The sequence below is a fragment of the Hypomesus transpacificus genome, chromosome 2 (assembly GCF_021917145.1).
Source record: "Hypomesus transpacificus isolate Combined female chromosome 2, fHypTra1, whole genome shotgun sequence".
In the NCBI taxonomy this organism is placed as follows: Eukaryota; Metazoa; Chordata; class Actinopteri; order Osmeriformes; family Osmeridae; genus Hypomesus; species Hypomesus transpacificus.
The window spans coordinates 5,221,736-5,293,824 of NC_061061.1; the positions used below are offsets into that span (position 1 = coordinate 5,221,736).

The 72,089-nt window shown below is 39.6% G+C and overlaps 2 protein-coding genes across 4 annotated transcripts; one reads left to right on the forward strand and one right to left on the reverse strand.

The window, feature by feature from the left end:
* Positions 1-1,503: 1,503 nt before the first annotated feature.
* kiaa1143 (KIAA1143 ortholog) lies at positions 1,504-5,815 on the reverse strand. 3 transcript variants are annotated; one of them, XM_047027528.1, is made up of 5 exons: positions 5,795-5,815; positions 3,954-4,025; positions 3,483-3,506; positions 2,640-2,781; positions 1,504-2,471 (listed from the first exon to the last, which is right to left on the reverse strand). In XM_047027528.1, the coding sequence occupies exons 1-5, from the start codon at positions 5,798-5,800 to the stop codon at positions 2,278-2,280; spliced, it is 438 nt and encodes a 145-aa protein (XP_046883484.1). In that variant the 5' UTR covers positions 5,801-5,815; the 3' UTR covers positions 1,504-2,277. The 3 variants fall into 3 exon arrangements, with proteins under 3 accessions (XP_046883484.1, XP_046883492.1, XP_046883501.1); XM_047027536.1 differs by lacking the exon at positions 3,483-3,506 and having other exon boundaries at positions 1,505-2,471; XM_047027545.1 differs by lacking the exons at positions 3,954-4,025; positions 5,795-5,815 and having other exon boundaries at positions 1,510-2,471; positions 3,483-3,926.
* Positions 5,816-6,243: 428 nt separating this feature from the next.
* tmem42a (transmembrane protein 42a) lies at positions 6,244-32,204 on the forward strand. Its single transcript, XM_047027557.1, has 3 exons — positions 6,244-6,652; positions 31,144-31,290; positions 31,368-32,204. Exons 1-3 carry the CDS (start codon positions 6,476-6,478, stop codon positions 31,503-31,505), a joined length of 462 nt encoding a protein of 153 aa, XP_046883513.1. The 5' UTR covers positions 6,244-6,475; the 3' UTR covers positions 31,506-32,204.
* Positions 32,205-72,089: the final 39,885 nt, after the last annotated feature.

Sequence of the window (72,089 nt, forward strand, 5' to 3'; positions counted from 1 at the left end):
AAAGGACAGCATTTTAAATGGCAAAAGGACCACACGGATAATACAAATAGTTAGATTTAAAAAGACCAAAAAACTCGAGGAGGACAGCCTTTAAGAGAGAAAGCGATTACCCATTGATCTGGCGCATCAGAATTTTGATTTGGGTCACGAAAGTCTTGACATTTGAGTGAGAATGTCGCCCGGTAGACCGCATAGTCGGGCGGCAGCCATGTCTTCACATCATGTCACAAAGTTAATAATTTTGCAGTTTTACAGTCAATTCTACATCTAAGAAATCAAGCAAGGCAGCTTTCAAGAGTATGGGAATTCTGCTTAAGCCAGCTGGTCTGATTATTTTTGTGATTTGTTTAAAACTGGCAATCTGAGTGAGACTGCATCCCCGTTACACTGTTTTGACGTTAGCCTCAGTCAGACTCGCTCACTGGCAGTGTGCACAATGTTGTATTTCATTCCATTCTACACCAGAAACGTCAGGGAGGACTGCCTAATGTAGATACGAGCCTGATGAAGATAGCCAGCATCTCGGATTTCTTTAACCGAGCCTGTTTCATTCGTCAATTTCCTGAGAAAGCGACCTCAGCCAGGCTAGTTTTGCCCGATCACTGTCAGGCAATGTAAGGGTATCGGGGTCAAGTGACTTTTGTGCATAGACAAGTGAAACGTAAATCTATTTGTCCAAAGGCCAAGAGCCTCAAAAAGTTAATATCAAGCCCTGCAATCCAGTGGCCAGAGATTTATGATGACCTGATCTACACTCCAAGTGTAATAGACCGGGAAGAAGTTCGTCTTTTGCAACCGACATGCGCAGTTGAGCCTGCTTGACAGTTGTATGACGTAGGGTGATAATTGGTCTATAGTTTTGAACAAAGTGTTTCATTTAGCAAAAGATTGGAGGTGTTATGCTATTTGTGTGTCTAGTTGTGTGAATCGTGTGTTGTGTTTTGACAAAGTGAGCCCTGTTTTCAAAATTGTGCTTAAGCAATTGGAAAAAACTGTTAACGGCATACAGTTCCTGGTTTGTGATATAATTGAGCCACAGACGCAGACACATACAGCAATTAACTGGGGAGTCAGATGGCTAAGCGGTTAGAGACTGGGGCTATTAATCAGAAGGTTGTCAGTTCGTTTCCCAGCTGTCCAAAATTACGTTGTGTTCTTGGGCAATTGGCACTTCACCCTACTTGCCTCAGAGGAAATGTCCCTGTATTTACTGCAAGTTGCTCTGGATAAGACCGTCTGCTAAATGACTACATGTAAATGTAGATAACTGACATTATAGTTTGATCGCACATTATTATTACTGATTATTAGTTGTTAAGGTGATGGTGTCATATTTCTATTGTTTGTTCAATGACTCTACCAGTATGGGCCAGCAACCTTTTCAAGACCTGTGAAGAGCTTTTTCCTTTTGGTTTAGAAAATTTCGTTTTTTACCTTTCATGAAAGTTATTAATATTTCAGAATTATTATTACAGTAGTATTACATTGCATGTCAGATGAGATTGCCTAATAACTTCTGATTAATAAATCTGTCCATATTTTAAGAACCTTTCCTTGAAAATAGTCTGTAGTCTTGGTGTAATAATATTATGTGTAGTCTGTAGGCAACAACCCTGGGCCTCATCTTTTACATTGTTTGTTTTCATTGTAATACAATCATGTTGTGAAACAGAGCCAGAAAACGTATTCATGAACAGTCATTAGTCTATCATCGGTGTTGAAATGGCTAACATTGCAATTTGATGTCTGTATGACCCAGTGACATTCTTTTCCTCAAATTGTTTGTAACACACCGAACCATTTTAATATTAAAAGTACAACACAAAGGCTGGTAAGTGATTTGATGATTGATATAACACACCGGTATAACAAATGTCTGTCACATTATTGATCTTATGAAAGTCACAAAATCTATTAAACAAAAATGCATTAAATAATTGAACGTGGCAATTCAATAATGCCTTTTTTAATTCAAAATGCTGCTGTCACAGCTCAAACCTATACATCTAATGCCTTACTGAATGCAACTTAAAAAATGATTGTTTACATATCCTATAATGTTTTCCTGTATTTCTTCGATATAGAACTCAACTATCTGGCTTATCTTCATAACATTTGTAGTTCTAGAGTTATATTTCAGTTATTACAAACCAGACTCTAAATGCCTAGCAAAGAGGACTGGCTAGTGATGTGTACATTGACGCCAACAAAAAGGACTATCAGTTCTATTCCCAATGAGAAGTCACTCGTCTGAAATCTTCCATTGATCAATACCATCTAGTCCTCTTCCTCATCGTCTCCCCCAAAAGACAAAAGACTGTTGTTCTTTACTTTCTTTCCTGACTTCTCCTTCTTATCCTGTCCACTCTTTCTCTTCTTGTTAGAGCTTGCTGTGATGCCCTGGAACTTTTCAGAGAAGTTGTTTGTTGGCTTCTTGAACACTATCTTCCCCTCTGCTGCAGGCTCCTCCTCTGTGGAAAGGTGGACCAATCAAATGTTACTGTTAAACTCATACTGGTTCATCAATACTGGTTCATCAATACTCAAAACTACAATATATTTTAAGGATTATATTAAAATAGCTTTGACATGACGGCCCTGTACAGATGATACTGTGATTCCTGATCCATTTATCTTACGTTTTTTGACACTTGCAGTGCCATTCTTTATCTTTTTTACTTCGTCAGCACTGAGATCTCCCGTTTTTAAGACAACGACTTGTGGCAATTCATCCTCATGATCACTCCCACTGTCATCATCCAGTACTGGCATCTCTTGGCGCTGATGAGAATGAGTATATTATTAACAATATAATATTTTGACTATATGGCAACATATAGATTACAATGGCTCAACATGAACTAATATTTAATAATCACTGCAAGAGTCACGAATGTGTCACAATAAATAGCATGTCAATACAATACTATATGCAAAAAAATCCAGGATGACCTAGCTACTATGCAGTAGCTTGATTGCTTCACGATCTGTTTGCACCAAGACACTCGTGTGCATTTCATAGAAACGCACTTCTGTCATTTCAAATACGCAAATGTAAGCACATCGTTTCCTTACATTTATACAAACCAACGCAGAACAAGCCAACACACTTATCTTGGAGGGTACTGCGATGCAGCTAATTGCTAGCTAGTTAGTTATATCGATTATGCAATGGTAAATACCAGTATGCAGCTCTTATATTTATTAACATACTCTTACTCTTTAAGTTTTGTTGGGCTATTTAACAGCATACAACACAAAACCCTGCGTCGGTAGATAGTCTAGAGTTGTGATCATTTGAATTTGAAACCAAAATGTATGGTTTTAAATACCATGATTTTTTTCTTTCATATCGCAGCCATTCCCAAATGCTTTGGATTAATGTCGCATATGTTTTCCAACAGTCAGTCTAAAGCCGATAATCTGAGCAAATTAATACCTGCAATTTCGAGGAACAATGTGGTTTGCTCGGGTGCCACTACCTTGGCATCAATTGTGGGTCCTTCCTGGAAACCAACATCATCCTTGAACTTCTTCAAAAAGGTTGGCTCAGCTGGCTTAACCCATGTAACGTTGCTTTTCTTGTTCATCGTTAGCTTTATAAAATATACGGACCACACCTATACAATATACTTTATTGTCTTGACTGTTTACGTCACCTCGATGAGAGAATAAAACATCGTCAATTAGGAAACCCATTTCCGGTAGATTGAAAAAGAAAATTTCTAAATAAAGGTCACTAGACAAAATCTTCTTTATCTGATTGGAAAGTGAAAAGTAAACTTTCGTTCCAAATCTTTTACTAAATACACAATATATATTTACAATACTCAACTAAATAAAACACTGTTAAAGATAATATTTTGCAGATCAGTAACTCTTAAAATATAGTGTTAAAAACTAGCTTGTGTGCCCCATTAATAGACCTTTTTCACAACTTCCGTATTTATTACCGGAAATACGCAATCGTAGTGTAAATCTTCTTCCTCTGTCCACGGCACATCCTTAAACTGGCTCTGGCACAGCTGTAAACAAATGGCGCAAGCAACGAGCAAGAGTTATTGTAGCGTACCGGGCTGTTCTTGTTATTCCCAAAAACAACCATATCTGTCGTTTCATTCCTTCCCTGTTGATGGTGAAGTTCGACGAAAATGTATTCAGGCTATCCGGCGGATGAAGGACCAAACTTTACGTTCAAAAAGGGGAGCACTTAGCGTAAGGGGTCCACCTAGCTCTCGACGCTCGTTAGAAATGTTTCCAAGATGTTGTTTTAATACAAATTAAAAACGTTATGTCACAGCATTGTACTTTAATATGTAGATACGTATATTATAACATTCCAGTTTTAAAATCCAATAAAGATATGCCTAGAAATGTTACTTTTCTGATTTTAGGAGTTAGCCAGGGGTCCCATTATCGTCCACCCAATCACTTTCAATGGAGAAATGTCAGTTTTACGCTGCGGAAGGCAGCTGCTACACATACGGTTTGAGAGCGTATTTACATACTCAAATCTCAAAGTAAGAAGCTGTAATTTGGTGTGCAGCAATAAAAGATGTGTACATATCGATGAGTTAGGCTACTTTCTTTCGCTGCTGCTGCATATCTTATTTTAGAAATTAACGGAAGAAACGGTTGTGGACGATATGGGGCCCCTTACAACTATGTCTGCAGACACTTTACCTAGACGACTACGTTTTAGGGATCACTGTTCGCCTCTTGAAACCAGAGGAGCTGCAACTGCAGCTAGTGAACGATACGGTAAGAAGCTCAGGTTGCCAATATAAGAACAGGGAACATGTGCACTCAATGGTCAAACCTCTAGTTTGTGAGGATCCTAATTTTTCCTATGAGATGGGTAGCATCTTACAAAAACCTCACAAAAACCTGCACGTCACTACATTTGATACTGACACGCAAACACACGCACATCAACAGACATTGCCAGAGAAAAATGTTTACTGGTGATGTTAGCATTCGGCTAACATTATTGTTGCTACACACAAGACGTTCACTTGGACAACCATACAGATCTAATTAATACCATAATGCTTCATTAAAAGCAGACTATAATGCTTTTAGTATGGTAGTTTATATCTCAGGGGTGGCCAACCCTGGTCCTTGAGAGCCTCGAGTCCTGCATGTTTTAGATGTTTCCCTGCTCCAGCACACCTGATTCAAATTAATGGTCGTTATCCAAGCCTGAGAATGACCGTTCATTTGAATCAGGTGTGCTGGAGAAGGGAAACATCTAAAACATGTAGGACTGAGGCTCTCGAGGACCAGGGTTGGCCACCCCTGCTAGTCTATACTCACATATACATCACCAAATTCAGTCAAGTAAATCGCCGAGGCCAGGAGTGCTTTCAGCTTCTGATGGTGGTCTGCACTGGTGATGCAAGGACCTTTGCGTTAATATTTCCATGCACTCGCGCTCCCTTCTGACACGCGCACCTGTTCGCAGTTCACTGAATATGAATACCAACCCCCCCCCAAAAAAAAAAAAACAATTTCTCATCGAATCTACACGATTCACGTAGGTCACCTATTTTGCTTTCAAAACGGCGATTTTCGCCGAAAGGTGAGGGATTTTCATGTCTGATACATGCATTATGTCAGAGTGGACACGCTAATGATATCATTCTAGTTAACGGCTGCGTTTCCCGAAAGCGTCGTAGAATATATTGTAGGACGAATCTGTTAGTTTTACGGGCCGTTCCCAAAGACATCGTAGCTTAAGTGTCTCTTGAAAATTGGAAGCTCTTGAAAGCGCATAGATTAGCCTACTCCGTACCAGCATGTTTGGGAAACGCACATAAGAAATGTCGATGGTTTCGTTTTTTGCTCGATCGTTGCGCAGCAACATTTAGTCTCTGACTGAATGTCATCAGTTTTCGTCTACCAAAACTACACTAAATTTGATCCGTTTTCGTTGACTAAAATAGTCATGGATAAGTCTGACTAAAATAAGACTAAGATGCTCAGACTTATAGTCGACTGAAACTTGACTAGACTAAAAAAAGTATGAACGTGACTAAAAACTAACAAAAACTGAAATGATAGACTACACTAAAACAAAAATTCAAACAGGCCACTACTTTTTTTTTTTATTATAACATTCTACAGATAACTTATAATAACTTGTTTCATCAAAAGTTTGATGTGGCTTGCCATCCAAATTCATATTCTGGCACATTTTAGGCTACGCTCTTATTTTGAAGGCAACTTTGCTAAACCGGAAAAGACTGTCGCCATTGCCTACGAGCACTGAGTTCGTCATCATTAACTGCCCGCTGTAGTGTACCTTCGTCATGTAACGAATCCATACTTGCATGGGACGTAGAACGACTGGAATAATTGATGTGATTCATGTGGACAATTCATGCTGTAATCGGGCTGTAGGCTTTGGGTTATGAGAAAGCAGAGGTCAGACACAAGCACTGATTAGAATATTACTTACTCTACATCTCTAAACATGACCTCAGGAACATTCTACGCATTACTGGCTGGCTTCCTTGGTGCCTTTGCCTCCTCATCAGCAAAGCTATCCCTTGGGGCAGACTACCTCAGAGAGCTATGTGAAACAGGAGTGAACAATTGGGCTGGTGGTAAACATTGGCCTAATCAGAGTGACACAACTCTCTGTGAAAGGGTGAGATCATTTACTACTTTGTCCAACTGAGTGAGAAGAATATTGGGGTGAGTTTTTCAGAACTCGTGTTAGAACTCTGAAACTTTGAAAGACACGATTTGAAACTCCATAATGGGGAAAGAACAGATTTGCAAACTGGCAATACAAATTTGCAAGCTAGTAATACACATGTGAAAGCTTTCGACATGTGACTTGACATGTCAACATGTTTTAACATTAGTAAGCATAATAATTCAGTTACGAGTGTTCAAAACGTGTTTCTGCTGAGTTTCTGAGAGTTCTGATCAGGGTCGACAGTGTGGCATGTTGCCACGCCGTGAAAGATGTGAAACTCTGAAAACGGGGACAGATTAACCATGCTGGGTAAGGCAAATTTTATTAAACTAGCTATTTTAGTTTGTTTGACACGATTCAAACTAAATATCCCACCCCCTCCCCCTTCAAAGCCTCTCCCACAAACCCACTGTTACGCGCATTGATACACCTTTTGGTCCGTGTAGGCTACTTTGCGGCCAATGGATTTTCGTTTTGAAATTAGAAAATCTAAATCGTTTCCCGACTACCATTTAACAGTAGGAAAACAAAAAAACAGAAAACTATGTTTTGTTTTGATAATGGAAAACGAAAAAACGATCCGTTATCTGATTTTCTTTGATGTGCTTAAATATGGAAATCGGGATTAAAAATAGTGTGTGGAAATCTTTCTCAATTTAGCGTAGATTTTTGTGTTGTCACCCGGAAGTTGCTCCCACAGGCTTGACAGTCACATATTCAGGATTAGGCCATAAAGTGAACTAGGAAAAAGTGGCTAGAAAGTGATTTTCGTTCCCACACCTGGGCACTACTTTTTAAATGCATTTTTGCATAGACAACACTCTTATGGACTTTATGTTAAAAGTTCTCCGCAAAATATCTTGCAGTTTTTTGTCACGATCCATAAATGTATATGATTGTCATTGTACATTAAAAAAAACCTAAATTCTTATGCTGCTGGTTTTGCTTGTAACTTTATTTTGATTCATTTTAGCAACACAAAATAGTTCTCAAACTGTCATTTATACATGTACCTAAACATTTGAGACAGGTATTGGTGCATTACTATACTCAAGTGTGAATGTAGACCATGAAATATGGTACATTTGTAGAAAATATGCTTATACTTTATGAATTGGCACCAAGCAAAATTAAACATACACATTGTAAATTTAGCTAAACTGTGATGTTTTATACATCAAAATGTTCAGTAGGCACAGTGTAATCACAGAAAGATAAAAATAAAGAAGCACACTGGCCCAAGTTGTCTGAAATGACTCAAAATACTACCCCGTCACTTAATTCTGAATAATGCCAAACATTTGACAATTCTACAATAGATTAATTACAGCTCAAAAACAACCTAAAATACAACACAGCGCATCTTTACTCATCAGTATTATCCCTACTCGTCAGTATCATACTCATCAGAATCATCTTTACCCATCAGAATCATCCTTACTCATCAGAATCATCCCTTCTCATCAGTATCATCCCTACCCGTCAGTATCATCCCTACACATCAGAATCATCTTTACCCATCAGTATTATCCATACCCATCAGTATCATCCCTACACATCAGAATCATCTTTACCCATCAGTATTATCCCTACTCATCAGTATCATCCCTACACATCAGAATCATATTTACCCATCAGTATTATCCCTACTCATCGGTATCATCCCTAATCATCAGTATCATCCCTACTCATCAGTATCATCTTTCCTCATCAGAATCATCCCTAATCATCAGTATCATCCTTAAGCATCAGTATCATCCCTATTGCTATAGTCAGAGCTTTCATCCCATGTAGCCCTTTCCTGGGTAACATTTGTTTCCAAGGTAACATTTGCATTGTTTTGGCACCGACAAATCAATACCAGAAAGCCTTGCAGACATACAGGAACATCTTCCACACTCACATTTGCCTTGCTTGCAACTGCCGTGGACTACCTGCAACACACTTTCAGGGGCAGGATTTCTAGTCAAGTATTTTATTGTCAAATGCACAGAACAACACAAGGTCAGACTGGTCAATGAAAAATCCTTAGGACAAGACAACGCATAGCAACCTGGCATAACATAACATATAAGTACACAGAACATAGATTACATCTATGATAAGCAAAAATATAATAAACCTAATATATAATATTAAACCATGGTCTGGGTGAATACTCGATTCTGATTGGCTGCAGGGGTGTACATTTTAGGGTGAAAACAGACACCTACTGCGCCATTGCAGAAAAACTGTCTTTTCACCGTTCTAAATTATTCCGCTGGCTACACAGGAGCCTGTACAAAATATCTGAAATAAGTAACCATAACAACAGTGACGGAGTCAAAGCCTCCATTTACAATTTTGAAAGACTTTAACAAGCCAACTTGTATTTACAACAATGAGTGACTTCAATATTTATTTTAACCTATTTGAAAAATGTTTCTTTTCTGAATGTAGTGTGTCAGTGTCACGTAACCGCTCATCTCACATCCCATTCGCTATTCACCTCTCTAATCAATCTACTTCACTCTGCGGCCAACACAACAGTAGCAGCAACTCTACACATGGCCGATTATTTTCTTCTTAAAAATCTTGATTTTATTTGGGGACAATGACATGGCTTGATAGCTGGCTAGTCTTGTTGTTAAACATACTGTCAAATTATAATCACTGTTTGGAGAAAATGTCAACTTTGATGCGATCATCTCACATCCATTTGCTATTCAACTCGCTCCACAGGCTGCGGCCATACTGTAGCCTAGTACTAGTATATGGCCGATATTGTTCGTGAAAATCTTGATATTGATTTTGGGACAGTGACATGGCTGGTTAGCTAGCAAATCTTATTGTCAAACATACTGTAAAATTATATTTACTGTTTGTCAACCGTACACAATGTTATTGCCTTTGAAGCCTGCTAGCATAACGTTAGCTTTTGGGCTAATAGCTCAGCCAAAGGAAAGCCGGTGTTGGTTCTATGAGCTGAGTGGACTATAAATATCAGAGTTGGCTAACGTTGAAAAATGTTAGATTTCTATAGCAAAACGCCTTAAAACATAAATTAATGTTTGTAAAAAAAAATTGTACCAAGTGACCATGGTATAATGGGATAATGCCCTTCGAGGTGTCCAATATCATCTGATAATGGACTCCACGGAAGCAACCGTCCTCCGCTGCATGTCGGACGGTTCACGCCTCCACATCGTCCATTATCAGATGATATTGGACAACTCATCAGGCATTATCTATAGTATAGTAAACCTCTAAGTACACAATACACATAGTAACCTATACTAACCGTATACACCTAAGCTAACCTAAGACAAGTGAAGTACAATAGTGTAATATAGATGATAGTGCAACCAGTAGCTGAAAGTGGCAGTGTGTAAAATGACTAGTGAGAAGTGTATCAGTGTCCATATCAATGTTCATTCAGAAGCCTGATGGCCCTTGGAAAGAAACTGTTGTCCAGTCTGCATGTGTGAGACCAAATGCTATGGTATAGCCTGCCAGAAGGCAACAGGGTAAAATGACTGAATGATGGGTGGTAACAGTCTCTTAGCGTCACTTGTCGGGGGCATGGATAGTTCTGGCAAAACTGACGATGCCATGCAGAATGCTTTGTATCTTGCATCGTTCACGGTTTTGGCATATGAGTGGCCATACAGGTGGCACACATATTTGCAAAGTAGTTCATCATGATGTCAGGACAATAACCTCTCTCTCAACGTCAGAGGACATGATTGTGGACTATAGGAGGCAGCAAGACGAGGAGCATGTACCCCTACACATCAACGGATCCGAAGTGGAGAAGGTCAGCTGCTTCAAGTTCCTCGGGGATGAACATCAGCAATGATCTCACCTGGTCTGTTCACAAGGTGGTCAAAGCGGCCCGTAAATGCCTCTTTTTCCTGAAGAAGAGACTGAAGAAGTTCGGCATGGTCTCAGTCATCCTCACTAACTTTTACAGATACACCATAGAGAGCATTCTGACCGGTTGCATCACAGTGTGGTATGGAAGCTGCACAGACAGGGACCGCAAGGCCCTATGTAATGTGGTTCATTCTGCTGAGTTCATCATCGGCAGGAAACTCTTAGCCCTACAGGACACCTACCACACACGTTGCCTCAGGAAAGCTGGCAGGATTCTAAGAGACTGTTACCACCCATACTTCAGTCGCTTTACCCCGTTGCCTTCTGGCAGGCGTTACCGCAGCATTCGGTCGCGTATACGCAAACTGGACAACAGTTTCTATCCAAGGGCCATCCGGCTTTTGATTGGACATTGATGTGGTCATTGATTCATTTCTTACTAGCTACTTACACACTGTCAGTTTAAGCTACTGGTTGCACTATCAGTAATATTGCACTATTGTACTTCACTGTACTTCACTTAGTTTAGAATAGGTTTATTGGGTTAGCAATAGGTTATGAAATGTATTTAGGATTTAGTATATTGTATTTTTATATTTATTTTTATATTTAGGAGGTTTACTTATTTACGCTTAGCATAGATGTAATTTATGTTCTGTGTACTTATATGTTATGTCATGCCAGGTGCTTACGTTGTCTTGTCTTAAGAATTTCAGTGCCCAGTCTGACCTTGTGTTGTTCTGTGCATCTGACAGTAAAATACATGAACAAAGTTAGACTGGTCCAGGTTAAAACTGCTACCCATATTTGTAAATACAGTCAGGTATTTGTCTTTCTCACAAGCAACAGAAAATGCCTTTCTTTTGCCTTTGCCATAAATGTCAATGAAAAGCCTGTAGCAAGTGGAGTGAAACCCAGTGTCTTCGGGAACATTGTCAACTTCTAGACAATGTTTGTAAGTTTCCGCTATTATCTGATTCTCACCCTGCAAGCCAAGCCACCGTTTGGCCCGGTTTCTGAATGTATCCCACCGTGTGCAGGTAAAATACTTAGTTTTTTCTTTCTTTATGGACGTGAGATGCATATAGCATTGTTTAAAATCCTTACCACGTAGTTTTGAAGGTCTGGCCTTAATTTCCTTGTTTTCGCTACTTGATATTTACGAGATTGATGGAGAAAACCTCAGACTCTTTAAATGTTGTTACAAAAAGCGGCCACTTTATTGGTCTAGCGGCAAGCACGTGATGATTTCCTCATCACTCATGATCAAAATATAATTACGCGATGAAAGAACTAGTGCTGACTTTAAACACTAATAAAAAAATAACTGCAGGATTCCCCATGGAGAACTTTTTTTCTCTTGCTCAAAACCAATAGGTGTTTTTATCAGAATCAAATGAATGTATTGCCCCTTATATGGCAACGGGATGAAACGAAAAACGGCTTCACCTTACGGCAGGGGTGTCCAATCCTGGTCCTCGAGGGCCACTGTCCTGCATGTTTTAGATGTTTCCCTGCTCCAGCACACCTGTTTCAAATGAATGGATCGTTATCAAGCTCTGTGGAAGCCGGGTAATGAATGAAAATATATCAATGTGGACAGATGTGTGATGTCTGGAGTGGCCTTAAAAGTTTTCTGGGACTGCAGAGAACCAATGTACACCCTGCAACATTAGCCTTAAGGAGTGTGGCACCTTTGCAGATACTCTGAACTCGTTCTAGAGGGCTTAACTTAACCAAATAGCCAAAGGCAACAAAGCATTATGTCCGATAACATCAGTAATGACAAGGTCCTGGAATGTAACCACATCTGTTGGAAATACAACTACTAAACATGAGTAAATCCTTGATTCATACTGCAGATAATTAAATTCCACACACACAGGGTTCTGTCAAAATACTTGCGATGTACGTATTCTGTGATCCGTTTTATTATTTAGGATTCCTCCGTCAGGAGGAAACCTATTGTTATTGGTGGTTTTATTATTTGTAATTCTTGTACCATGGGAGTCTATGGCAGCCCCTAGACCCCATCGACAACTTTTTGTGAAATTTGGCACACTCATTAAGGACAGTCCTTTTTATACTTACACCAAGTTTCATGTCTCCCATTAGACCACTCTAGCACCACCAATGGGTCAAAGTTGGACTTGTGTTTACACACGCAACTTTTGAACCGTATGATCGATTTTCAAAAATGAGGTACCATTGGATTCCCTGTATCAAGACGAGTTTAACACACCCTATGGCGTCAATTTCCAGTTATATAGATTTTCCGCCATTTCCGGTTTTATCAAAAACCTTTGAAAGCCTACTCCTCCTACAAATTTTGTCAAATCTTCTTCAAAATGACCAGAGATGATCTTCAGACTAAGCCTAACAAAAGTTATCGAAAATAATTTTGATCGTCACAACCGTTTGTCCGGTACACCCAATCAAAATTGGCAAAAAAGCAACCAAACAGGAAATTGGATCAAATCTTATCAAATTTTTGAGATATCAACACCAAAGTTGGTATATCGGTGAAAGACATTACATCATGTTACAATGTGCAAAGGCAACTTCATATCTCCAATAATGATTGATATACAGCAAATCAAATGTATCGCTAATGCTAAAATTATGCTGTACACATCCGCCGGTCAAAAAGTAATACATTGATTCAATCACAAGTTCATATGAAGACTCTTGAGAATGTTTAGTACTCAATCTGAAAAAAAGTTGAATGTAAGATGAAAAGTAGATTTTAATGAATATTTTAAATATACATGCTTGGCTAATTTCAGAGTTATTTGGCTAAATCCTCTCTCCCCTCCTCCTGCCCGCGCGTGCTCCAAATCCTCGCACACTCAGCCTTCCCTTACACACGCTTGGCAAGATGCACACGCAACATTTCAGGAGAGTGTGGGCTGACCAAGCCCCCACTAATTCCTTGGTCTTTAGCAAAGGCCCATGTGGATCTTGATGGTATTACATTTCCGATTTTGTATGCAATGGTAAAAAGTTCTCCAAATCCTGAAACATTGATAGTAAAGGCCAAGAGTAACAACCACACTTAAACAAAAGGCCATGTGGATCTTGTTGGTATTGCATTTCCGATTTTGTATGCAATGGTAGAAAGTTCTAAAAATCCTGAAACATTGATAGTATATTACCACACCACAACTGGCCAACCATTACCCATAGGTGGCGCTACAGGCCACGCCCTAAAGCACAAAGATACAAGGCTTTCGGGAATGGATAGGCCCACCAAGCTTGCTCCCTTCACTTCTTGGCTTGAAATAAAGAGCCTTGTGGATCTTGATGGTATTGCATTTCAGATTTGGTATCCTATTGGTAATTCTGCAGCATTGATTTTTCTAAACAGTTACAATTTGTCAAGAATATACATTTTTCAATGGTTCGCAATGCTTTACACATCAGCCAGTCAAACAAGTTCATATGAAGACTCTTGAGAATGTTTAGTACACAAATCTGAGAAAAAGTTGACAGTAAGACGAAAGGTCGATTTTTGGTGAATATTTGAAACATGCATGCTTAGCTAATTTTCTAGGCAAATTTCCAATGAAGTGTGTCCCCTGCTCCTCCCCGTGCGTGCTCCAAATTCTCACACACTCATTCTTCCCTTGACACACGCGCGGATTTGGCAAGACGCACACTCAACATTTCAGGAGAGTGTGGGCTGACCAAGCCCCCACTCATTCCTTGAATGTCTGCATAGGCCCTTGAGGACCTTGGTGTCATTGCAGTTCCGATTTGGTATGCAATGGTAAAAAGGTCTCAAAATCCTGAAACATTGATAGTAAAGGCCAAGAGTAACAACCACACTTTAACCAAAGCCCATGTGGATCTTGTTGGTATTGCATTTCCGATTTTGTATTCAATGGTAAAAAGTTTTAACAATTCTGAAACATTGATTACCCATAGGTGGCGCTACAGGCCACGCCCTAAAGCACAAAGATACAAGGCTTTCTGGAATGGATAGGCTAAACAAGCCCGCTCCCTTCACTTCTTGGCTTGAAATAAAGGCCCTTGTGGATCTTGATGGTATTGCTTTTCCGATTTTGTATGCAATAGTAAAAAATTCTCAAAATCCTGAAACATTGATTGTATAGGCCAAGAGTAATTACCGCACCACAAATGGTCCACCATTACCCATAGGTGGCGCTACAGGCCACAACCTAAAGCACAAAGATACAAGGCTTTCTGGAATGGATAGGCTCACCAAGCCCCCTCCTTTCACGTCTTGGCTTGAAATAAAGGCCCTTGTGGATCTTGATGGTATTGCATTTCAGATTTGGTATCCCATTGGTAATTCTGCAGCATTGATTTTTCTATACAGTTACAATTTGTCAAGAATATACATTTTTCAATGGTTCGCAGTGTTTGGAGGAATCCGCCATTACTGCTTGCAGTTATATTTTATTTTAAACTCTATTATACATAAATATCAAAGTTATCTGAGGAATTCTTTCCTCAAAAATTCTTTGAGTAATGTGCGATGGTGGTGCTGTGGAGGATCCACCAATTCCTTCTCTGCTGCTGGTGGTGAACCTCTATGGTGGATGGGCTGCATGAGGATGCTTCCTTTGGTGTGGATGGGCATGCTAGATGATGTTTTGTATTGGACATGACTCAAAACATTGATCACATTAGTGGATCAGATTATCTTTCATATTCCTGTAAATACTGCACATGCCTGTGTGCATTCTACATTTTGGATGTGTCTGACACCACAAAGTTCTGGAAAAGTGAAGTTCTATTCTATTTGCTATCGCTTTTGCAGTCTCTCAATCTCAACCACAAATGTGTAATGTCAGAGAGGCAAGACACAAGGTTGACTCTCAGGGCAGATTCAAGATATACATTGTTTATTTTGAATAATTGTCAAACAATGACAATCACCCCTCCATATCACTCCATCCCCTCCATGTCACTCCATCTAGACCTCCATCTAGACCTCCATACAACTTCATCCTTCAATGAGAGATAGAAGCAAGAAAAACATTATGGATATTTTGACTTTTCCTGACCTTTCAATATTCAAACCCCATATTGTGAAGTCGGTAACAGCACTACTGACTAGTTGAATGGTCTCCCTTCAGTGCGCAATTGTTTAGATATCCCCCTATCAAACTCCTCCACTTCACTGAAATAGTACAGACAATATTAATTCTAGGTAAGCATAAATATCAGTTACCCTAACAAAGTAGTGTACATTAATTAGCATTCCTTAAGTGGTTGATAATAAAGGTATTAATAGTAGATTATAAAGTTGTATGGCATTGTGCAGAAAATGTACATTCTCTACTTACCTCCGACGATAAACTGGTCCAGAGATGAAGACCTTTTCTGCATCCTGCAGGGCCAGATTCCTCAGCATACTCAGGCCGTAACCTAATGATGGCCTACAAAAATTATTTGGTACATTTTTAAAACATTAGTCCGCAGATTTCGTTTAGCTGACAGATCAAATCCACTTGCTTTTAACCTATAATTTTTTTGAAGTTTTATTAATGTGCTGGCTTTATCATAAGACACTTACAGTAGTTGGGATTGCCAAAATCGCACTATGGTTTCAATAAAACAAAACAAATAGTCTAAAAGTTCGCATTTCATAAAATTATCATAAGCGAACAGATAATTGTACCAGAATTGTTTTGAACGTTTAGCTAACTTAAATATGTTGAAGAATACTTGATTTACATAAGCTACGTCGCGCTACTGTTTCATAAAACAAATAAACAGAGTAACAATTTACAGTTAGTTTTTAAAAGCTATGTGTGTAGAGCCAGCTAGCTAGTGCTATAACTACTGAATGTTAGCTCTAGCTAATCAAGTAGTTTGTTTGACGTTGAAAACCACTCCACTTGAAATGATTTCGACAGCAAAGTTGAAGTTAGCTAGCTAACATTGTCCAATTGTCCAAGACACCAGAATTGTTTTATACATAACCATACGTGATTCACATTAGCTACTTACACTCTGATTCTAGTCCATCTTGTTCTGAGCCGTCATCCTACAATATTCACTACTGCAGGAAAATATTATCTTGTTCCGGTCCATGTTTATCCCATTCGCTACGTGGCGTTGTCAGATAAAACGAGGGTCCTAGAACTGCGGTCCTGAAACTGCAGTCCTGAAACTGCAGCTCTCCGGGGTCTCTGGCTCTGCAGGTACCCCCTACTCAAGCCCTTGCCTCTCGGCTTGAGGTCAACTTATCTAAAACTATCTCCCCCAATAATTTTTGTTCGATTCTCGAACCTGGCTCATACTACTTAGCCTGGTCCTAACCAGGCTAAGTAGTGTGTACATTTCATTTGTACAGAGGGTCTGGGATCTCTCCATTGACAAACGTTAACTTCCTTGAAGGCGGGTCCTCTGTTGAAGTTTAAAACTATTGGATCCGCCCAGAGCCACTCTGATTTGTCATAACCAATCGCAAGCGTTCGCCTTAGCCAACTCCTTCACCACTACAGTAACGGAGCTAGCTGCTGTAGCTGGAAAATCTAACTTTTCCCGAACCCCGTGGGGAGGAGGGCCACAACATCATGGCCACCAACAAAAGTCAGCAAGGAATGTTCTTGCTCCGGCTTTAACCTATATTCGGCAGCGTTGCCGCAACCGCAGAATAGTTTCGCTCGCATCTTTCTCCGCCGCCATTACTGAACTACTCAAACAAGTGCACGACATTAACGTCATCGTTCTCAGCCACTCCCTCTGTTCGCTGATTGGACCTACAAAAAATGTGTTTCTGGAAACCGACTTCAGAACCGAGCTCCCAGACCTAGTACAGAAGCAAAATCTAAATAGAGCGGAAGTACGTAGGAGGGCAGAGCCAGGCTACATACTACTAGCTTTTTCATAGAATAATTTTGCTGAGTTTGAAACCTATCCGAAATGGGTAAACTAGCACCCCATTTATTTGCTTACGTCAAGAAAAGTTACCTGGAAACGTGTACGCGGATACGAACAGGGGATGAGCACAAAAGGGAACATCAGCAAATCGCTGATTTACCTGAGCTTAAAGCTAAACAAAACTTCTCATCATCCCGGCTAAACCCTCCATCTCCCACGATCTGTCAATCACCCTAGGATCTGCGACGGTGACCCCTTCATCCTGTTCCAGGAACCTTGGGGTTACCATGGATGACGAGCTCTCCCTTACGGCCCACATTGCCGCAGTCTCCCGGTCTTGTAAATTCACCCTCTACAACATCCGGAAGATCAGGAGATACCTGTCTGAGCACTCCACCCAGCTGCTAGTCCAAGCACTGGTCCTCTCCAAGTTGGACTACTGCAACTCGCTGCTCGCTGGTCTCCCAGCATGGTGCAACCCTCTCTTCAGAGGATTCAGAACGCAGCGGCCCACCTGGTATACAATCTACCCAGACGCTCCCATGTTACCCCGCTCCTCATCTCTCTCCACTGGCTACCCATCAACGCCCGTATCAGATTCAAGACCCTGGTACTGACCTTCCGAGCAGTGAACGGGACTGCACCCGACTACATCAAGTCTCTCCTGCAACCTTACACCCCCAGCCGTCACCTACGGTCTTCTTCAGACAACCGCCTGGTGGTCCCACTGCTCAAGACCGCCTGGTCCCAACACAAGCTCTTCTCCTGCCTGGCCCCGCAATGGTGGAACCAGCTCCCCACCTCCATCAGGGACACTGACTGTATCCCCACCTTCAAGAAAAGGCTCAAGACGTACTTGTTCCGGGAGTACAACGGCACTTAGGAATGCTTGGCTGCACCTGATGTTAGTTTCCTCCAGGATCACAATGACTCTTATTGAGTGACTTGTTGCTCTTGTAGGTTAGTTATAACGAAGTTAAGTCTTGTACTTGCCGTGAAATATTTTACTGTTGATTGTTCTTCAACAGGTACAGTCCTGCACTCTTTGTGGTTCATTTTGTTTTAATTTGTAACTTGTATAACTGCATGCTCTTATGGGTCTTCCCTTTTGGCACTTGATTATTTTTTTCACAATGCATGCTTCATGTTTTGGCTGCTTGCAATGTTTGGGACTACCTCGTTGTTATGATCAGTGACCTATGCTCTTTTGTAAAGCTCTCTCTTGGAAGTCGCTTTAGATAAAAGTGTCTGCTAAATGCATAAATGTAAATGTAATGTAAATGCTGTCTCTAGTTAACTCTATGATGTCAGCATAGGGCGCATAGCAGAGAAGATGAACGATATAATTGCTTGCAGAGCAATCGAGCTTCGATGCTAAATTTGATTACATCGGACTCACTGAAGCATGGTTCCAGAGTCTCATCAGTCACCTCACAAGAAAGGGTCTCCACCAAATTTGAATATTTTTCTAAGAAAGTCAGCAACCTGTGTCTCTTTGACTTTTGGGGAAATGGGCCATTTAATGAAAAAATGGACAATGCAACCATATTCGGAACCTGTACACAAAATGCTGTGTTATCAAAAACATATTTAGATTTCAAAGCATCACTAATATATGTATTATTACATTTACTGTAAAAAAAGAAGTACAATCATTAATAACAACATTTGGTATAGTGGGTAAGGGTCTTATTCTTGCATATAACAATGTGCTTTGAACTAACTGTAATAATGGTATAGGTATTGCTTTACAGATCTTGTTGTATTCTCTATAAGTACAGTTTAAATTATATTTGTCTAAGAAAGTTTTATATTCCAAAAGGTTACCATTATCATCTATTACATAATTCACAAACACAATGCCCTTTTCATACCAATCATATTTAAACAACGATTTCCGATTGATGACCCTATTGTTCCATAAGGCTCAAATCTTTTAAGCTAGACATTTTTAGGCTCAAATTTTTCTATCTCAATTTTTTTGGGAGGGCTCGAATTTGTGTAACCTGAATTTCCCAGCCTTGAATTTTTGGGTCAGATTTTTTTTTACATTGAAATATATATTCATATGCGACTTCGGTGTTGTTTAAATTTCAATATTAAGTATTCAATGCCTTTTAAATTCAAAACATGTCACTGATTTGTTTCCATACAAATGTCAGCGCGCCCTCTACTGACATCCTGAGTATGTGGACCTGAGTGACTGTCAAGCTCGTGGGTGCAACTTCTGGGTCACAACACAAAAACCTATGGAAAATTGAGAAAGAAGATTTCCACACACTATTTTAATTCCTGATTTCCATGTTTAACCTGTTAATTAGTAGCGTGACACGTGATCTTTCGAAAGCGGGCCCCACAGAGTACCGTCACACATGTGTGATTCTAAACATTCCAACCGACTATTTTCCGATACACAAAAACTATATGACAAATGCTATATTATGCCTTTTAAATGTACAATTAGGAGGCTAACAAGTAGCACTAGCAGGTAGTAGCATAGCTTATTATGCTTGGTTGCTAAGTAACGGAAGCTAACTAAAGCTAGCTAGCTTCCGTTTTGCAAAAATAACTCACACTGGTGGAAGTGTCGGAAATATTTTGAACTCACTTGTTAACAGGTTAAGCACATCAAAGAAAATCAGATAATGGGTTGTTTTTCGTTTTTGTTTTCCTACTTCAAATGGTAGTTGGGAAACAGCTTGTTTCCCGATTTTGGTTTTCTCATTTCAAAATGAAAATCCGTTGGCCGCAAAATACACCGACGCGTTTTGGATGCTGGTTCGGAGCCGGTGCTAATCTCGAACCAGTTCTTTCTCTTTCGACAGCCTGAGAACCGGTGTTGGGCCGAAATCTCACTCCCCCCCAGAATTCCACTCCCTTACGCGTGAACACGTGCACTGCCTTCCTAGCGTATTGCTATGCGTAGATTGGCGAACCGAAGCGAGTAAAATGTTAAACATAGGTTCCCTCGTCTTAGGCTCTGAGGAAACTGTCAGTAGACTATTTTATTCATGTTTCATTAAAATATAAGTTATGTGCGCTACACTTGAGAGCCTATCCGATTTGAGCAAGGTGAAGTTAGTTTCATATTCCACATTCGTCTCACATTTGGAAGACGTATGTGAGGCGTATATCATGCTATTTTCAGAGATTAGCGATTTTTCTAACATTCTTTTAAAAACATTATTGAAAAAGTAACAGGTGTGGAAGTAGACCAGACATTATTAGAATAATATGGTGTATTTCTGAGATTCTTTGACACAAGTTTGAAAAAGTTATTGAGATTAGCGAGGATTTCATGCTATTTTCAGAGATTAGCAATTAATTGGAATTTTATTCAAAACTATATTGAAAAAGTAAAGGGCGTGGAAGTAGGCCAGACATTATTAGAATAATCTGGTCTATATATCAGATTTTTTGACACATTTGAAAAAGATATTGAGATTAGCGTGGATTTCATGCTATTTTCAGAGATTAGCGATATTCTATCATTCTTTTAAAAACATTATTGAAAAAGTCAAGGGTGTGGAAGTAGGCCAGACATTATTAGAAAAAAAGCTGTAAGCAGCAATGTGGGTTCCTCTACAAAATGGCAAAATATTATAAAAATGTACAATGTAGAAGGTCAAGAGTTGGACAACGAAAGCAAATTGGCTTCAAGTTTGGCCAACAACAATAGGCTAAATGGGGATTTGAACTCATGAGCAGAAGGTTACAAGTCAGTCTCTCTATCCTCTCTGCTACACACCAACTGTTTTATGAATAGAAAATGAATAGAAATGGCAGAGTATTACCTTTTGTCAGCTTTGGGACAAAGGTTAAGAAACGGTTGACATTTCAATGTCAAATTGCATGAAATTGCACATGGTACTATTCCATTCCATTTCACCCTACATAAAACTTCCATGAATGCTGTTTCCCTCTCCCAGCACAGGTCATGCCAAGGCAGAAATACTTGGTAGCCTCATGTCGTCCAAAAAATGCCTCCCACAATCAAAACATTGACCGTAACACCGCCTACAGTATTTCACAAACCTGGCTTGATAACCATATATAGTGTCTGGCCCTGAGAAAATCTCTTTCCGGGACCTGCAACTATCCACTATCACGGACAGCCCGTGGGAAACTGGGCTAGGACACAACCCATATTCAACTGCATGCAAGTGTGGCTTATGACAATAAGATGGCCAACTCTCTGTTCCTATTAAACTACACAACATGCACACTCAAGGTGACCAACAAGATCATATTAACTGAAAAAAATTTACATTACAAACATCTAACTGAACGAAAACAACAACTGAAATCCCTCGCATGGCTGTTGTAACCAACCTATTTTACACAAGTCTTTGCATTTTTTGACATGCCGCATGCTGGGTACCCAAGAGCGCTGACGCTGATTATCTAGCTGTGCTCTGACTGTGTAATATGACGAGATGCTAGTGACGAGTCTCTTGCATTTAACAAGTTTTGCCCGATTAGCAAGCTATTTTTCGAATGTTTTGTTAGCGATTGAATGGTAATGCAAGCTAGCTAAAACAATGTTGGGTAGCTAGGCTAAACTGGTTTTCATAGCAACAGAAATCAACAAATCATATCAGTCGAACTTTATTCAGAATGGGGGGAATAGCGGGAACATTAAAAGTGTAGTGTACAGTAAAAGTGAAATGGAACGTGTCTTTCTGCCTTGAAGCTGCGTGCGCATCATCATGAAGACCCCATGTAAATGTCAATGTCACATCCAAGCTAACAATTTCGCCAAATCTGACTGCAGCTTTGTATACCATAAGTACTGTGTTATGGTTGTTTGAGTTAAACAACTTGCTTAATGATTTAAATGTCAAATCCAACTATAAATGTATAAAAGAGAGAGTTCCAATCAAATCTCTTTTCTTTTTAGAGGTTTAAAAGACAACCTTTTACTAAACTGACACGCACCAACTCAGAGAACTGAGTTTCAACATCCATTTACAGATTTAGTCTCTATTTTTTACTCTACTCTTAAAGCATAACTAAGTTTAATTTAATGTCTGCACCTCTCTGTCACCAACTGTCTCTGGAGTGGGGGGTGGGGGCTTCACAGGGTGTCCACAGGTGTAAACAAGTTACATTTAAGACTTAAGACCTTTTAATACCACTTCCAAATGAAATTAAAGACCAAATTTATGATGGAAATACAAATCAAAAGTGGAAATATACAGTAATCTTCCCAAACACCGATGTCTGTTCAATATGAACAGTATGGTAAAATGACAACAACCGGTTGAGTTTAAGAACATTGACTAAATGTGTGTCATGCGAAAGGATAACACAAAAATGGAATTGCTGTCTTAAATTATATTTTTTATTACACAATGGTGGACCAGAAACGAGCAATTCCATGAATCCCATGGAAACAAAGGCTAATGTGTGAGATGAACTGATGTGGAGCACAAATCATCCAAGAAGCAGTACTTCTCTTGAGTGGTTTTCATTCAGATGACTAATCATTGGATTCATCCTACCAGAGGAACCCTAATAATAAGAATACTAACAAAACAATAGGTTTCCTCCGACCGGAGGAATTTTAATAATGTGGTCTATATTTGAGATTCTTTGACTCATGTTTGAAAAAGATATTGAGTTTAGTGAAGATTTCATGCTATTTTCAGAGATTAGCGATTAATTGGAATTGTATAAAAAATTTAAGGTCTTAAAAGTAAAGGGTGTGGAAGTAGGTTAGACATTAGTAGAATAATCTGGTGTATATTTGAGATTGTTTGACACAAATTTGAAAAAACTTATTGAGATAAGTGAAGATGTCACGCTATTTTCAGAGATCAGCGATTTTATATCAATAAAACCAAAACATTCCATCGATCGATTTCAATTTTCCTTTTCTAAACCAAATCGGAAAAACCGAAAAACAAACTTGTTTTGGGGTTTTCTGTTTTAAAACCATAAACTGAAAAACAGGGGAAAAAGAACAACAAAATTACTAGTTCTGTTGCAGTTCCATGGTCGACCCTCACCTGGTCCCACATCCCATTGTTGACTACTGCACATCTGGAACAAATGTATATGTACATATAATATGTCCAGTTGGTGCAACAGTACACAAATCCATTAAATGAATTACACTCAATGATATACAATGCGTAGACCAGACATACTGAAGATACATTTAATTTGCAAAACACAATTTCAAATTCACTAATTCAGTGCTTGATAGGGAGCACTAAAAAGCATGTTTTAAATGGAGCTTTGATAATAAGCATGTCTGGCTTGGTAGCTAGCCAATGCCTAAAGGGATGCCTACTAATTGCGGAGAAGTGCCTTATTTTATTTTTTCAATGTATATTTACTGAGATTTTCAAACACAAACACAGTAGAAACAATAACACTGGGACAAGCAAACAGACACGACACCACCGAAATTCGTTTTTTAACCACTATTTGAATATATATTCGAATTTAGAATATTCGTTGACAGCCCTAGTGTGTAAGTGATGTCCGCAGACACCCCCTGTGGATAAAGGGTAATTTGAGTTTAGATATAGTGACATGGAGGAGAAAGGGGAATAGGTGAGATTCTCTGCAGCGCTGAAGCATGTGATGACAGGTAAGGAGGGCTAAAATGTTCTATAAAGCAGAAATGGGGTGAGTGAATGCTGTCAATAATCCCTATGTGCTCCTTTGTTAAGAGAAACAATATAACTTTTTCTTTGCATAGTATAGTACTCACCTGTACACCTCATCATAAATTATCAAATTATTTGTAATGGGCATGGTTGCAATTGCCACAATTCTGGCCACGTGGGTGGCCCCAAACATGCAAATGTTTTCATTTTGGTCCATGTGTTTCATATGGCCCATGTATTCAGCATGGTAGGGGATGGGATTTAGATTACGACACCCTTTAAATAGAAGAGGAATATGTTAACGCTGATTCGTCGGTCCTTCAGTGCATGCATATGTAATGACAACATTTTAATTAAAAAAAAAAAGAATATCAATTTGCCAAAGTTAGGCTGCTTACATGTCGTCGTTGCTCGTGGTAGGGCTGATGAACTTCTCGACCAAGCCTTTTTTCAACAGCATGTAGTCGTGAATGGGATAGGACTTTGGTGATTTTGGCGGAAAAAGTTCCACGCACTGCATTTATGGGGAAAACCAAACTTGAAGTGAATTTATATGCCTTGATATTATGTTTTTCCTTTCCCCTTTTGGTTTTGAAACAGAAAAACCGCGACAGAACTAGTGATTTCTATTGTCAATTTTTCCAGTTTTTCCCGTTCTGGTTTTAAAACAGAATAAACGAAAAACAAGTTTGTTTTTCCGATTTGATTTCGAAACTGAAAAATGAAAGAACGAAGTGTACATGAATCCGTGTATCATTCGTTCTTTAATTTTTCAATTGATAAACCAAAAACCAAAAACTATTCGTTTTTCCGATATTCTATTGAGAAACCAAAAATGATAAACCAAAAACGATTGTTTTTCTTGTTATTCAATTGAGAAACCAAAATCGAAAAACCAAATTAAAAAACGGGGCACTAACCGAAAATGATTTTGAAATTTAGTTTTTGGTGATCCGGAAGTTGTGAACCAAATGACTTCTTCGTGTATTCCACTAATGTCTCTTAATCTAGATAGCCTACTCAAACAATCATGGAGAGTTTTATATTGTTTAGAGGAACAAAACGTGTGGCTATCAAGGAATACGACTTGACAACCGAAAAAATCGGCAGGATCTTCCAGGTTTTCTATTTTTGTCTATAAATCCGTTATATTTATTCGTTAACACTGGACAGGTGTAGCAGTTATTTTAAAATGTATAATGCACTTCCCTCACTAAGGTTCATAGTGCCAGTCTTTTTGTCACAGATGACAGCAATGTGGCTGTATTTCCAAGGACTGACCACTTTCGCCCTTTGGACCTTGTAATTTAGCCTGGCAGCCAGCCCAACTTCTCCCCGCCCACAATAAAAATTTGGTCGGGAAGTTGGGTCTGGAGGGTCTCGTATTGGGGAACAACTACTGAAAACCAGAATCTGGGCGTACCAATAAAATTGCCAGGGCGGGCTTTACACGATGATGGACAGATTATCAACAGTAACGTAATCAACAACGTCACGAAAGAGCGCTTGGGTTGAATTCGTTTTCAACAAACAACATATTACGTTGCTCTGATTGGTTGTAGGTCTATCCAATTGAGCGAAGAGGCATTTGTTTTACGAGTTCGGTTGAAACACGCCCCGTAGTCACAGCCCAACGGAGAGTTTTCAGACTCATATTCTGACTAGAATTATGAGTATGACAACGTCAGGCTACTTGTAATTAGGGGGCATTACAAGGTGCACGGCGAGAGTGTCAACCTGGAGGACTCATCTAGTGTGCCAGTTCCATACAACCCCACCCGCTTTTCCTTCCACCGGTCACCCAGCGCTGCTGCGGGTTCTGCTTCAAGGGCTTCTGTAACTCCAAAAGCCTCTGTGGTAAAAACATTCCAAAGGTAATCAAATAAACCTTTCACTTCTTAAATGCAACTACTGTTTGTATCACACCGGATTGACACATCAACCCAATGTAACAGTATGTTATACAATTAACCTTGTGTTCAAGGCAATATAAACTTATATTTTGTAATGCTAGACATAACTACAAGAAGTTAAACTTACAACATTTATTCACAAATGTGACTTGAGCCTTTTTGACACCAAAAATACATCTGCAAAATAATGTGCTTTCAATGTCATGGCTACATTATGTCAGAAGTATATCTGCATAATTTACCTGGATGCACTGGCTGTAATAAAGTAATAAGGCCTAAACAATATAAATGAGTAAAACATTCTTTCATACCAATTTTTTGAAACATCTTAATTGCTGAACTTGTTGAAGTCAAGTTGGAGACGAGCAAAACGCTAACAGTTTTTACTGAATTTGAGGCATCTGTTACGGGCATCCTAAGTAAAGTCAATGAAGCCCTTGGACAAGAAGACATGCTCATCCTCACTAACAGCCAGGGAAAGAAAATATTGGACTCTGAAGGAACCAAAGGTATAGTTGAACACTATTTATTGTTTATATGATAGCCTCAGGAATACCACATATAAATCCAGAATACTTTTAGTGTATGCTTCAAAGCCCAGTGGGTTCTTGAAACCTTTAGCATTCAACATTGTCACCCTTAGAAAACCATCCTATTTCCCAAGACCTGTCACACCATATGCATAACTGGGCAACAATTTTTTATACAGCAACAGCTTTTTGGAAGCAAAATGCTAGAAAAATATTTGCCGAGCAGGAAGATGACTTCTTGCAGTTAAAAGCAAGTAAAAAGAAGAAATCAAGGTACTTGATTTGTATTTTTTGCACAACATCACAATGGTTGCCTATTTATATGTATGTTATCCTAAATTGATTAGTGAGGAGGAACTGCTCTATAAGATATTTGCAAATATAGGCCCCAGTACCAATAGTCACATCTTTATAGAGAATCTCATACACAACATTGACTGATTCATAATCTTCATTTTGTCCATAGCCAGGTCACGCACGAGAGTTGGGGTCGCTAAGATTCCATTCATTCATTGACTTTGTTATATTTATGTATGAATATTGTTGAGAACAAGTAGGTTATAAAGGGCTTGTTGTATATTTTGCTTGTTATTCAGTCGACTACAAGATAGTGAGAATAGGTTATCCTGGTAGCCCAGGGACTGCACGAGGTGTCCAGTACAATGAAGCAGCTGGTGGAGTTTGCTAATTGCAACCGCAGAACAACATTGTCCCTGACAGAGGCCCAAGCATCAGCTGTTAGAGATGCCTTTGCCTGTGTTGTCTGCAAAAGTACGTTTTGTAATATAATTTTCTTCAAAAACCTGTATTATCCATAACTCAAGTTGTTAAAAATGCATAACTGTTGCAATACCTTAATTAAACGCTGTCGTTTTTAATACTGTTTTCTGAATTCAATTTGCAGATCCAGTGGTTGAGCCCATGGTGTCGTCATGCTGCCAAAGCCTTATTGGCTGCAGGAGCTGCATTGAGGAGTGGAAGAAAAATTCTACCTTTTGCCCAAAATGTCGAGCTGATGATTTTGGTTACAACATACAAAAACTCACTGGACTCTGATGCATTGGCTGCACTGGGAAACATACTCCAGGAGTAACATTGTACAGTGGAGGCTTGCATAGTTGTAAGTTTAATTCTGGTTTTCCATGAACAAGTCTACAGTTCTAGCACAGACTTTGAAGTGCATTCAAACAAAACATTTGTATCCAGATTTCAGGAGTAATGTTGTACAGTATGCATGCTTGCATACTGTACATACAAAACATTTGTATCCAGATTTCAATACTGTGAAAGCTAAGCTTAAATTTGCACTTTTATGTATATATTTTTGTCAAGTTTTATTTAAAGTTTAATGTTAAAATGTCTGACAATACTGGTGTGATAAGTGTTATGTGTTTGTATGCCAGATTTTAAATCAACAAAATTAAAGTACAGAATTCAAAGCAATACAAGTTTATTTGCCAGATAACTCAACTGACAATTTGGGGGCACAGTGGCAGCTACATAATACTTTTAGATCAATATTTATGCCTAGATTTCTTTAAGAGCAAAACCACTTAGCAGAACTATGTGGCACAAAAGCACCACAGCATTTCCGTTACTTTTTCAGACATCTTTGGGTTACATTTATGAGGTACAACAAGGCATCTTGGAAAGGAGTATAGTCATTAGGTGCGTTCGACATGACCCGACTTCATGCGACGCCGCAGCCGGCTGCAGGCGGCTGACTTGAAAAAGTGCATTCTGGTTAGACTTTTTGTCCGACTTGAGACGGCGCCGAGGACACGACACTGTGACGTCGCCATCAAAGTACCGTGAGATCGATTCGAGAACTGCCGGCTGTGTAGCCGAGCGCATTTTCTCAAGAGCAACTGCACGGGTTCAAGTGACGACACAGCTATTTCATAATTGGCCAGACTCACACACGACAACTTTGACACGTGTTTTGGAATATTCGGACACCTTCAGTTTCGCCAACGCTTTAAAAAGTTTAATCGAATTAAAAATGTGTTGAAGAAAAGGTTTTAGTCAGCCTCTTCACTAACGGAAAGACCAAGTTAAATTATAATTAAAGTAAAGTAAGCAAACAGCGCTTGATCGGCCATGACTGACATCAACGCAGCAAACCACGAGAAGCTGGAATGTCCGACTTCACAGAGCAGTTTTCAACTCCTCCCCGACTGCAAGCGGCTACTCTCGCCGGTCGTTTCATGCAGCCGCAGTCCATGTCGAACGCACCTATTGTTTACCACATGATTAAAAAGAAGAGAGATGTCAGGGTAGTTCTCTGCAAAGTCCTGTTCTGCACAACATCTATCCTCCTCAGATACAAAGGGGTCAGTTCCAAAAACTGACACCCAAGTCAGTGTGGATCTTAACTCTTGCTCATACATGTTTGCCATAACAGAGGCACTGGGCAGCAGCAAATAACTAACAAAGCAATGCCGTTTAGGTTGTGTGTGGCTGGACTGTAAAACATAATCGATGCTTCTGAAGTGTTTTGGATATTAGGCCTACGTTTAGCATACCCGGGATCCTGTGTGAATTCCTTGATTGCACCACTCTGCCTAGTCCAATTTGACTTAATTGACATGTTAGGTTTGAGATGCAGAATTTAGTCAAATTGTCCTCCATGTTTATGACTTCTTGGTGCTGCAGGTGTACCAGGGCCTGTTTCAATGGGTAATTCACTCGATTGTTCACTCTAAGATTCTGTTGACGTCAAAACATGTATTTGTAGATTAAAGAGCAAGGAGTTTCTTAATTCCCCTTAAAAATGCTTTCAATAAAAAAAAAATCTGAAGAAATCGGTCAGTGGTTCTTCTGTTTGATTATAGTTTTACAAACACTTGTTGATGTTGTTCGGAGGTATGGTGGCCTGCTGAGGTTGTGTCTGTGTCTTGACAGCTTGTCTTGCATGTACAGGCACATGTAAAACTTCCTGCCATGGTTGACTCTGACTTGGTCCCAGATCCCATGGTTGACCACTGCAGATCTGAAGTAAAGTAATGTGTATGTCTGCACAAAGCTGCACTGAACTTAACTGAGCCAATAAGAAAAAGGCATTACATTCACTGAAAAGACAATATAGCACAGACAAGATTATGCCAATAACCTGTAAACTTCATCATAAATCACAAGGTTGTTTTTTACTGGCATGGTGGCAATCTGCTGTAGCCATCAACTGCCAAAACATGTGTCACACCGAACATCCTAAGCTTCTCATTTTGATCCAGAGGAAGTTTGTGGCCCATATACTCAGCATGATATGGGACTGGATTTAGATTACGGGCACCCTGAGGAAAATATAAAAATCATGACAATATGCCAGATAATGCAGGTTCCCATCTGTCACATTAGCTCACAATATTGCATGGGCTGGTTATAACATTCTAGTTGTTTTAAGTTCAACTCCTAAATATATTTAAGCTATTCCTAAAGGTGATGTAGCCTAGATCAAGATGGTTATGTATTTGTATTAGCCTGAATAACATAAAACTGAAATCTTAGCAGAATAGTTACCTGACGTCGGAAGTCATGGTATGGCTGATGAATCTCTCTTAAGATTTTTCCAACTCGACATTCTCCTGCATGCACTCCCATTGAAGATAAATAGCCAGTCATGAATTTGCGGCCATAAGTTGCGCCCCTCTGATTGAAAAGTACAGCCATTCGCTACAACGTTTGAAAGATTGGCAGGATATAAAATGTAAAAACCTGAATTAAAACATAGCCTACCTCGTATATTGATCCAATCACAGCCCTTTCCAGTTCTGTGTCCGATAAATGTCGTTTTTGTTTAAGGCCGTGGTGAGCACAGAACCTTCTAACACTCATTTCAGAGCATCGATGGATTCCCATCGGCTGCAGTTTTGGAAATCTCATTATGCGTCTTCCCAGTTAGAAATAAATCCATAATTATCAAAATAACGTTCCATTGCGGCCATGGTGTCGACACCATGTCGGGTTTATAGGCAAAAATAGATAGGCTAACCTGGAAGGTCCTGACGATTTTTTCGGTTGTCATCAGGGTTCTAAATTAAACTTTCTGACCACCAGCCAATGTGGCTATGGTAACAATCAGAATTTCCACTAACCAAATTTTTTCGGTGAAAATAAGAGAAATTATGAGTGCCACTGAATGCATTTGATCATTTTACAACATTGTTGGCATGCAAAGTACAATACAAACAACAAAATATACACTGAAAGTGCAAACATTCAATTTCAAGTTTGGGAATCTATCCACATTCTTCCTTTTGTTTTCTGGTGGACGCTCCGTTCGTTTCCATGGTTTCTCGCACTGGTTACACTGCAAACTGCGCGAAGCCAACGGGCGTATGATAACAACATCCGGGTCACCAAAAACAACATTTCAAAATAATTTTCGGTTAGTGCCCCGTTTTTCAATTTGGTTTTTCGATTTTGGTTTCTCAATTGAATAACAAGAAAAACTAATAGTTTTTGGTTTTTCAATTGAAAAAAGAACGAATGAAACACGGATTTACATGGACCGGTACCCAAATCAGGGAATCATTTATTCATTCCTTTTTCCAAAACTAAAAAACAAAACTGGGTGTGAGAGACTTATGTGTAAAACATCTATGTTTTACCTCAAGTATCTTATGACCATGAGTGAATAACAATGCAGCTCTGTGTTCCAGCTTCATATCCCACTACACCTGCTGTGTGGAGGTTTTTTGGTCATATGCAACACAGTGATGTGGACCTTCTTCTCCAAGGCCCTTAGACACTCCTTTTCCTCAGCCAGGGCCACTGTTGCTATAACTGCCTCCAACTTCATTTTTTCTGTAAGTAACACACAGTGTACTAAATGCAGAGGACAGCCACTTGAACAAAACTTATACTGTGTATGTGTTTTATTCAGACTTTCCTAGGTAAACTTGTCTTTGGAGAAACCCATTCAGCACTTTGGTGGGTGGGCATCTCACTCACCTTGTCAGGATTACTGGTTCTCCATGGTTGCCAAGCTCAAATCCAGCAAAAGGACAGGAAGGACCAATAATGGATGGCTTTCAAACGCAATCAGAGGAACCATAGCCTGGATAAAGAGACTGAATACACGCTTAAGAAAATGTTTTTGAAGTGGATTACAATGTGAGATTGCAAAGATAAGATGGTTGGTCTACTTGGAACCAAAAGCCATTGTCTACATAAAGCAAGACTATACTGAAAGTTGTCACCATTACACCTGTTCCAAAAGGGCCTAGGTGTAACTTGGTTTGGCCTGTGATACTGGGTGTCACCATGCCCCCACCTCTCATATGCTAAAATCTGGACAGAGTCTCTGTTTGATGGTCTCTCACGTCATTGAGTAACTTACTGTCGCATTGCTAGTCAGTTTGTTTTTCCGATTTGGTTTTGAAACTGAAAAATGAAAGAACTAAGTGTACACGGTCTGAGTACTTTTGCGTTCATTCATTATTCTATTTTTGGAAGTGAAATTAAAAACCAAAACTATTTAATACTAGTTTTGGGTGTAAAGGGAATTGTGAAGCATTATTCTGTGGATTCTTCATTTCCTGAGGCCTTCTCCTCAGCTCTGGCTTGTCCTTCTCCGTCTTCACCTCATGCTTTCTCTCACTGACTTACAATAATCATTGTGGAGTTTTTAAGATTTAAAGCCTTCATTTTGTAACATGTTTGCCTTGTAATTGATTTCATTTATTTGCAATGTTATTAAATACCTAGTTAATTTCCCCTTTATTTTGTAACATGTTTGCCTTGTAATTGATTTCATTTATTTGCAATGTTATTAAATACCTAGTTAATTTCCCCTTTACTTTGACCATTCTTGCTCTGATTTAACCCATAGAGTCAAATAACTAATTATACTGGTATTGGCATTATTTGGTGAATGTTAATTCTGTTCAGTTTACACTCTACCTTTAAACCTTAGGGGAATTGTTTTGGTTGTTTGGCCAATATTAAACCCCCTACAGGCCCCTAAATGTCCCCACTGAGGATTAGTAAAGTAATCTATGTAATTAACTAACTGACTGACTACAGGCCTATTTCTAACTTCTGGGGTCTCATTTATAAAACTGTGCATAGGATTCTTATTAAAAGTGTACGTACGCCCAAAAGCCTAAAATGGCGTACGCACAAAAAAAAGATTTATAAAACCGTGCGTACGCACACCTGTACGCAATGTTCCCTTTATAAATCACAGATTAAGTGTGCGTACGTGAATCAGCATTGTACCCCGCCCTGAACACGACCATTTTTAACCTTAAATGGTCATGCAAAGCACCTCATGAATGCTAATCTAGTATCTCATCATGACCCTGGCATGCGATTGTTCTTTACGGTGAATCATGGCGCATGAAAACTTCTCAGACACTGTTAACCTATTGGTGAAGCCCGAAAATGTTGGTGGCCGGTAGATCACCAATAAAAGAAAAACTGTGAGTGATGCTGCAAGTCGAGATACAATTTGAAAACAAAAGCTTTTTGTTATGAACACTAGTCTATTAATGTCTGGACTGATAACAAGGACGTAGAGTGTAGCGATTGCGCGGGAGCTTAACGACTGTATTTCCAGTTTTTGACATATGATGATATATACACAGTATTAAACACATATATTTAGTTATACACTGTGTTCTGCAATTATTTAAAGGTAGGATACGTGATGTTATCTGCATTCCATGCAGTCGGGCATTTCCCCCTCCTGCACTCCGGTAGTGGACAATATGATGGTGAGACAGCGCTGAAATTTGATTTAAAATTAGAGTTGGATTGTTGTTTTGGAAGAATTCGAGTGGCACTGTGTAGATCTGAATAGTCAAGGGATGTGGTTTCAATACAATTTATTTAGATTATACAATTACATAAGATTAAACAAAGCTTTGCTGATCAGTCATTAACGAAGGAGGTGCCATCCACACAGATCGTTCGTAAGAGTGATAAAGGACAATAAGGTAAGGTCTCCCTTATATGAACAGATACCAGATGTTAATAATCAATCAATACAGCGGTCACCATGATTGGTCAGCACTGGTCAGTGACAGTTTAAGACAATAAACCCCCAGGCCAGGTCCCACAGTTCTGGAGTTGGTTAATGATACACAAACAGGATGTCTGACTTGGGCATCTCCTTGGCCAAAAGGTCAGGTCAGCTCTGCCCAACCCCCAAACCTAACTAAGACCCTCTGGCTCTTAGTTAGGTATCAGATAACAATACCACAAATACCATAAGACCATCCGAGTGTCCCTTCTACACACTGTAAAAAAAATTAAAAAAAAACTCCCCAACTCAAATTTCTAGTGACCGGTTGCACCAAAAATGTTAAGTTGGCCCAATTTAAGTTGCGGAAACAATTTTTTTTTTGTTATGCTAACTACCCCTGCATGTACACTGAACTTAAAATAGAATGTTGTGTCAATTAAATATTCTCTGTTGACTAAACATTGCTTGTTGGGCCAACAAGCAGACTCAAATTTAAATAAAATGTTGCATTAATTAAATTAAGCTTTTTGTTATGAACACTAGTCTATTAATGTCTGGACTGATAACAAGGACGTAGAGTGTAGCGATTGCGCGGGAGCTTAACGACTGTATTTCCAGTTTTTGACATATGATGATATATACACAGTATTAAACACATATATTTAGTTATACACTGTGTTCTGCAATTATTTAAAGGTAGGATACGTGATGTTATCTGCATTCCATGCAGTCGGGCATTTCCCCCTCCTGCACTCCGGTAGTGGACAATATGATGGTGAGACAGCGCTGAAATTTGATTTAAAATTAGAGTTGGATTGTTGTTTTGGAAGAATTCGAGTGGCACTGTGTAGATCTGAATAGTCAAGGGATGTGGTTTCAATACAATTTATTTAGATTATACAATTACATAAGATTAAACAAAGCTTTGCTGATCAGTCATTAACGAAGGAGGTGCCATCCACACAGATCGTTCGTAAGAGTGATAAAGGACAATAAGGTAAGGTCTCCCTTATATGAACAGATACCAGATGTTAATAATCAATCAATACAGCGGTCACCATGATTGGTCAGCACTGGTCAGTGACAGTTTAAGACAATAAACCCCCAGGCCAGGTCCCACAGTTCTGGAGTTGGTTAATGATACACAAACAGGATGTCTGACTTGGGCATCTCCTTGGCCAAAAGGTCAGGTCAGCTCTGCCCAACCCCCAAACCTAACTAAGACCCTCTGGCTCTTAGTTAGGTATCAGATAACAATACCACAAATACCATAAGACCATCCGAGTGTCCCTTCTACACACTGTAAAAAAAATTAAAAAAAAACTCCCCAACTCAAATTTCTAGTGACCGGTTGCACCAAAAATGTTAAGTTGGCCCAATTTAAGTTGCGGAAACAATTTTTTTTTTGTTATGCTAACTACCCCTGCATGTACACTGAACTTAAAATAGAATGTTGTGTCAATTAAATATTCTCTGTTGACTAAACATTGCTTGTTGGGCCAACAAGCAGACTCAAATTTAAATAAAATGTTGCATTAATTAAATATTTCATTTTGGCCAAAAATGATATTTTTCACTATTTGAAATAAATTACACACTATGCTCTGTTCAAGTACATTTTATTTATTTTCATTTAAAAATCAAATATCAGCATAAACTCATAAAGTTGAAAAATACAAACACAGTCTGGATGAATGCAGGGAAAAGAACCTTTACCGGCTTGCCAGTGATGAAGCCTGTAGTGCTTTAGCAGGATGTCTTCTGATGAAAAAAAAATACATAGCGGCACTGCATTTGATTTTAAGCCTGAAAAAATACCTGAAATACAAACAGACAAATGCATAAATAACTCATAATTATGTAAAGAGAACAACCATATTAAACCATGCTTGGGTTTTTTGGGGGGGGCATTCAACCTTACAATGGCGCACTAGCCATCATGCCTCTTCTAGTATACTGTAGCTGGGTACAGGAGGTTTGGTGAGGCAAATTGATTTCGCATTAATATGGTAAAAGGCTTAAAACTCCAGAAGCAGCTATTAGTTTTCGTGTTAATTAGCAATACTGGTTATTTTTCGGACTGAAATCTTATTGCACTCTTGCAAAAGGAAGCTTTAGAGTATAGCTGCTAACACGAAGGCACCACCACAGTACCTAGCGTTAACCATTAGGGCCAACGTTAACCGTGTGCCAGTTTAGGAATGCTAGCTAAGGCTAATAGTTAAAATGTGATTTGACAGCACTGCTTATCGCTGCAGGTACTGACAATATATTTATTTCAAACTTTGTTGAAAATAGATACTATCGACAATAGATATATGCTTACCCTAAATTTGCTGATTACCGACGGGGAGATATCTTTGAAGCACTCACCAAACGATGTTGTGACTTGTGAGGAAAATTCCAGAAGCCTATTCGAACTCCGTTGTGCATGCTCAGACAATTGTCGCTGGTCCCTCTTGCTCGGCCAACATAATTTATTTTGTGCGACGCTAAAAGTTTGGTGAACACAATTATAGATGTTCTCTTGATGAACATTTTATAGTTCAGTAATGAGACTCATGCAATCATTGTCACAGTTAATTTAAGAGAAATAAGACTCAAACCTCAACAAAAGTACGCAATAACTCAGTAAAAGGCATCCATATCGAATACAAATCCCATCAATCTAAACATACCCTTATATTTAGAACATCAGAAGCAAACACATTAATATCTTCATCTGTAACTCTGATTTCATATTATCATTCACATTAACCTCTTCTTCCATCTTCAGTTGGCTATAGGCTATCTTCCTTCAGGCAGTGTAGTCTAATCGAAATAATTGCAAACGACGATCAAATTGCTTACAGCAACTTTCAACGACACTGCAATTTGCGTACAGCTCGGACATTTTCTTGGTACTACGCAGAACGCACATCCTCTCCTTCCGTCTCCAGGCAAGGCGCACACTCACAATGGTTAGCGTGTATCCACGTTGCTCTCCCCTCGATCTTAACCGCCAAATTAGTCGTCAGGAAAATCTGGTATGGCACCAGGACTTGCGTTTCAGGTCCTTCACCACAATCCAGTCCCCTGGTATCAAATTATGCAGCAGTCCAGTCATCGGATGAGGAATAGCCTCCTTCACCTGTCTGTGAATCTCACACAAAGTAGACTACAAAGGGTTTCACAGTGATAAACAAGCACATTCTCACAAAGGTCAGTTAATAGGTAACTGAATTCTTGTCGTCTGACTTCATCTTCAAGATTCTGTTCTGTCATTCAACTGAATTAATTAACACAATGTTGACTCCTATCAACACCAAAATAACTTCCTAACTCAAAAAAACTTTCTTAACAAAGTGTGACCCATTATCATATCCTCAAAGAAAAATCCCATCGAAGAATAACCTATATTAACAAAAGCTTGACCACTGACCCCAAATCTGCCTGAGAAGTCTAAAACTTCTTCCCATCCAACAACCATCAACAACCATTAAACAATATCACATCTCCATAATGTAACTCCACAAAATCCATCTATCAATACTCAAATTGTTTCTCAAACCTTAACTTTGAAGCTTAACCTGTTTATTTCCTTTTCCCATATTATTTGTTCCACTTATGAGTCTAACACAATGACTATGCATTCATTACAAATCCTCTTGTACGTTCAAATTAATACAAACTTGATATCACACAAACTATAGAGGCATGATCTTTCCATGTGTTAACTGAGCAAAATCTCAAGATAAATGTTTTATGCAGACCATACAACCTCCATTTAATTCTCATATCCTTCCTTTTTCCAAAACGCATTTTCTTGTGGTTTAGTCCAAATCTCCATTCCACCATTCCTTTCTCCATCTGTCTGCTGCATTCTGTACTTCTTGTAAAATATACTCAAACAAAATTCTCACTCTGGGTGAAATACAGTCAAACATTTTCAACTTAACAGTATTTCATCAAACCCCCCACAATCTTACCACAGAGCCAAAAGTACTGACGCTAAAGTCATAAAACCATAAAACTCCCATAGTCACTTTCTGTTTGGATCAGTCAGTCATCAGTCAGTCATAAATTACTAAACGTCATCTCTTCCTCTCTAAGAAGCCTGCACTACCCTTAAAGAATCTGTGACAAATATTGTATCAAAGTCACAAAACAATTTTCCTCGAAAGATGGCAACATGGCAACACCATCTCATCACTTCCTGTAAACATATGCCAATATCAAAACGTATTCTAGTTAGTTCATCAATGCTTGCAGGCAATCTAGAAACTTCTCCAGCTAGTTTCAGCACTAGCATTTCTCTGTGAAATAATCATCATTATTAGAGTGAATCCCACATTTGCATACAGCAAGTTGTTCTACAGGTGAAAATAAGAAACTCTCTGTTACCATACCTTTCCCAAATTCATATACAACCCCAATGGAGTATTAACTATCAGTAAATGTGTTAACTCTTTTCCCTTTTATGAATTGACAAGCTTACACTGAAGCAACCAACCTTTAAACCAATTTGTAGAGAATCAAACTATTTTAGAAAACAACCAAATTAAGAATAACCTCAACTTTTAATCTCTTATTATCTTTTCTTAAAAACACTTTAGGAACCGTTCAAATTACTACCTTAATATTTTAGATTATCTTCTATTTTTCTGTATTTAAATTCACCAAATCAAATCTCTCTTTGTCCAATACATGAGGAAAACCATCCACTACCCCAAATCAGAATTTAATCTGTATGATTCCAAAATGAAACATGGACCTTAGCCAAACTTACCCCATCTATATTTCTATATAGGTTAGATAGGTAGAACTTCACAACTTGCTTTGGCTGCAGTCCAAAACGGGCTAATTAGCACAAACCATCATAACCACAATTTATCAGACGTAATGAGTCTTCCCAAATTATTTCAAACCCAAAAGTTATAATAACTCTCTTTATGCACTAATACCATGATAAAACAACTTCATCACAGCCTACCTTTTCATCCCAAAACATTGTGACAGGCTTAGATAAAACACCCAAATAAAACTTAAAACCATATTACAATCGAACTCAAATAAAAGTACATTGTAATAATTTTCTCTTATTTCATAACCAAATTACATCCAATACCTCTATCAAACTCATCCAATACCTCTATCAAAAACCTTAGATTCTACTTTTTTGACTTAAAATGTTTTCCCATATACTTCTTCAAAGCATATGCATAGTTCCTTTTTCTTTTTAAACCTTTAAATTCACAATTAAACAAAAGTAACAAAACCTTATTCTTTAACTTCTCAAATGTCTTATCAAAGCATGTAATACAGAATACTTGTATATTTTTATATTTACCAGCCATTACACCCTTAGCATGCATAATGCACGGAAACTGATCTCAAATTAGCGGAACAAAAACCCTAAATGAAAATATTTAACTAGAATATTTTATAGTTTGTTTATGGTTTAATGTAACACGTCTCACTTTTACTCTTAGTTTTTACTCAATGAATCACTCAAATAAACATAGCCTATCTATCAGCGCGCGTTTTAAACTCGAATCAAACAACGCACTCTGGGACAGAGCAAAAGTCCAAACCCTTTTTTTTTTTTTTTTTGAACAACACAGATGGGTTGATCTCAACGTAACGGGACTCTATTTTAGCCCCCACTTTCTTCATTTCTCTTCGGAATTTCCAACTCATAAAATGTACTTAAACAAACAAAAACCTTGTTAACAAATGTATCAAAATACTCATCACGTAACGTTTTTCAAAAAGTAACCAAATCAATATGTAAAACTCTCTCCAAATTCATCTATTACTAAATTTGTGTCTGTCAATTTCTCAACTTACGTCTGCGCATGCGTCAAGCGGTTACTCATCTTGAATCTCAAATGTCAAGCTGCAACTCCTTTACTAGCCTGTACCCGCCGCCATCGCTGTTGAGTCTGTCTGTAAGTTTGTTAGCTACAAATGCCGTTACCACAGTTGCAAATTCAACTTCCTGGACTCTCCTCAGTCTCAGGACAAAGCTAAATGCACTTTCTCCACGTTTTACACCGTTAGCCATTAGCTAGCTAACAAAGTCACAGCTTGGATCTTTTCCTCTCAGATCCCAAAGCTATCCTAACAATTTTTACATATTTCTCAACAACCATCACATCTGTGAACTTCCCACACAAATGAAAATAAAAAACCATCGCTTGCTTCCATGTCATTGGATATCTAGTACGCACGTATTGAAATCAAATGTAGATATTACAGTAACCACATTCACATAACACAAAACCGAAGCAACATTTCCAGATAAATTCAATACGTAGGCCTAAACAAAAATATTCCTTAAACAACATAAACTTACATTTCCGTTTGAACACATAAATATAACACATTTCAATAACCTTCGATTGTAATTCTTCGAATGAATATCGCTTTCGTTGCCAAAACTGGCCTTTACTAATTATCTGACCCAAGAACCGAAATTTAGCTGTGCAATAGCCTACTGTACTGTCCAATATCGAATCAAGCTCGTAATATAGAAAATCGGTCTGTACATGATTTCCAAATCAAAAGCATGCCAACTCACAATATTTTCTTAACTTTGACAAAGAAACAGAAACACACGTGTTTTCAAACCAATAGGCCTATATTTCTCTTTTCAACGTCAAATTCTCTTTCAGATGAGTGTCTTTTGTTTTATTTTTCTTATCACTCATGATGGTTTGGGCCACTGCACTCTTTTCAAATGGAGAATTCAGCCAAAGAATTAACATGAGCATTTTCAAAAACAGACTGTCTCCATCCTCAAAACAAATGCCTTCTGGCGGTAGTCAGACTGATGTGAAATCTAACATATTACATACTCAAACTCGTTCAGGGACTCAAACCCTTTTGTACCGGAGAGGTCTTTAACTTCTCCTTCTTTTGAATAAGTATAGGCAATAGTGCAAGTCAAAGCACAAGCCGCAATCTTTGCGGGAATCCAAAGCAAATTTATAAACATATTCCAGGATCCTGCTTTCTTGACTTATCTTAGACATAACCGTCTGTCAGAAGACACCTGAGTCGTAAGACAAATGTCTGATCTCCACGTGCCAACGTGCCATCCACGTTTGTAAGAGTGATAGAGAACAATCACACATGCACTTCCTTATCTAAACTTTAGATCAAATGGCATTCTATAAGGTCAATCAATCAATGTAGCAAACTCTGTGATTGGCTAACTCAACTTAGTGACAGTTTGAAACAATACATAGTGTTCCAAAGTTCTTTGATGTCACAGCTCTCTCCAGAGCAGTAGATAATAAAGCCACAGGAGTTGATCAGTTAAATGGTCAACTGTCCTTTGTGTGACCATCTTCAAACAATACTTTTAATTAACACAAACAATGAAACAGGACACAGTCCTTCGAGCCAAAGTTCAGAGCAACTGTCTCATTGACCCCTTACACTGACCAGAGGACAGAAGTCCATATAAAATGCTTCACCCATCCCCCAGGGCAAGCTGCCCACAGAGCCATCAGCACCTCACATTCCTTTGAACTCAACTCAATTATCTTCCCTTCCTGTCTCTTACCAATGAACATAGAAGCTTAGAGATTTCATACACATACATCTATGCATATGACCAAAGTTTCTACAACAAGTGGCCATTTGTGTTTTTTCACGGCCCCCACGCTCTCAAGCCACGATACAGGCCTGCAACGGAGAGTGGTATGCGTGTGAGTGTGTGTGGGCCCACAGTGCATGGTTGTAATAATTAAGATGGTGTAGCAACCTAGCATCTTTGCTATCATTTGGTGATTGACATTGAGTTTGTTTTTGCGTTTGTGTTGTTTCCTATGCTGGTGTACCCCTACAAATAATAACTAAGTTGGTTTTCCGTCACTGAAAGTTTGTTTAATTTTATATCAACAATGTAACCATCCCGTTGTGAGGTAATGAAACGGTTATGATTTAGTTTACATGGACACCACTCCAGGTTGTAATTTCATTCATTTGTTTGATGTGAATAAAGAGACGTGGTATTTGGAATAAGTACTGGGTGTGTACAATATAATATTTAGACTAAATATAAAACATACACTGATAAATAGGGATTATAGTTACTGGGACACAGGAGGGGATTGATAGGTCATTCGCCGTGAGGCACAAATAGGAGCTTGGGTGCCCTGCCCTTGGATGTACCAGGGTAGAGGGCGCTACACTTATATTGTGCTATCTAACTCTGTAACTCCAAGTTGTATTAACAGGTTTGTACAAGGATCTTTTCATCAAGGACATGTTATGTTTAAAGAAAATGCAGGTGTACAATGTGTGACAAACAGTTTAACAGCAATTCTGATGAATCAACTGAAACATGTATGCACATGGCAAAGTAGTGATGTTGATAATATTCTTGTGAATGGAAACAAGATGTACATATCATTGCAGAAATACAGTCAGATAAACCATACTCATCTTTTTGTAAGTGATTTACCAACACATCACGTGCTGAATAATGTTAATTTCACAATTAATCTTGGACAAGCGTTTTCTGGCATAGTAGGACAACATGATTATGATCCACAATTGATAAGTGTCGATGAGCCTTTATGAAGCACTCCAGAGTCCTAATAGATGACAGCTGTTTCTATCAAACTTTTGAGGATATGTACAGTCAGCACATTAATAGTCTTGCATGGTCACTGACTGCTTTTGGAGAATCTTTTGAGGTAACTGGAATCAGCGTAACAATGAGATGTGAAGACGGTAACACTACAGCACTACACAGGTCTAATAGACGGAAACGCAATGCAAATGCCATCAAACCACAAGTAACGACAGAGGTGTTTGTTGATGTGAATATTAATGTTACCGAGAGCACTTTGGAAAAACAAACAGAGCGTGGTCATCTATTGCCATTGCAAAATTATACTGATGATGTTATAGTTGGTGACGTGACTCTGCCAACATGGACGTTAATCCCTTAACATGTATTAATCAAAGTGTGTTATGTTCACAGTTAGATTTGCAGAATGTAAATGATAACCATGCTTCAACCATTATTCAACAATGCACGCTATTAAGTTTTCCATGTAAAACGGTCTTCTTCAGACAACCGCCTGGTGGTCCCACCTCTCAAGACCGCCCGGTCCCAGCACAAGCTCTTCTCCTGCCTGGCACCCCAGTGGTGGAATCAACTCCCCACCTCCATCAGAGACACGGACTGTCTCTCCACCTTCAAGAGAAGGCTCAAGACGCACTTGTTCCGGGAGTACAATGGTACTTAGGAATGGTTTGCTGAACCCAACGCTAGTTTCCTCAAGGTTCACAATGACTCTTGCTTAGACTGTTGCTCTTGTTGGTTAGTGGTAGCTGATTTAAACTGTTGTATTCTTTTTTTAGTTAATCCTATTTTTATTGCTTTCCTACAGGTACACCTGCACTTAGAGATTAATGTTGTGTAATTTTAACTTGTTTAACTACATGCTCTTATGGTTTCTTCCCTTTAGCACTATTTTTTGGTTGTTCACAATATGTACTTCTTGTTTTTGACTACCCGCAATGCTGTGGGGCTATCTTGTTGTTATTATCAGTGACCTATGCACTTTGTGAAGCTCTCTCTTGGAAGTCGCTTTAGATAAAAGCGTCTGCTAAATGAATAAATGTAAATGTAAATGTAAAACAAAAGCTATCAAAAAAGATGGAAACTGCTTGTTCCGGTCACTGGCTATGGCAATTTGCGGCAATGAAAGCCCTCACATGAAAATTCGCAAACATGTGGTAAGACACTTAATGAAAAATGAGAAAACATTTAAAAGGTTTCTGAGAACTGAATATACCTCTGTAGAACAGTACATACAATCTTCCCGAATTATGTATTCAAACACGTGGGGCACTGAATTAGAAATAATAACAGCAGCAGATCTATTCCATACCAACATCTACACATGTAATTCTGACCGCTGGAACATCTACAAAAGTATTTCAAGAACGAGTGAGGAGACCATATATTTGAACCATGTAAATGGAAACCATTATGAAGTGGTAACTTGTATAACAGATAAACACTGTGAAGGTGCATGTGCCTCATTTTGTCAAGCAAAAAACCCTATGCCAAAGTGGAATATGAAATTGAGGAAAGGGGAATTATCAATCAAAGACAAAGAAATATATGAAGTTATTGATATGCCATCAAAATCAGCCACAGGTATAATACCAACAATCACAATACACAGATGATGCAGAAACCAGATACATGAAAGCCACCCATAAAAAGGAAAAATATAATGAAGACAATACATTTTGAAAAAAATGTATTTTGTTGCAACAGAAATTATATGCAAAAAATGAGAAATACAGAAAAACTAAAATGCTTTCCAGCCAAGAAAAGTACAGAACTGAAGAGGAGTTCAATTTAAAAGTCAAACAGTGCAGCCAAACTAAGTTTAGAACAGATGATGACTTTCCATCTAAAGTGAAACAATATAGCCAAAAGAAGTATAAATGTGATCCAGCTTTTCAAAGCAGAATAAAACAGCAAAGCGTGCAAACATATGTTGATAAGAAAAATCTGAAACTTTCCATGGATTTTGTCATAGAGTCATTTAGAAAAAATGTAAAAACAGGCCCTCGATTTGATGTGTCATCGTCAGCTTTTTCGAAAACAAGTTGTTGAATGTAAACATGATAGGTATAGTAAAAATGTTGCTTTGGCAGAACAGTGTATTACAGATACATATTTCCAGACTTGTAACGAAGAATGTGATGACAATTGCACAAAACATATTCCATCATCTAAGCTGTGGATATGTCACACATGTCACCGTAAACTTTGTTCTGGTAGAATGCCTCAAGAAAGTGTAGTCGACAATTTACATTTGGAACCTATTCCTTCGGAGTTAAAGTGTTTAAATTCTCTTGAGCAACACTTAATAGCTAAACATATTCCATTTATGAAACTGTTGGCATTACCAAAGGGCGGACAAAATGGTTGCCATGGACCTGTCGTGTGTGTTCCATCCAATGTCGATGAAGTAACAAAAATGCTCCCACGAAATGATGGTAATGATTTAATGCTACGAATTAAACTAAAACGCAAGTTGACATATAAAGGCCATTATGAATATAAACATGTTCATACAAACCATGTCTACAAGGCCTTGGAGTACTTAAAGTTAAATAACAAATGGTATGATGACATCAGCACTAACAATGACTGGGTTAATCCTTTAGAAAAAGGGACTGATGTGCAAATCAGTGCAAATCAACAGAAGATCATCAGTGACACACTCAAAAATTCAGAAAATCATGATCATACACATGGAAATATGTATTACTAATAATACACCTTCTAAATTAGACTCAACTGTTGCAGTTAATAACAATGATAACGTTGTGCCAATACAAATAGCTATTGACCCAATCAATTCAACAAGCACTGGTGAGGAAAAAAGTAATAAGAAAATGGACAGTGGTTTTGAAACTGATGAACCTGAAGAAGAGTTGACATACACTGAGCAAACACATGGGCTGTTCCTAGATACATGTTTACAACCAGTAGATATTGCTCAAGAAGTTTTGGATCAACATTTTGACTCTGTGTTATCAGTAGCTCCAGCTGAAAATAATCATCCCATAAGACTGTTAGAAGACAGTACTAATGAAGGGAAATGTTTTCCTGTGTTATACCCGACGGGAGCTCCTACTTTTCATGAGTCTCGCAAAGAAAAAATAAGCCTGTCAAGATATTTAAATACACGTTTACTTAATGCTGATGGAAGATTTGCTCAGAACACAGACTATATATTCTGTGCTCAATACATATCCGAAGTACAACAAGTTCTTTCAAATGTTTCAATAGCATTGCGCAAAAGTTCAGGAACAGAACTAAACTACAAAGATGATCCCAATATGCTAACTGATGCAGAATCCTTAAGACAGGTATTAAGAAACGGTTGACATTTCAAAGTGGAATTGCATGAAATTGCGCATGGTATTTCATAATGAGTCATCCTGTTTAACTAAACAGATATTCAAATTTAAGACAGGCTAAAAGACTGCGGCTGGATTCAAACCTGCAACCTTATACTTTGCAGGTCACTGTCCCAGACCATTGAGCTATTCTCAGTGTTGAATATTGTCATGTTCAGTTACTGTATAAAAACGTAAGCTGTTTCTTCTGTGGTAAGAGTTGTTAGATTTAGCCAAAGTTTAAAATACTCAAATTCAATCATATTTTGACATACCATGGTGAAATTGTTGATGGTACTTCAGAGTGATGTCATCTTGAACCCAATAAGGTTTGAAAACCTTCAGTCAAAATGCTGATTTATTGACACAAAGATATTGAGGCAATGTGTACATTTACATAAATACACCCCTTTCAGACATTTTGTATTACATTTCTCATTCCATTTCACCCTATATAAAAACACACCTACCCACACACTATCCCAATCCATGCCGTTTACCTCCCTCCCAGCGCAAGTCCCGCCAAAGCAGAAATGCTATAGCGGACACATAAGGTTTAGTTGTCGACCAAAATTTGCCTCCCACAATCAAAACACATTGATCACAACACTGTTTCCAGAGTTTCTCAAAGATGGCTTGAAGACCGCTTTCCAGAACCATAGTCAATTTACAATCAAGAATAGCCTCGTAAGCAATAGGTCCATGGCACAAATCATGATCAACTCTTTGCAAGTATTAATATACCACAGCCGACTCTCACTTCCCATTAAACCACACAACATGCACTCTCAGGGTGACCAACAAGATTATTTTAACTAACAAACAACAATATTACAAACATCTAACTGAACGAACGCAACAACTTAAATCCCTTGCATAGCTGTTGTAACCAAACTATTATCAGAATCAGAATGATTTCATTCGCCATGAATGTTTGCGCAAACAAGGAATTTACTTTGGCAGGGAGGTGCATACATTAAACATATAGGAATATTGAATCTTAAATATGTGGACTAACTACAGTGCCCTCCAAAAGTATTGGAACAGTGAGGCGAATTCCTTTATTTTTGCTGTAGACTGAAAACATTTGGGCTTGACATCAAATAATGAACGTGAGACCAGAGATCAACGTTTCAGCTTTTATTTCCAGGTATTTACATCAGGATCTGATGCACAACTAAGAAAATATCACATTTTGTTTGAATCCACCCATTTGTCATGTGAGCAAAAGTATTGGAACAGATATACTTAAAACATATTTAAGTGAATAAGACTTAATATTTAGTTGCAAATCCTTTGCTTTCAATAACTGCAGCAAGTCTGTGACCCATTGACGTCACCAAACTTTTGCATTCTTCCTTTTTGATGCTTTCCCAGGCTTTCACTGCAGCCTCTTTCAGTTGTTGTTTGTTTTGTGGGGTTCCTCCCTTCAGTCTCCTCTTAAGCAGGTAAAATGCATGCTCTATAGGGTTTAAGTCTGGAGATTGACTTGGCCAGTCTAATACCTTCCATTTCTTGCCCCTGATGAACTCCTTTGTTGTTTTGGCAGTGTGTTTTGGGTCGTTATCTTGCTGCATGATGAAGGCTCTGCCAATCAGTTTGGTTGCATCTTTCCTTAAATTGGCAGACAAAATGTTTCTGTAGACTTCCGAGGTCATTTTGCTGCTGCCATCATGTGTTACATCCTCAATGAAGATTAATGAGCCCGTCCCAGAAGAAGCCATGCAATCCCAAGCCATGACATTACCTCCACCGTGTTTCACAGATGAGCTTGTGTGTTTGGGATCATGAGCAGTTCCTTTCTTTCTCCAAACTTTAGCCTTTCCATCACTTTGGTAAAAGTTAATCTTTGTCTCATCAGTCCATAAAACTTTGTCCCAGAATTTTTGAGGTTCATCTCTGTACTTTTTGGCAATTTCCAGCCTGGCCTTCCTATTCTTCTTGCTAATGAGTGGTTTGCATCTTCTGGTGTAGCCCTTGTACTTTTGTTCATGAAGTCTTCTGCGAACAGTAGATAGTGATACCTTCACTCCTGCCATCTGGAGGTTGTTGCTGATCTCACTAACAGTTGTTTTAGGGTCTTTCTTTACAGCTCTCACAATGTTTCTGTCATCAACTGCTGATGTTTTCCTTGGTCTACCTGTTCGACGTCTGTTACTTAGTACACCAGTAGTTTTCTTCTTCTTCATGACATTCCAAATGGTTGTACTGGCTATGGCCAATGTTTCTGCAATGGCTCTGATTGATTTTCCATCTTCTCTAAGACTCACAATTGCTTGTTTTTCACCCAAAGACAGCGCTCTGGTTTTCATGTTGTTTTCACCTCTGAATACAGTCTGCATAGACAAAACCTATCTTACCCAATCTGAACCTGAGTGTAGACATTCAGTGGTATTTATTGATTGAATAATGTATGTTATAGGACACACCTGGGCAACAAAACACACCTGTCAGTCACATGTTCCAATACTTTTGCTCACGTGACAAATGGGTGGGTTCGAACAAAAAGGTGATATTTTCTAATTTGTGCATCAGATCCTGATGTAAATACCTGGAAATAAAAGCTGAAACGTTGATCTCTGGTTTCACATTCATCGTTTGATGTCAAGCCCAAATGTTTTCAGTCTACAGCAAAAATAAAGGAATTGGCCTCACTGTTCCAATACTTTTGGAGGGCACTGTATACAAAAGGAGCAAAGTCTAGCTAATACTAAGGGGGGTCTAGCTAATACTAAGGGGAATAAAATATAAACATAAGTGGCCCTAATTTACAATCTAACCTAAAAATACAGATATTGCAAACGATACAATAGTGCAAATTGAAATGTGCAGGGTGTCATTGTGCAGATTGTGATTTAAAGTCAGTGTGAGTCCTTGGCCTTGTTAAAGAGGCCAACAGCGGATGGGAAGAAACTGTTCTTGTGGCGTGAGGTTTTGGTCTTGATGGACCGCAGCCTTCTGCTGGAGGAGAGAAGCTGGAACAGGGATTGTCCAGGGTGGGAGGGGTCGGCCACAATCTTCCTCGCTCGCCTCAGGGACCTCGAGGTGTGCAGATCCTCAAGGGAAGGCAGATTGCAGCCGATCACCTTCTCAGCAGTGCGGATGATATGCTGCAGTCTGCTATTGTCCTTGGCAGTGGCAGCAGCGTACCAGATGGTGATAGAAGAAGTGAGGATGGACTCAATGATGGCTGTGTAGAAGTGCACCATCATTGTCTTTGGCAGGTTGAATTTCTTCAGCTGCCGTAGGAAGTACATCCTCTGTTGTGCTTTTTTGGTGAGGGAGCTGATGTTCAGTTCCCACTTTAGGTCCTGGAAGAGGGTGGGGCCCAGGAGGCGGAAGGACTCCACAGCGCTGACTGGGGAGTCACTCAGGGTGATGGGGGTGAGTGGGGCTGTGTTCTTCCTGAAGTCCACAACCATCTCCACTGTCTTAAGAGCATTGAGCTCTAAGTTGATCTGGCTACACCAGGTCACCAGGTTGTCTGCTTCCCACCTGTACTCAGACTCGTCCCCGTCAGAGATGAGCCCAATAAGGGTGGTGTTGTCCGCAAACTTCAAGAGTTTGACAGACGGAAGACTCGTGGTGCAGCAGTTGGTGTACAGGGAGAAGAGCAGAAGAGAAAGGACGCAGCCCTGAGGAGATCCGGTGCTGATGGACCGGGAGTCAGACACTTGTGTTCCCAGCTTAACGCACTGCTTCCTGTCAGACAGGAAGTCTGTGATCCACCTGCAGGTGGGGTCGGGCACGTTCAGCTGGGAGAGCTTGTCCTGGAGCAGGGCGGGGATGATGGTGTTGAAGGCAGAGCTAAAGTCCACAAACAGGATCCTGGCGTAGGATGCTGGGGAGTCCAGATGCTGTAGGGTGAAGTGGACGGCCATGTAAATGGCATCATCCACCGACCTGCTGGCTCTGTAGGCAAACTGCAGTGGGTCTAGGAATGGGTCTTTGATGGATTTGAGGTGTGCCAGCACAAGGCGCTCAAAAGTCTTCATTACCACAGAGGTCACGGCGAAGGGTCTGTAGTCATTAAGTCCTGTTGGCCTTGGCTTTTTGGGCACAGGGATGATGGTGGAGGACTTGAGACAGGCTGGCACATGGCATGTCTCCAGGGAGGTGTTGAAGATGTTTGTAAACACAGGAGACAGCTGGTCAGCGCAGTGCTTGAGGGTGGCAGGAGAGACAGAGTCCCGCCCGGCTGCTTTGCGGTGGTTCTGTCTCTTGAAAAGTCTGTTAACTTCACCCTCCTGAATGGAGAGGGTCGTCACAGTAGGGGGGAGGGGGGAGGCCTCACGGGTGGAAAGGGGTTGTTCAGGACTGTCCAATTGTCTTTCAAATCTACAGTAGAACTCATTCAGGTCGTTGGCCAGGCGGGAGTCGTTAGTGGAGTGGGGGGCTCTGGGCTTGAAGTTGGTGATCTGCCTGAGACCTCTCCAGACAAAAGCAGAGTCGTTAGCAGAGAACTGACTTTCCAGTCTCTGCGAGTACAGTCGTTTAGCCTCTCTCACCGCCTTGCTAAACCTGTTCTTCCACTTCTTGAATCTGTCCCTGTCCCTCTCCTAAACGCGGCCTCCTTGTCCAGCCTCAGCCTTCTGAGTTTAGCTGTAAACCAGGGTTTGTCGTTGTTGTAGCTCACCCTGGTGCGTGTTGGTATACAGCAGTCCTCACAGAAGCTGATGTATGATGTCACAGCCTCCGTGAGCTCATCCAGACTATTGGTAGCAGTCATGAACATGTCCCAGTCAGTACAGTCCAAGCACGCCCGCAGTTCCTCCATAGCCTCACTGGTCCACTGTTTTGATGTCCTTACAGCGTTTAAGCGTCTGCCTGTATGCAGGAATCAGGTGGACCATGGTGTGGTCTGAGTGACCCAGTGCTGCTCGGGGAACCGCATGGTATGCTTCACTGATAGTAAAGTAGCAGTGATCCAAAGTGTTCTCTTCTCTGGTAGGGCATTTGATGAATTGTTTGTATTTAGGGAGTTCTTGAGTGAGATTGCCTTTGTTAAAGTCGCCTAGCACGATAACCAAGGAATCTGGATTTTCATGCTCCACGCACAATATCTGGTTGGCGAGAACACGTTGAGCCTCGTTGGCGCTAGCCTGAGGGGGCATGTAGACGCCGACCAGTATGAATGAAGCAAACTCACGTGGCGAGTAAAAAGGTTTACAGTTAATAAAAACATTTTCCAGATCAGGAAAACAATGCTGCAGAACCAAACTATTTTCCACAAGTCTTTGCGTTTTTTGACATAACACACTGCATGCTGGGTACCCAAGAGCGCTGACGCTGATGATCTAGCTGTGCTCCCACTGCATGATATGACGAGACGCTAGTGACGCGCTAAAGTCTCGGAGTCTCCTGAAAGGAACGCGTCTTTCTGCCTTGAAGCTGCGTGCGCATCATCATCAAGACCACATGTATATGTCAAGATAACATCCAAGCTAACAATTTCGCCAAATCCGACTGCAGCTTTGTATACCATATGTACTGTGTTATGGTTGTTTGAGTTAAACAACTTGCTTAATGAATTTAATGGCTGTTAAATGTCAAATCCAACTATAAATGTAAAAAAGAGAGTTCCAATAAAATCTGAATTATTTTTAAACCTAGAGGTTTAAAAGACAACCTTTGCCTAAACTGTCATGCACCAACTCAGAGAACTGAGTTTCAACATCCATTTACACAATTATTCTCTATTTTTTACTCTACTCTCAAGGCATAACTATGTTTAACTTAACCTTTAGATGAGTGAGTTCTAAATATTACCGACGCTTCCACCAGAGTGAGTTATTTTTTCAAAACGAAAGCTAGCTAGCTTTAGTTAGCTTCTGTTACCTAGCAACTTAGCATAATACTCGTAGCAATGCGACTACCTGCTAGTGTTACTTGTTAGCCTCCTAATTGTAAATTTTGAAGCCATACTATTGCGTTTGTCATATAGTTTTTGTCTATCGGAAAATAGTCGGTTGGAATGTTCAGAATCACACGTGTGACGGTACTCTGTGGTAGCCTGGCTGCCAGCCCAACTTCTCCCCGCCCCCAAAAAAATTTGGTCGGGAAGTTGGGTCTGGAGGGTCTCGTATTGAGGACCAACTACAGAAAACCAGAATCGCATTATCGCAGACAGCGCATTATTTTTGAAAGAAGAACAGAGAGACGCAATCAAGGCATGTGTCGATGGAAAATATGTTTTTGCCGTCCTTCCTACGGGATTCGGTAAAAGTTTAATTTATCAGCTGGCCCCGATGGAGTTGTAATCCTAAACTGAGAACTTCGTATATGCATTGCCCTTTATTGTTTTGCTCAAAAAGGTTGACCATGTGAACAAGTACTCTCCCTACCCTTAAATTAATTTTACAACACCGGCAAAAATCGTTTGTATTCATTCTTCAAGCATACTTCAAGTCTGCTTGTAGTTTAGTTCTGTTGACAACAACTATGCGGTGCTTGACATACGTCACATACTCTGTAGATCTATCCAATTGAGCGAAGAGGCATTTGTTTTCCAGGCTCGTTTGAAACACGCCCTGTAGTCAAAGCCCAACGGAGAGTTCTCAGACTCATATTCTGTATAGAATTAGAGTATGACAACGTCAGGCTAACTCTGTGGGGCCCACTTTCGAACGATGACATATATGTGATGCTACTAATTAACGGGTTAATGTCTGCACCTCTGTCACCAACTGTCTCGGAGTGGGGGCTTCAGAGGGTGTCTACAGGTGTAAACAAGTTCAATTTAAGACTTTTTAAGACCTTTTAATACCACTTCCGATTGAAATTAAAGACCAAATTTACGATAGAAATACAAATCAAAAGTGGAAATATACAGTAATCTTCCCAAACACTGATGTCTGTTCAATATGAAAAGTATGGTAAAATAACAACAATCGGTTGAGTTCAAGAACATTGACTAAATGTGTGTAATGCGAAAGGATAACACAAAAATGTAATTGCTGTGCTAAATTATATTTTTTATTACACAATGGTGGAGCAGAAACTAGCAATTCCATGAATCCCATGGAAACAAAGGCAAATGTGTGAGATGAACTGATGTGGAGCACAAATTATCCAAGAAGCAGTACTTCTCTTGAATGGTTTTTATTCAGATGAGATTGGATTCAGGTCAAAAGTCTATCACTTGAACTGGTTTCATTGCTTAAGACACTAAAAGTCAGCAACTTGGCATGCTGGGACATGGAAAGGATTAAACATTTAGACTTTCATCAAAGTAAAAAATGCTGGTTTGTCTTTTTTCATCAATGTCCTCAAAATCCTCTGTTGAACTCTGTTGAGCAGGCCTCTGCTAACCCTCCAGACCTGTAGAAGTGAAGAAAGGATCCATGTCAGTCGTGAAAAAATTAAGCTTTTTACATCTACACTTGACATAAACCACAGTTTTGACTGTGAAATGCAGTGGCATTACTTGAACTTGAATCCAAATGTGTTGACCTGATTTTTTTTGTCATGGAGACTGATGGAGACCCGGCCTTGCAAAGTCACTCAAAACACTTGGCTCGATTCCAGGCTCAGGCAAGAGTATTTAACTCTAAACTGGTCAATATACACATCTGACCAAAGACCAGCTAGACCTTTGCCTGTAAACAGTGATTCTGACTGTCAGAGACATTTAAACAGGCTGACCGAGTGAAACTAGCCTGGCTAACGTAGGTCGCTTTCTCAGGGAAATGACAAATGAAATAGGCTTGTTTTGAAAGATCCTATCTACTAGCTATCTTCAGCAGACTCTTGTCTGAAAAAAGGACAGGTGGTCACCCTAGTGTCTACGGGCAGGATGAGTCTGAGAATTTGGAGCGCGCACGCTGTGGAGCAATTCACTTGAATTCAATCATATATTGACATACCAAGGTGAAATTGTTTATGGTACTTCAGAGTGATGTCGTCTTGAACCCTATTAGGTTTGAAAAACAATCAGTCAAAATTAAATTTGATTTATTAACAACAACAAAATATTGAGGCAATGTGTACATTTCCAGAAATACACTTCTTTCAGCCATTTTGCATAGCACTTCTTATTCAATTTGACCCTTTATAAAAACATGTACTCTACACACCTGGAACAAATTTCAAGTCGATTGGATCAATGGTTCATGAGGAGAAGGGTTTTGAAGGTTGTACCAAATTTGGACAGTACAAGAAAATGCATGTCTGACAATATGGGTCCTTGATGCTTTTTTGTTCCCCTTGAGAAACAAGGCTTGTATACCAATTTTCAGGCATTTTGGAGTAATGGGGCACTGGGGAAATCACGTAGACTTTGGGCGTGTTTTATAGCACCACCTATGGGCGCACATGGGCCACTAGCCATCTGGGAGTATCATTGGGCCAAATTGGAAGAAATCGGGTCCAGGACTTTTTGAACTATTGGGCCATTTAGCAGACAAATATAACAATAAGAATACTAACAAAAACAATAGGTTTCCCCCTACTGGAAGAACCCTAATAAAAAGAATAATAAGAATACTAACAAAAACAATAGGTTTCCTCCTACCAGAGAAACCCTAATGAATCATCCCTCTCCTTGATACAGTAGGCACTGAATTGCTCATCAAAATAGAAAGTATCAACTGTGCAAGTCATAATGAAAGCTTGATCTTCATTTTAATAATACTGGTGATCTTTCCAAAAACAGGAACTTCCCTATTTGTTTTAATACAAAAAAACATACCAATTTGATACTCGGTTCCATAGTTCTTCACCCAATTGGTAGTTGACACATCAGAGTATGCATTCACATTTAAGATTGCAATTAAAGCCTCACCACCCTCCAAGCTATCAATCACTTCCTTCCTTACTGGACCAAACTCAAACCTCTGAAAATAACAATTCTCCCAGTGATAAGCTAGCTATCTCTGGTGTTGTTTGACCAATGCTTTTGTTATTTTTCTGAAATTCTTGGCAGATCTTAAAAAAAAAAGTAGTTTGGCCTCAAACCTCATGCGCCATACATGAAGGAGTGGGCCTCTTTTACGAATAAACCTTGGGTAATGGATCATAAAATGATGCTTTGGAATAATCTTTTAACAGGAAACAAAGATTTGAATAGCTTGTGATGATCATTAATTAAACACAAGGCACCATGACTGGATAAAATTCAATCCAAGATCTTTGCTCTCATCCATTTTCAACCCACTTGGCCGGTTTCTTCTCTCAGTATAACCATTGTTGAAACCTTGAATTCTCTGTGACAATGATTCCAAAGATAAAATTTTCTCCTTGACAAGGTATTTAAAGGCAAGTTTGAGTTCGTACTGCCCTTCAAGCAGGTCGTTCATGATGTCAACTGCATAGTTGTCAAAGATGTGAAAAAAACGCATTGTATTTGGCACTTGTTTAGTTTTCCACAATGTATGCTTCATGTTTTGGCTGCTTGCAATGTTTGGGACTACCTCGTTGTTATGATCAGTGATCTATGCTCTTTTGTAAAGCTCTCTCTTGGAAGTCGCTTTGGATAAAAGCGTCTGCTAAATGCATAAATGTAAATGTATTGAGCAAGCATGTCTTCTTGACACCAAATGTAGTCACTAACATAGGATTTTCGTGTAGAGCTGAACAATGTTCTGCATGTGTAACAGAGTTAAAAATGCACTTTGTAAATTTGTCATTCCAATTTGTATTTGTGAATTTTATTTCATGTAATTATTGTATCTACTATTATTTTTCATCATTTCTTAAACGCGCAAATGTTCTGAACTGTACTCGGTTTCTTTTGTGCCTTTTAAGCTTCCATAGGACTCCGTATCCCTCACACTAATTTTGTAATGCTGAGGGTAAGCTGTGTGGAAAAAGTGTTGCTGCACAAATGTCCTAAATTAATACGAAACGGATCTGTTTTGTTATCATTTTTAACGCATATACCTTACTGATTATATTTGTTATCTAGTAGTTGTTTTGTTTTGACCTTGAATATTTGAAACTTGTTAGCCGCGAAATGTGTTATGCCAGCGAGCTGTGCCATGTGGCTAACGTTAAGCTAGTTCTCCACAGACTTAAGCATAAATATATTTAATTTGCATGTTTAGGAAGCTGTGGTGCGGGAAGGAAAGAGAAGAAAAAGGCAATTTGTTCCATTGTCTTTTGCAGTAGCGAATAAATGACAACAAACCCACTGAATTGTTCCTGTGCATGCCTTGAACACACATCCGTTACACATGGATGTTTTTTGTACGAAAAATCAAGCCAGGGTGATCTTCAGTGAAGACACATTGAAACTTCCAACAGCCCGTGTAAACCAAGGTTATCACCAGTTACTTGAATAACAGACCCTAGCAATGGAGAGTCAGAGAAAGGCACTTCTATTCCTTCATTTTCTAGTTTTTTAACGTCATCAACGAGAGGCTTCAGTATTTCATCAAATCCATACTTTTTCAGGTCTTGTGATTGAAAAGAGCCACAATATGAATATTCATCAACACAGAATTTTATTTTGGGGGCAAGTTCCACAATATAAAGTATATACAACCCAGTTTGTGTATCCCCTTCTTCGATGCTAAGGGATTTGCGTCTCGAAATCATCATAATACAGTTGAACCTGTAAAGCATGTTTTTGCTGGCAAAAAGTATGAACCATCACATATATAACAACCTTCTTCCTCTTGTTTGGCCTGCAGGAAACAATCACATATTTCAACATTTTTGAACATACACTTGTTTGACTGCTTGATGTGAGCTAATTTTAGGACTATTCTTGGGTCCTTTTGCAGTTGGGGGGGAAGTAGGTGAACCAGAAGTAGGAAACTTGACAGGTCAATGTCCCAGCCTAGGGGGAAAGCAGAAGAAAGTAGAAGATTGTAAGAAAGACTTGCATGTGAAAATAAATATATCTATATTATGCTACATACAAGATTTCGGAATCAGGCGAGTAAATTCATGTCTTAAAAAGATAATCGGGCGATGCTTACCAGACTCATCTGAGGATTGATGCCCAGACAAGAGGTCTTCAACATTCTCATTAGAAAACTTGCCTGCCAGAAACTTCCTCTCCAAACATCATGGTAAAGTCTTGATCAATCTACAGAAGAAACTCCTTAAGTCCTTGCAACCGTGCGCCCATCCACACATTTCCAGTATGTTTATGCTTGTTTACCTGAAGGTGTAATCCTTAAATGCACATTGTTCACTTAAAAAAAAAAAGTAGCGATGCGGGTTCCTCCGCAAAATGGCCAAATATTATAAAAATGTACAATGTAGAAGGTCAAGAGTTGGACAACAAGAGAGCAACACAACTTCATGTTTGGCCAATAACAATAGGCTGAATGGGGATTTGAACTCATGAGCATAATGTTACAAGTCAGTCCCTCTATCCTCTCTGCTACACATCAACTGTTGAGATTTCATGAATAGAAAGGGCAGAGTATTACCTTTGGTACAAAGGTTAAGAAACTGTCTACATTTCAATTTCAAATTGCATGAAATTACACGTGTTACTACTTCAGAATGATATCATCTCAAGCCAATAAGGTTTGAAAAACCATCAGTCCAAATTATATTTGATTTAATGACACAAAGATATTGAGGCAATGTGGACATTTACATAAATACACCCCTTTCAGCCATTTTGTATTGCATTTCTCACCCTATACAAAGACACATCTGCCCACACACAAGTTCCATCCATGCTGTTTCCCTCTCTCCCAGCACAGGTCATGCCAAGTGAGAAATGCTGAGGCGGCCACATGAGCTTTAGGGGTAGTCCAAAAACATGCCTCTCACAATTGACACATTTTCCCCAAATTTGCTGAAAAACTGCAGATATTGTAACTCTTCTTGAGTTGATCTCTTTCCAGAATCTCAGTCAATGCACAATTAACAATAGTCATGTGGGAGACTGGGCTAGGGCAGAACTCATATTCGGCTCCTTGCATGAATAGCCTATACCAGTACCGGAGGAACCCTAATAATAAGAAGAATACTAACAAAAACAATAGGTTTCCTCCTACTAGAAGAACCCTGATAATAATAATAAATATAGCTGCAAGCAGCGATGCGGGTTCCTCCACAAAATATTATAAACATGTACACTGTAGAAGATCGAGAGTTGGACAACAAGAGGGCAAAACTACTTCATGTTTGGCCAACAATAATAGGCTGAATGGAGATTTGAACTCATGAGCATAAAGTTACAAGTCAGTGTCTCTATCCTCTCTGCTACAAACCAACTGGTGAGATTGTATGAATAGAAAGGGCAGAGTATTAGCTTTGGTCAGCTTTGGGACATAGGTTAGGAATTTCAAGGTGAAATTGCATGAATTTGGGCAGGGTATTTCAGAATGATGTCATCCTGTTTAACTAAACAGATAATCAAAATTATGACAGGCCAAAATATAATGGCTGGTTTCCAACCTAATACTTTATACTTTACAGGTCACCATCCCAGTCCATTGAGCTTATTCCCAGTGTTGAATAGTGTCATGTTCAGTAACTGTATTAAAAAGTAAGCTGTTTCTCCTGTGGTAAGCGTTGTTAGATTCAGCCAAAGTTGAAACTACTCTAATTCAATCATATTTTGACATACCAAGGTGAAATTGTTTGTGGTACTTCAGAATGATGTCATCATATTGAACTAAACAGATAATCAAAATTATGACAGGCCAAAATATAATGGCTGGATTCCAACCTAATACTTTATACATTACAGGTCACCATCCCAGCTGTAGGCGGTGAATCGAAAGGCCAGAGACGCTTGGTGTTTGTCCTTGGGTTTGGCTTGGGAACCACAATTCACTTTAGGTTAGATTCTCAGGGAGGTAATTGATTCGTTAATATCTGACTCCAATTTTAAGACATGTGCACAAGTGCGTAACCTCGAGCGCTAAACAGTTAATGACATGAAACTCTGACGTAGGTAAAAATCATCTGCTTGATCAGAGCACCGACCCTAAAGTATGCGTGTTCACTAAACAGTCGTTTATCTCTACTATAATATAGATTTAACCATAGTAGACCTAGTAGGATATGAAGTCGATCACTCAGAGGATCCAGTAGATTCCCTCGGAGCGTGGAGATCCACTGTAAGTGACTCAGAGGCCTCAAGTTAAAACCTACTCCAAAAGTCTATGTTTATAATCAGTTAGCCGCATCAACCAGACTAGATCTAAGTTTTCACCGCCGTAGCTTGATAGATATGTTTCAAAGAGAACAAGTAACGTCAAAATGCACAATAATAGTTTATTTTCTAAATAGTAAGATAATCAATACAATGATAATGAAATATCATCAAATACAAAACATACCTTCAGAGCAATGGTTAACAAAGGTATTCACAATGAAGACCAGGCGCCTAACGCACCGGAGCTGTATCGTAAACAGAACTCGAAGTGATTGGTAAAACATCTTCCTATATGCACCCAAACCTGACTCAAATGGGGACACCGGTCACATGACTGAAAAGTTGTCTAACGGATACAAATTCAAATTGGATAATTAATCAAGGCTGCAGTAGACCAAGTGGTGCCCTTGCAAGACAAGGGAATATGTTAAACACATGTTGGTCTGCTGCAGGCACAAACTCTGTAAACCCTGTACATGTACATGTTACAGTATTAAAATTATTACTAGCATGTAATACATAAAATAAGAAACAAAAGCATATCAAACGTGTCAATGAAAGCTGTTTAGAACCTTATTTTTAAGAACACAATTTTAATGATAATTTCAGAATCTTCCTCTGTCCACCTTCCTTTTCAACTGTTGAGATCACCTCTCCAGAGGTGGTCATTAAGGTTTGATTGTCATTTTAGCATTCATGCAAATCAACAACTGTCCCAGACACAGTGACAGTGACAGTGACAAAGGGGCTGCCAAAACAGCCCTACACAGCCCATTGAGATATTTTCAGTGTTGAATAGTGTCATGTTCAGTAACTGTATTAAAAAGTTAGCTGTTTCTCCTGTGGTAAGCGTTGTTAGATTCAGCCAACGTTGAAACTACTCTAATTCAATCATATTTTGACATACCAAGGTGAAATTGTGTGTGGGACTTCAGAATGATGTCATCCTATTGAACTAAACAGATAATCAAAATGATGACAGGCCAAAAGATTATGGCTGGATTCCAACCTACAACCTTATACTTTACAGGTCACCATCCCAGCCCATTGAGCTATTCTCAGTGTTGAATAGTGTCATGTTCAGTAACTGCATTAAAAAGTAAGCTGTTTCTCCTGTGGTAAGCGTTGTTAGATTCAGCCAAAGTTGAAACTGCTTGTACATTTCCTATAAAAATGGGACAACGGGATGACTGGGTTGCTGCTGTAAAGAATAACTTACTTATAGTTTTTTTAAAAGGTTGTTTGGAGTGCCATAACTTGTCATGGAAGGGAATTTCAAATCATGCCTAGCATCAGTGGGGATGTGTCCTGGCTTAGGTTACTGAAATTAATTTGTGCAACAGACAAGGGATCCACCTGAACAATCAATTTACTTCATTGGAGATAACCATTAGCGTTATCTCTACCATGCGTAGACTACAAGTACAATTACATTTAGTCATTTTAGCATACTCTCTTATCCAGAGCGACTTTCAGTAAGTACAGGGATATTCTCCCTGAGGCAAGTAGGATAAATGCCTTGCCCAGGGACACACAACGTCATTTGGCACGGGCGTGAATCGAACCAACAACCTTCTGATCAATAGCCCGACTTCCTAACGGCTCAGCCATCTGACCTCCAGTAGCTAGCTACTGTGGTGAACCTGGCTTGTTTTGCAGTGGTTTACACAGTCTCGCTAAACAGATGATTGGAGTGTTGTGGTGGGCTCAAATAAACACGCATTGCTATGTTTTACAACCGGAGGGTTTATCGGAAGACTAGAAACCGTTTTGTCAGAATAAAAAATAAAAAACCATGTCCTGACTGGTTTTGAACCTACATCCCTTTGCTTACCAGCACAACATCTCAGCCATTCCCAGGCATGGAATATGCAAAGTTCAATAACTGGATAATAAAAAAAGCAGTTTTTCCAATGGCAAGCATTGTCAGATTTGGTCCAAGATCAAACAGCTGTAATTCAGTCATATTTTGACATATCAAGGTAAAACTTTGCATGGTACTTCAGAGGCAAGTCACCTTAAAGCCTATTAAGTTTGAACCATCCTTAAAAAATACATTTGATTTAGTGACACAAACATATTGAGGCAATGTGGACATTTACATAAATACACCCCTTTAAGCCATTTTGTATTTTATTCAATTGCCTTAAATAACATATTTTAATACGTCAATGATACATATCTGTACCAAATTTCAAGTCAATTAGACCTTTGGTTCAAGAGAAGAGGAATTTTGAATGTTTTCCAAAATTATCACTGCACAGGGAAATCCATCATGGCGGACCTTATGGGTCCTTGAGGCTTTTTTGTTCCTCGTGAAAAATGAGGTATGCACACCAAGTTTCAGAAGAATTGGAGTAATGGGGTGGAAATGCCATCATTTTGAAAATTTGACTTTTGGGCATGGCCTGTTGCGCCCCTGATGGTCCAATGTGGCCCATATTTGGTGTGGGGGTACCCACTTGGATGTAGTATCAATGTGCCAAATAAAAAAAATTATGACCGGGGACTTTTTGAGATATTGGGGCGCAAGGAGAAGAAAAATAATAAGAATACCAACAATAACAGTAGGTTCCCTCCTACCGGAGGAACCCTAATAAGAATACCGGAGGAACCCTTATAAAAATACTAACAAAAACAATGTTTCCTCCTACCGGAGGACCCCTAATAAAAATAAGAATACTAACAGAAACAATAGGTTTCCTCCTACCGGAGGAACCCTTAAAAACCATTTGCACTTCTTACCAAGCCAGGTGTATCGAGAAAACGTGGGTTGAACTAGTGTCTGTCGGTATTGAAATGTTGCCCTAATTTTCTCTCTGACAACCATTGTTGCCAGGTCTGGTTGGGCTGGTTTTGATTGGCCATTGGGCTGGTTTTGTCACACAGACCTGGCAACCCTGCTGACAATCGATTTATCAGTTGAATGCTTCAATATGGAGATTGCATCGCGACTTTCCTCGCCAAACAGTTGCTTGTCAGGAGAAAATCCCTCTTGTTCTTTGGACCATCTTGATAGGTATTGGTGGTTGAGCATCTCCGGGACTCAACTGCAGTGTTGCGCTGGACTGTCTTTATCCTCTGGGCCAAAAAAGCAAAAATAAATAAAGGGTAATCTCTAAAGTAAACCTTATTAATGCCAACAAATGATTTGTGTTATCATGATAACTACAAGTCTTTTTGTTTACAATTCCCTTAGCTTCTTTTGCACTGATTATCCACTGATTTTTTTTTTTCAGGGATGTATTCCCATTGGCTAATTAATTTGTATAACTAATTAATTGCTTCAATAGTTTTGCTCCAGAAATGACTTTTGCTCCAGTACCAAGTTTTGTTTAATTGTTCTGACACAAATTTGTTTCCATAAGCCTCTTTTTAATGAGTAATAGTAGACCAGAATAATTCAATAGCTTTTAATAATGGAACAGGGTTCTGTAACAACTGCACATCTTATGCTATAAAATTTGATTTAATATGGGCACCAGTGAACGTAAAATGCTTACCCATGAACTTCTATCATGTCAGCCACCAGTAGGTTTATCATATGTCGCCGTGTACCATCCGTCAATGTCTTCGGTTTGTCATGTTTGTCAACACTTTTTCTCCCCCCGGCTTGGACTGAAGAATATCTCGCACCATCTAAAAATAAAAAGAATCAGACAATAAGTTATCATATTAACCTTTACTGCAACAAGACCACAGCTCGTCTCTGTCCCTGATTCATCTGTCAAGTGCAAGTCTGTCTGTACAGGAAGACCTAACTTTCCTATTACTTAGAGAATATCAGATTTAGAAAAATGGTCCTTTGTTCAAGTCTTTTATTTGTCAGGTACACAGAACAACACAAGGTTAGACTGGGCACTGAAATTCTTAAGACAAGACAACGCAAGCACCTGGCATAAAATAACATGTAAGTACACGGAACATAATTTACATCTATGCTGAGCTTAAATAAGTGAAACTTCCTAAATATACAGATAGCAATAAATAATCGACTATACTAACCCTAATACAAAAACTTCCTAAATTACAGATAACAATAAATAGTACACTATACTAACCCTAAATCCACATAAAACCTGTTTCAACCCTATAACCTATTCTAACCTAAGTGGAGTACAGTACAATAGTGCAAATGTGCAGATCAGTGACTAAGTCAATGACCATACAGGAGCCTGGTGGCGAGGTACAGTGAGGTACAGTTGTGTAATGTTACTGATAGTGCAACCAGTAGCTGAAAGTGACAGTGTATAAGTGACTAGTGTGCAGTAAATCAATGTCCATATCAGTGTCCATTCAGAAGCCTGATGGCCCTTGGGTAGAAACTGTTGTCCAGTCTGTGTGTGCACGACCGGACGCTGCGGTAACGCCTGCCAGAAGGCAACGGGGTAAAGAGACTGAAGGATGGGTGGGAACATTCTCTTAGAATCCTGCCAGCTTTCCTTAGGCAATGTGTGTGGTAGGTGTCCTGTAGGGCTGGGAGCTTCCTGCCGATTATGAACTCAGCAGAACGGACCACACTTCGTAGGGCCTTGCGGTCCCTGTCTGTGCAGCTCCCATACCACACTGTAATACAACCAGTCAGAATGCTCTCTATAGTGCATCTGTAAAAGTTAGTGAGGATGACTGAGTCCATACCAAACTTCTTCAGTCTCCTCGGGAATAAGAGGCGCTTACGGGCCGCTTTGACCGACTTGTCCGTGTGAACAGACCAGGTGAGGTCATTGCTGATGTTCACCCCGAGGAACTTGAAACAGCTGACCTTCTCCACTTCCGATCCATTGATGAGTAGGGGTGCATGCTCCTCGTCCTGCCGCCTCCAATAGTCCACAATCATCTCCTTGGTCTTGCTGATGTTAAGAGCGAGGTTATTGTCCTGACACCATGATGTCAGGGTGTCAACCTCCTCTCTGTAGGCTGACTCGCCACTGTCAGAGATGAGGCCCACGATGGTTGTGTCATCAGCAAACTTAACAAGGAGGTTGGAGCTGTGTGTTGCCACACAGTCGTGAGTGAACAAGGAGAACAGGAGAGGGCTGAGCACACAGCCCTGGGGGGTGCCTGTGTTGGTGATCAGTACGGATGAGGTGCGGTCACCGATTCTCACCACCTGTGGCCTCCCCATCAGGAAGTGGAAGATCCACTTGCAGAAGGAGGTGCTTAGTCCCAGGGCCACAAGCTTGGAGACCAGTCTGGAGGTGGTGTTGAATGCAGAGCTGTAGTCAATGAACAGCATCCTCACATTTGTATTCCCCTTGTCCAGGTGGGAGAGAGCGGTGTGCATAGTCAGAGCGATGGCATCGTCTGTAGACCTCGAAGCACTTCATGATGACAACGTCATCAATGCAGTGCTGGATGTAGCTGGAAACTTTGTAAACTTCTCTTGACACTTTCATAATAGGGGTTATGCGGAGCGCTCAGCGTTCGAACCGGAAAACAGATGTAATTGTTTCCGCTTCTCATTTCTGTACACATCTGCAGCGCCAGGTGATCCAAATAACTTATATTGACAGGGAAGTTCAAGGATTTTATAAGTTGTATTACTCTCTACATTAGGCTAAGTGTGACAGGAATAAAGTGATGAGTTCATATAACGTTATAATAGCCTAATGTTAGACCGTTTCCCAGGAGGTAGCACTAACACTAGCTCTACACATTAACTACAACGTTACAGTAGGCTACATAGCTACACAACTAGTGCTAAGTTATCAATGAAATATATGAATTCAGCAAATTAATTTAAGAAGCTCATTTTAATTTAGTGTCATATCCATATCATTATTCTGGTTTCTATAGCTAGGACCTATCGTTCCTAGAAGGAATTGCGTTTACTAGCCTACTACTAGGCCAAAAAAAACGTTAAAGTTAGCAGGTGTATAAGATAACGCTACCAACAAAATTGACCTGTAAATAAATACTGTCACACAGGTAGTTGTTGCAGTTGATTGCCAAACACTGCATTCTTTGAGTCCACTTGGACTTCTACAGGTACAGTCTTCGTTTGACTGTTTTAATCGTCTGCAAGCAACAAAAAAAAGGGTACTCCCCAGGGTACTCGGGGCTCTGGAAGTCCGTTTGGCAATCCTGTGTACATGGGAAATTGTAATTAAGGGTAGCTCCTTTAAACACCGGCTATAGTAGGTGGCCTTTACTACGCTGTGTTTACCTCAAAAGCGGCCGGCCGGAAATAGTTACATCTGTTTAATACATCTGAAGAATGTTGCGCATCGCGTCGTGCCTAACAACTCCCCTTACCTGTTCTAAAATCAGCGTAAACCACGGACTCGCGGGGCTTATTGCTTTTCTAAAACTGTTACTACAAATATTTGATATGGTCAGCGGCGTAACAATGACTTGGCGGGCCCGAGTGCAGATCTCACCAACGGGCCCCTTGACCGACCTATCGTCAGGCGAAATTATTGAGTGTTGAGCTTAGCGAGGCGCATGGAAATGTACTTATTATCAGTGTTGCGTCTGAACACGTTCATAAACTCGTTCATAATTTTGGTGAACGTGAACTGAACGTAGCCTACTGTATTAGGCTACTGCCTGATGAACATACTGTGCAGTGGACGCATTCATTCTGGTGTCTGTGAATGGCACGTTCACTCTTTTTATTTCGTTTAATAAGGTGCCAGATTTCTAGAGACTTCCAGACACACCGTTAACAGTCTTGTGTCCAGGGTTGCCCAACCTGTCAATCGCTGCGTGTGCTTTCTTTCTTTCTTCTACTGTCTATGCCTGGCAAGTGTGAGAACGCCAAATTGCGTAGAGGCAGAGAGCGGTATTGCAGACGGCAGCCACATAATGAAAAAAAGAACTGAACTAACCTAGTTCATTATTTGGAGCTTTGAACTTAGTTCAACATTTTGAATTATTAACTATGAACTGAACTAGTTAATGTAGAAAGTGAACTTTCCCAACACTGCTTATTACAATACATGTTGTGAATTGATTGGTGAATGTTTGATTTTATTTTTGTTAGCTAGATATGCTAGCTTAACGTTTAGCCTATCTAGCTTTAGCTATTTTACAACAACATCCTGCACATTGTTTTCAATATCTAACCTGGCTGTTGCTTTATGCCTATACGTGCATTTTAATGCATTTAATGACGTTTGATAGCCATGTCTAAATGCATTCAATGGGCTATACCAGACAGTAAACGTTAGCCTACCCTGGTGGCTGAGTTTCACTCATTGCTGTTGGGCCGGGGGTCAGACATAGCGTCCTCTTGAACACCTCGCCACAAATCCAAATGAAGATAATTTTGCCAGTTTTGCCACCCTTTCATCCTGCTCTTTGCGTTCGTGCCGCTTCCTGCAGCCACTTTTGTGTTTTTGAATGAAGGTCATGGGGTAGCCTACTTACCGCAATTACTCAACACGCAACGCAATGCAACACAACAGGATGGCAAACGATCACAACGTGTGGGTGGGCTATAGAATCTTTGACAACATATTACCCAGACAATATTACTTGATAAAAACGAAATTCGTTTCATTAAGCAAAAGGCAAATGAGGCAAAGATAATTATTTGCTGTTGTTAAGACTGACTATTGTTAAAATGTTTATTAGGAAGCTGAAAATAACCGACACCATAATTGAGAAATGTTTGCAAATTGATCGGACTGGATCATATGTTAAGCTTTCTGTGATTTACGCGGAGCGATGGGCCCGGTCAGTTCTTCAGGTAGAGTTCTCACTTGAGATCGAGGACGGGCCCCCTTTGGCCACGGGCCCTAGTGCAGCTGCACTCCCTGCACTCCCTATAGTTACGCCACTGGATATGGTTTCATCAATAAAAACAATTAAAAACAAAATAGTTTAATAATAAACCGTCATTCTTCCGCTACTACAAAGTATAGCTCCAACATAAATCGTTGCCAGGCAACAGCCAGATGGACATCTTTACCGTCTTTTTCAATTTGAAATATTCGATGCGCAGTAATATGGAATGTTAAAGAATGTTATGAGGACAACCTGTGAGGTTACGCTGGATTTTACAACGGCATGGAATGCCATATAGCCAATCACAATCAAGGATGGGAACAACCAGTTTTAGAACCCCTATTACATCATACACCAATTGTGCATTTTTACTTGCTCAGAAGACATGATTACAATTGGTCTACATAATAAACACCAATTGATAGGTGAGGCAACCAAACATTACTTAAATAAAAATAAAAAATCGAATAATAACATGAACGACATTCAAGCAAATCAATTGTTTACTTCAAACAGATATGGCTGTGTAATAAAAAAGTAATACCAACCTTCTGAATAAACATATTGTAGTCTTCATAGCCTTCTTTGGTCTCTATCTGCCTCATTAACATACTTCTGACTTAAACCAAATTTTACCTTGACCAACATATTGTCCTTCAAAGAAAACAATGTACATTCATGAAGAGTCTTTTTTTTAGGTCATGTTTTGTTTTTCTCTTACCTTTACTATGCCACCTGGCGCCAACAGTGTACGACTAAATCAAACGAATTTGCATCATGCTATTTTAAGTCACTTAAGCCCCTTTCATACTTCAAAAAATGTCTGGCCTCTCAATTGGCTGTGTTTTTACACGTGACTTTTGCTACACTTCTGCCGTGGTACAAATCCACAACTCGTGTGCGTGTGCATGTGCGACGATATGTGCCTCGGTAGCTGTAAAGCCTCCATACCACCAGTTGGCGGTATAGCGTTCCAGTGATTTTTAATGCAACCTGACATTGCTGGGTGAGTCAAGCGGTTAGACTCGTCGTGGCTGCACTTGGGATGCAAGGCAGACACCTCGAGAGCTTTCGATAAGTATATTTTTATGTTTAGTAGTAGGACTCGGTGTCATGAGAGGCCAGTAAAATACAATATTATCAGTACCACTAGTTATCTGTGAAGAAATAACTTTAGCTCCGCTTATGCGTCACCGAGCAAACATCATTGAAGTGGCACTAGCAAGCTAACCAACGCTAGACCAATTAACCTACCTGAAAATGTCTGTGCCGTATATGGTGTGTGTAGGTAGCTAGGATCGAGTCACGATCAGGAGTAGTACGGTGTTCATTTTAGGACATCCTTAGATCTCAGACTCGAACGAAAAGGCGTCAGGTCTCAGACCAAAAGTCGTCAGACTCAGGCGAAACGGCTTCAGTCTCAGAAAAACCTCTGTCATTCTCACAGGGGCGGTCTTTCCTACAGGCAGTATAGGCGGTAGCCTAGGGCGCCACTCAGAGGGGGGCGCAAAAAAATGCGCACAGCAAAAAATAAATAAAAAACGTTTACATTTTTTGTTTTGTTGTTTTTTTTTGTTGTTGTTTTTTGCGCCCCCTTATTTATCTCCAACCAATATTTTGACATTCAAAAAATAAATCTAACATTAGCGTCAAATGAGCCAGGTATAGGTCCCCTTAAAAAAGGAAGCTTGGTGTTATCAGAACATGCTAGCACAGTGAGGCGTTTGGTTAGAGTGTGTGTGTTCAAGAACTTTGAAGAACGAAATAATGAAGAGGCAAAAGCTATCCAGGGTGAAATTTAAGAAGAAAAGAAAGGAAGAATAAGAGAAATGTACAAAGGCGAAAGGTAAATCCTTAAATTCTGGTCTTAGCCTATGATGAATTCCAGATAAGAAAACGGTTCATGAATGCGTGAATTGCCCCGGGCACTTTAGTGGAGTTAAGAAGAAAAGATGTACCTTATCATTGAACGTGTTCCTACTCCCTGTCACATAACCTAGTTCTTTCAGGATTTTACAGAGGCGGGTAGCCTGTATCAAAAATGATATGTCCATGTATTCTTCGTTATACAAAAAAAACACGATTAAAATAGGGGCACACATATAAACTAGAGCTGCCAAACGATTAAAATATTTAATCGCGATTAATCGCATTAATGTCATAGTTAACTCGCGATTAATCGCAATTAATCGCACATTTTTATCTATTGTAAATGTCCCTTGATTTCTTTTTCATCCATTCTTTTTTCAAATGTTAATGCTCTTCTCGACATGGAAAAGTGGTTAGGATTTCGTGCAAATGTTTTTTTTTTATTGAAAACAACATTGCAATCGCCTGGCTTTGACGAGCGGGCGGAGAATTCGCATCAGCTGTGTGCTGCAATGATAGCTCACCACGACGTGCTGCGATGATAGCTCAGTTCACAACGACAGAACACACTGATCACTTTGGTCTTGTCAATGGAACCATTTGGCAACCTTTTAAAAGTAAACTTTCCATTCAGAAATTGGCATCCATTTTGGTGTCTGGCGCTGGCAATCAACTCAAAACGTAACGTTAGCCTACTACCAGAGAATGTCTAATCCGTATAGGGGCTCTGCTACTACTCTTTAGCCGGCTCGCAAGCCCAAACAAGTGTGTGGCGTGCCTGTTGTTTTGATTCCGGTCTAGCTAGATCCGGTGTGGTATTGTCGTTTTTCTAACGTCAGTAGTTGTTGCAACAGAATGTGAAAAAAACGTCAAAGTTTGCTCGGTCAAAAAGAGCGTTAATCGCGCGATGAAAAAATTGACGCCGTTCATTTTGCGTTAACGCCGTTAATAACGCGTTTAACTGACAGCACTAATATAAACCCAATAGCCAGTGCAACAACACTACAAATATCTTACTCGTTGCACACCCAATAATTGCCGTGTTTGTCTTCCTTAATGTCCTTAATGCCTAATGGGTGTGCTATGCAATGAGTAAGACATTTGTAGTGTTGTTGCATTAGGCATTAAGGAAGACAAACACGGCAATTTGTCAACAAGTGAGGAATACTGGTAAAAATCCAAGTGTTGTATTGTCAACTTTAGCGAATGGATTGTATGTCATCTTGCTATAGTTAGCTAATGCTAGCTAGCAAGTGACTTCTGATGTTCCTTGTTATTGTCATTCAGTCGAAACATCAGTTCAAGTTCAGCTCTATCGCAATTTGCGTCATTTTCGATGTGTCATGACATGTTGATGAATTCCGTTTTGTCTAATTTTGTTCAGGGAGATTGATTGTTTAAAATGAGTGAATATGTACGGTGGCCCTGAAGTGCAAATCACACAACCTAATATGAGTACACTTTTAAGATTTTTGTTTGCCAGGCATCAACAGAACAGAAGACTAAAAAAACATTATTTGCAGGCGATGAGGGAGTGAATGTGACCGTGCACCGTGTGTGCACCGTTGAACAGGGCGGCGTGGCCGGAGCGTAGTTCAGCACAGACTTGACATTTTCTCAGGGATTTCGTTCTTTATTTAATGTTTATTGATCGTTGTGATCGTTGTTGTGTTTATTTGAAAGAAATGCAGTCTTGCAGGGCAAAATAAAGTTTGAAAGTTGCAATTTCGTTTTCCGTGCAAAAGCGTTTTAAACGTTTAAACTTTTTGAACTTTTTTTTTTAGGGGGGGGGGGCGCCACGAGTGAAGCTCGCCTAGAGCGCCAAATGTGCTAGGACCGCCCCTGCATTCTCAGACAAAACGTCCTCAAACTCTCAGACTCAATTGTCAGACTCGAACGAAAAGGCGTCAAGTCTCAGACCAAAAGTCGTCAGACTCAGGCAAACGGCTTCAGTCTCAGAAAAACCTCTGTCATTCTCAAACCAAACGCTCTCAAACCAAACGCCATCATTCTCAGATAAAACGCTCTCAAACCAAACGCCATCGTTCTCAGACAAAACGCTCTCAAACCAAACGCCATCGTTTTCAGACAAAACACTCTCAAACCAAACGCCATCGTTCTCAGACAAAACGCTCTCAAACCAAACGCCATCGTTCTCAGACAAAACGCTCTCAAACCAAACGCCATCGTTCTCAGACAAACGCCCTCAAAGTTAGTTAGATGGGTCAGCTTTTAAAGTGAATACCATGGTGTTGTTTCTGTAAACTGGTACAGCAAGAAAACTTACTTTTGATATAGCTAATACAAAATAGTTGTTTTCTGCAAGCTGTAGTTCACTCGTGTAACGTAAACTCACGTGTTGTCCTCCGGTTGCCATGGATACTACAAACAAACTTTGCTAATGAATCATAAACGTCATCAACACGCGGCGCGACGATCTGAACAACTGCTCCGCCAGTACAATCAAATAACCTACAGAAAACAACTATTTCGTAGTAAATCAAAAGTAAGTGTTCTTGCTGTACCGGTTAACTACCCGGAAGTTTGAATCTGTGAATGTCATACCAACTTCACCGAACCTTTAACAGTTACAACACCATGGTATTCACTTTGGCTGCTACTTAAGCTAATTCAGAAAGCTAGTCAACAGCTCCCTCATCTAGCTAGCTTTGAAGAAAAAAAATCTGACAAAGTTTAGTTTGACAGCGTTTTTTCTGAGAATGACGCCTTTTAGTTTGAGAGCGTTTTGTCTGAGAATGATGGCGTTTGGTTTGAGAGCGTTTTGTCTGAGAACGATGGCGTTTGGTTTGAGAGCGTTTTGTCTGAGAATGATGATGTTTAGTTTGAGAGTGTTTTGTCTGAGAACGATGGCGTTTGGTTTGAGAGCGTTTGGTCTGATGGCATTTGGTTTGAGAGCGTTTTGTCTGAGAACGATGGCGTTTGGTTTGAGAGCGTTTTGTCTGAGAATGATGATGTTTAGTTTGAGAGTGTTTTGTCTGAGAACGATGGCGTTTGGTTTGAGAGCGTTTGGTCTGATGGCATTTGGTTTGAGAGCGTTTTGTCTGAGAACGATGGCGTTTGGTTTGAGAGCGTTTTGTCTGAGAATGATGGTGTTTAGTTTGAGAGCGTTTGGTCTGATGGCGTTTGGTTTGAGAGCGTTTTGTCTGAGAACGATGGCGTTTGGTTTGAGGGCGTTTGGTCTGAGAATGACAGAGGTTTTTCTGACGGCGTTTAGTTTGAGGATGTTTTGTCCAAGAATGACAGAGGTTTTTCTGAGACTGAAGCCGTTTCGCCTGAGTCTGACGACTTTTGGTCTGAGACTTGACGCCTTTTCGTTTGAGTCTGACAATTGAGTCTGAGATCTGAGGATGTCCTAAAATGAACACCGTACAGGAGTCTATCTAGCTTTAAAACTAGTTTGGTGGAAGTTTGTATTTTAAAAAGGCTAATAATTAAGAGTTGTCTTGAGTTTCATCATCTAGCAAGCTAGGCGCATTCAATTATCAGAAAATGTTTTCCTGATGTACATTTAGACTTTTTCTTTGTTCTCGTTTTAATGCTCTGCACATGTCTGGACTTAAGTTAGTAAGTATATGTATTTACAGGGTATCCGCGGGGTCTTAAAAAGTATTAAAAGTTGATAAATCCATTTAGGGAAAATTAAGGCCCTTTAAAATGTATTTAAAAGTCTTATTCCCGATTTTATGAGGTATTACATTTTGTTCACGCTTTGTCCAAAGAGTTTGACTCCAAAAAGTATGCATGAATATATTCATTTTCCTCCCCATGACTATTATAAACAACGACGTGCCTGGTCAGCGAGTCATGTATTTTGCGAAATTCACCGTTAGGTGATGTGTTGCCCTCCACATGTCGCGAAACAGACTCCAAAATGGGGAAATGTAAATATGCGGACTCCTGGTTGGAGAAGGATGAGTTTATACAATGGCTGAAGCCTGTCCCTGAAAACAGGCTTACTGTAAATATTTTAAAAAGAAGATTAGCGTAGATTCAATGGGCATCAACGCTGTCAAGGC

Bases quoted from the DNA above. Each gene is read 5' to 3' on its own strand.
- tmem42a (XM_047027557.1), top strand. From the start codon at position 6,476: ATGACCTCAGGAACATTCTACGCATTACTGGCTGGCTTCCTTGGTGCC. The intron at 6,653-31,143 runs GTGAGATCATTT...TCTGTGTTCCAG, and splicing joins ACACAACTCTCTGTGAAAGG to CTTCATATCCCACTACACCT. The intron at 31,291-31,367 runs GTAAGTAACACA...TGTTTTATTCAG, and splicing joins CCTCCAACTTCATTTTTTCT to ACTTTCCTAGGTAAACTTGT.
- kiaa1143 (XM_047027545.1), bottom strand. From the start codon at position 3,590: ATGAACAAGAAAAGCAACGTTACATGGGTTAAGCCAGCTGAGCCAACC. The intron at 2,782-3,482 runs GTAGTGGCACCC...CATTCTCATCAG, and splicing joins GACCCACAATTGATGCCAAG to CGCCAAGAGATGCCAGTACT. The intron at 2,472-2,639 runs GTAAGATAAATG...ACCTTTCCACAG, and splicing joins CACTGCAAGTGTCAAAAAAC to AGGAGGAGCCTGCAGCAGAG.